The following is a 72,089-nucleotide window of genomic DNA, read 5'->3' on the forward strand; positions in this document are numbered from 1 at the left end:
GCCCTTTCGACAACAACTATTTTTTAACTGGGTATTACTCCTTTCTTTCTTTCTTTTTTAAAAATTCTTTTTAATGAACATGATGGACAAATTCCCCAGGTTTGGTTCCTATCATTCTTAATAATCATCAAGTTAACAATTCAATATCAAACTTAAACTTTGATGTACAAGCTAGATATGATATGTGAAATCATGACTAAAACAATGTTTAAAACTTCTAATGAAGAATTAATAACTCCAAGTTAACTTTAAAACTTTATCAAGTGACTAAAATTCAGATTTCAACAATCCTCAACCACTAAGTATCTTATCATTTTAATCTATAAATTATCTTTAAAATCACTTAAATTCAAGAAATTTTAAAAATTTTGAAGAAATTTAACTCAAAAATTTAACAATTTTGCTTAAATTTGAAGAATTTTCAAAAGAAAATCTACCCCAACCTAAATTCTACATTGTCCTCAATGTATAAACATATACAATAAGAGCAAAATTGAAAGCAATGAAAATCAATGGGAGTAGATGAAGAGTACCTAGAAGGCTAACAAATAGGCTAGTGTGATCTTCTTATCTAAAGATGTTTCAATAACTATATTAAACCTAATAAAACAAACTAATCCTAAGAAAGAAATAAATCATAATCCTAAGAAAGCAAGAAAAAACTACTCATTCTTAACAGATAGTTTCCTCTTCTGGCCAATATCTCGATAAATTTCTTAGTAAGTTTTTCAATAATATTATTTAAAAGTCCTTTTTGTAGTAAGCTTGGATGCCTTGGAGCATGAATGCCCGAAGAAATTTATAAACCTCAACAAAAAATCTTTGTTTAATCCCTTAAGGTATCCAAAGTTGATAATATTCATCTGTGGCGGAAAATTTTTCAATATTAGTACATCACAGTGAATTAGAACTATAATTAGTTAAAATTCAGAAAAATCTCATTAGGCAATGTAATTTCAGCACATTTCGAAGTTATAGACTTCAGTTCAATTTTCAACTCCTCCTTTAATGGTAAACATTCTAAATCTATGGAAAGAGGTTTCAGAACAATGATACCCTCGGTCAGTATCAACTATTGATGTATTATCTTGCAAGGCATCTACTATTTCTTTAATTATAATATCATTAGAATTCTCAAAGTGTGTCAAGCAATCTTCTAAAGATTCGACACATCCAGTTGAAAGGGACTCATTTTCCACATTGAGGTCAAACGTATCATGTGGGTGGAGTAGAGCATCACACTATGTTTGAAAAGTAACATGCCTTCTTTATCATTAACCTGGACTGTAATTGAGATCGACTCTTTAGAAAACTGAACCGTATAATCATGATCATAATCCAACTGCTCATTCTCAAATTAATTATACTCCACAGGCGAGTTGGGATCACTCTCCTTACATTGTGTTTCTAGATTCGGCTGAGGCTGCAATAAACTAGCCTCTTCCTGATCAATAGGATGTGACTGAATTTCTTGAATGGATGATTCAATCAACTCTAATGATTTTGCAAATGATTGCGTGACATGTTGGTTGAATTGTTATTGAGCATCAATGTATCTCTGAAGTGAAACCTCTTGGATTGTTTCTGATTGGATCTTATAAGTAGGGGATACAAGAGGATAGTCACTAAATCCATGGTTGGTACACCTCTCCAATTTAAACTTTGATGTTTCCACCCATTGTAATCATACAAGTCATATGAGGGAGAGTGTAAATGTTGTTGATAAGCGTTACCACCCATATTATAATCACGCATTATTTTCTTCTTGATTGATGGATGATAATTGTTCTCCCTCCTATAATCATATAGTAACTTCTTAACTGGTGGAGCACCAAATCCCGGTCTGTCCTCAATCATGGTTTTAGTAAAATTTTGAGAAGAAGGTCATTTCCTAACATACTGATCTGACGGCCCTTCAACCTATCTCTCTTCTTCTAGAAGTAGATTAGAGTATTCATGTGTCAACTCTTACATGAACATGATAAAACTCTAATAAAAAAAAATTCTACAAAAAATTCCTACAGCAATAAGGAAAGTAAGTAGAGGATATATGGAAGGATGTTATCGGAAGAGAGGGACTAAAATGAAGATCCAATAAAACAAAAATGATAAATAATATTAGTAATATTAGGAAAAATAATAATAAGATAACCTTTTAAAAAATTCTGGAAATTGGAAAATTCTAAAAACCCTAGGTTTAAAAAATTTAGAAAAGAAAAATCTAACCAAAAATAAAAATTAAACCTAAAAAACCTAAACCTAATCGTGTTCAACGCCACTCCCTGGCAACGGTGCTAAAAACTTATTGGCTTCCCCAAGTGCAGGGCTATGCTTAAGTCATGCATACATCAAGATGGATCCCATACATGCATGGACCCATCATAATCACAATAAAAATCTGAGGTGGGGATGCCATCCCCACCAGCCATGCAAATGAGGGGTCTAGGTGACCCTTAAAGGCATGGATTCAAGAAAAAAACATCATGATGGGGGTCCATGGAGAACGGACCCATCATGGATCATGCATGCATCAAGGATGGGCTATTGGTCACATCCAAAGGATCAAGTAGGATCTCCACCATTGATTGGTGGGTCCTACATGACCCTAAGCAAGAAAATCAATGAAATGATGAAAGATCTACTCTAGAAACGGCACCCACCTTCAAATCTTGGACTTCTACTACCACCAAGGGCTTCCAATGCTTCAATGGAGCAAGGTTCAATGGCTAAGATGAAGCTTTGATGGTTAGATTGGGAGGGTTTAAAAGAGGAAGTTGCTGGAATTTTCGGGAGCTCTCTCTTTCTCTAGCAATGGAAAAATGAAAGTGAGGAAGAAAGGGAGGGAAAGAGAGACGAGAGAGAGAGAGAGAGAGAGAGAGAGAGAGAGAGAGAGAGAGAGAGAGGGATTGGTTAAGCTAGGAATGATGACTTGTAAGAGCATGGGGAAGAAAAATAATCATGGCTTGTAAGAGATAGTCTAGGGAGATGTTTACTTTTGTAAGGTAATAATGAGATTTGTAAGAGGTGTAAGAGCTTGGGAAGAGAAAAGCATGATTACATGTAAGAGGATGAAATCAATATCATGATTGCTCTAGGGAAATGCACTAACTGGAATGACCCCACAACGTGAGGTCCACAACCATGATCATGCGCCACCTACATCTTGTGATCTAAGCATCGGATTGGCACACGAGATGAGGCGTCAGAACCACAGCAACGATGTGGTCACGATGGCATAGGTCTTGGGTCGAGATGGCTCAGGATTAGAGGATGTGACTCAAGGTCGTACGCAAATGAAATCAAAAGGTCACGGGTCGCTGGAATTCGACCGGGAGGATCGCGGGATCCTAAGGAACGGAACGGACACTAAGACATGGGCCTGACAAATTGCATTGCAACAGTGGTGTCGTTGAGAATGAGATAACATTACCAATCGAACTTCCATTGTACTGCTGCATTGACTGTGTTCGTTCTGTTATTATGGCTAACAATCGTTACATATCCTTGGTCTAGTTAGTGGCATGGTCGGTTCGATTCCAATAACCCTACCACTTCTTCTCTGCATTTTTAACAAAAATTAGACAAGAAGTTTAAACAAATAGTGTCCCACCGAGCATGCCAGAAAATTGTTCGCCGCGGTTTTTGTGATCCTTCTCCGGCACCGGTGGTGCGTGGGTGTGCCAGAATTGGGATTGTAGTTCCAATTCAAATTGAACAACAATGACCCCGAGTGCCAAAGTAGGCAGACACAGAGTATAAACGAGGTCTGAGGAGATCGGTCACTTATTCAGCCACTCGCTCAAAGTGTAAATTAATCAAGCAATAATTAGAGGGTGGGGTTCATCATCTGATGATGGGTTACTTCTCTGACTTTCGTACGAAAGGACTTTTTCCTATGCACAAAGAGTAAAATAAGAGAGAAAAACTTACAATCGACCGCAATTTACCGTCGAAGGATACTCTGATTACAGTTATGATTATCAGCTATGGTGTTTACACTACGAATGAAGCTAAGGAATGTAAATTATGAATATGGAAAAGTAATAATTATACTAGGGAAAGATATTTACTTGATATGGAAATAAGTGATTACACTACAGAATGTAAATATGACGAGACGACTTGAAAAATAATTGAAAGATAAATTTAATTTGTTGATTGTTTGGTTGATGTGAGATGACTTTTTAAGCTTGCTTGATCTTCTATTTTAGGACTGTTCCCTGGCTCTAGATGCTTCCCACATTCCAACGATTACTGTAACCGTTCCTCCCTCATTTTTTATTTTTTAGAAATTTCCCATGTTCATACTCCTTTTGGTTTTCAGACATCTATCCAGCGATCATGCAGATTTAACCATTGGTTACCTATCACTTAACCACATGTACTCGGTCGCACGCGTGTCAATCGCTTTTAATGCAATTGATATGTTGTAGCCCTCCTTTTGAAATGCAATCGTACATATCTGTAGGAAATCCTACGACCGTTGCGCACACGACCGTACAAATCACACATGTTCAACCCTAAATAGCTGAAAATAGGATTTGGCCGAATATGGTACAAATAGTGAGGACCTGGGAGCACAATCTGCCCACCTAAGCCGTTGGGACCTCCCACTCTCCCGACGCGAAGAACCACTTGTCCTTTCAGCCCTTGTTGGAGGACGGGTTGTCGATGATGAGGACCTAACCCTTGTTGACCCAAGCAGAGAAATAGTATTAACTCTAATGACTAGGGTTGGCCTTCGCTCTGTATAGGTATAAGAACTCATTCATGGATAGCTCGGCATGCTTGAGCTGATGCCATAAGATAAAGGTTCCGAACATGGCTCTCCAGGCATTCGGGATCAGCTAGCTTGGAGCCAGCCTTAGGTGGTAGGCGACCTCCCATACAATAGGGTGGAAAGGAAGCCTGAGGCCGCATTGAAGGGCCATGACATAAATGGCCACCTTGCCCCAGCAAGGCTAACCTGGGACTTCCCCGAATTCAGGGGCTCGAAGCACCACAGTCTAGGGTATGTGGTACTCCAACCTGATCCGGACTAGATCGGTATCTTGCAACCTCAACCCAAAAGCGCTGACGTCCAGAGATGACCCCGAGACAGGCTGAGCCACCAACCTCGCTGGGGCAGACGTTACTACTTCCTCCTGGCATTCCGTCACCGGAGACAGTACGCTTGTGGGTGTGCCCAATTAAGACTACATGCTTTCTGGGATAGACTCCCCATGAAATGCCTCGAACATAGACACTCTGTCAGAACCATCCGATATCCTGAATAGGGCAAGAAGAAAGAAAGATTGAGGGGACAGAGAACTGGCCAAAGAAGCAGAGAAAAGAAGAATGCTAACTCACTAGAAATTGCCTAGTTCGGCAGGAGGAGAAGGTAAGGGAATAACGAATGAAGCAAATGAAAAGGTCTAGGGTGCTCTCCTCCCCTATATATAGTCATTTCGGGTACGACATTAAATCCATGCATTTAATACCGCCATCCGAAGAGGCTTCTTAGTGCACGCCTCTGTCCATGTGGCCGCCACTGGTTCACAGATAGACCCGACCACTGAGGCAGGGACAGGTGTCATCCTACTACTCGTCCAGAGATAAAGAGGTGTCACTCCATGCACACCTCCTCATACGACCCATCAATATCATTACTGAATCCTCCCCGATTCCAATGCTGGCAGTCTTTCATCTCTCCCGCCATAATGAGTGGAGGCCCTACTCAAGCCAATCTCCTGACTTTTATATAAAACCTCATGCTCTGGATGTTAGTCTAAGTCCATTTACTTCTTGAGCTCCTGGAAGGCACTCGTAAGTAGGGGGCTACTGTCATGGGTAAAACTAGATTGACCAAACAACTGGAATCCGATGAAAATAACAAGGCAAACAACTCAGATGATAGATCAAGTGAGAGCTCGGCGTCAACTATCGAGCACGACCTCCGTAAACAACCTGAACACAAACCATAAGAGATAGCCTCAGTCGCTTATCTAACATTTCACTGTCACGACCAAAGAATGACTATGAGTACCGACCTAACCCTGATCAGAGGCCCTAACCTTAAAGCTTGGCCAGACCACTATCGTCAACTAAGCTCGGTTTGTAGGACCTTGGCCAATACGACATGGAGGTTGACATGAACCACCGATCGCGACCTCCTCAGGTGCTGACCACTGAGAGACATCTTTCATATACAGAAAGGATTACATCCCCGAGATCTTCACTGAGAATCATGCCGAGGATAGTGTTATATACGTAGGGAAAGATCCCTTGCGTGATACACACCTACATGAAATACTCATTACCACATACGAATAGGTCTTAAAATGCTATATAAATAAGAACCCTACTTACGGTAAAACTACTTATGGTAAAAGGTGTGCACTATTAGCCTAATTCGACTAGACCCAGAGTTTGCTTATTTTAACTTAGGCATTAAAGATTCCACGACTACAACCATGGCCCCAATTGTCACTTGGTTTTGTAGGTACATGACGGTCTAGCAGGGACGAGAAGACTCAGCATCAACATATGTCATCGTAAAAATCTAGATATAGCTTGATTTATTGCCGGAAAAAATGGTGTAATAAGCTCGATCTCATCGAGTTTCCTTTAATGAAGTTCAATGGCACTTCGATGCCATCAATATGTCTATTTTTGGAGTTTGTTCATTTACTCAGACATCAACCTACTTAACTTTTTAACACATTTAAAAATAGGTTTTTTAAAATGATATTTGCTAGGTATAGAGGTATGTTTAGTGGGTTTTGATATAGGGTTTGATGAGGTCTTGTGGCTTTCTTACCTTATATTGAATCAGATGAATTTAAACCTTTAAGTTTTCAATCTTGGTTCTTCTTTGGGGCTCACTTAACTCTAAGACTCTTAATTCATGCTAATTGACAAACTAAGGTACTTTTAATAATAACTCAGTGAGACCGGGATTGTTTCAAAGGAACTGATTTTGGGCTAAGAACACAATTGATCTAGTTCTATAATTAAAAAAAATCCAACAAATAGTTTAGGGGGAAACAGTAAACACAAAACACTAAGGATCCATAGATCCACTTTTAATCAATTTACAACGTCTAATTCATCGATTCATCCTCAATAACTTAAGTATAATTGAATTCCAATTTATTTTAATCAGAAGATTATTTAGTTAAACCAATCAAAAACATCCAATAATATATGAATTTAATTGAACGATTCTCTCATGAAGCACTCGGATATCAATTGTATGGAATTCAAAGAATCTACTGTGTCAAAAGTCTATAATAGATCAATGAATTTTACAGATCGATTTCTTTACTATACAATTGCATTTCAAAGAATTCGATATATCCAAAGTTCACAATAGATTCATAAATAAACAACTCAAAGCTTTTAAAGTAAATTCGAATCTAAATCAATTAAATAATCATCATTCAATTTAATGTATAAATCATTTAATTAAATAATGTGCATGGTGGGTTTCACTTTCCTTAGTTTCAATTAAAAAATTGGACAAATGATATTATATTGATGTGTGTGATGTTTAGAATAGGTAGAATAATGTACATTTGTATTAAAGTGAGCCCCACAATATGTATGGGTTGGCACATACTTTGAATAAAAATAGATTTTGACATTTATAAATAGTAGCATAAACAAAATTTGGAAAATGATTATCATAGAAAAACCACCGAACTCATGATTTCATGGGTGAAATGCAATGCATCTACCACTGAGCCATGCATTGGGACCCTATATACATCTCTGTCCACTCATTTTTACCTCTCTTGTAAAATATCAACACCCATTAATATATTTATTTCTCAAAAATTAAAATTGGCTTTTGAGATTCCAGACATGTAATACATTATTTTAACAACACAACCCAAAAATAATTTATTTTGAAAATCATTAAAAATAACTAAACCCCAAGGCCATAGGATCGTCAAGTGGGGGGTTAGTGTACAAAACAAATGAACGAGCAGTGGTTTCAAAGTGGGAGTTGAAAGTTGAGTGTACTGGAGGAAATACAAGTGGCAGGACCATTCAAGGTGGGGAACCAACAGACGAATGGTATGGATAGAACTGTAAACGAGCCGAACCGGGCTGAACTTTGCCCCAGCTTAGCTTGCCTCGTTCAGCCAAAGGGCATCGCTCGAGTTGGGCTCAGCTTGATCATTGAACCGGCCTGTTTAGCATGGCCTGGTTTGTTAATTGAACCGAACTGAAGCTGGGTTCGAGCCAGGTGTGGCAGATAGGCTGGGCAGCAGATGTGTCAGCCAGTTAGGTATAAGTAGAGAAAGAGTATGAGGAGGAGAGGAAGGGAGGATGGCACTCTGTCGGGTGTGTAGGATAAATGAGAGAGAGAGGAGGACGCTCGTCTTGGTCCGGGCTTGGATGGGGTTACAAACTTGAAAGTTAGGTTTATCATTATTATTATAGTACATTCATACTCAGCCCAGCCGAACCAAACCGGGCTAGCATACAGCTTGGGCTTGGGCCGATTTTGAAACAATCTGGAATTTCTCGATCAGCCCGGCCTGAAGAGGCTGTTCGAGCCGATCGAATAAGTGCTAGTTAAATCCAGACTAACCAAGCGGGCTAACCAAGCTGGCTTGTTTTATGTTCATCTCTAGGTATGAATCACATCCAGTTAATTCTAGGTTTGCAAGGAATCCGCCCATGCTGAACCGGGCTGGATTGTGTAGTGACTCACCCAGCTGTAGAATGGTGAGCAAACTCTGTGGAGCCACCATGATGTATGCGTTTCATCCATGTAGTCTATTCATTTTTTTTTTTTAGCTCAGTTTACAACATGAGCCCAAAATCAAAGCACATCCAAAGCTCAAGTAAAACACATTATTGGAAATAGTGATAATTGAATGCCTACCGTTGAAACTTCTTTTACTGCCACAAGTTTTGGATCAAGCTGATATTTGTGATTTTCCTTCATCCGTGTCTGTGTGACCTTACCAACATTTTAGATGACAAATAAACATCACTGTGACCATTGGGAAGGTTTCAACAGTGGTGGCCATTATCCCCTCCTGTGGTGTGGTCTACTTGCTCTTTGCCATCCTTTAATTTTGGGCTCGGGCCCTCAAATAGGCTGGAAAAACAGATGACGACATGGATAATGAAATGTACATCATGGTGGCCCCACAGGGTATACTCACCAATACCCAGATGAGATACTGCACAATGCCAAGCATATTTAAAAGTGGAGGGCAGTTTGGATGGATCGCTAACTGTGGGCCCACGGTCATGTATGTGCCTTACATCCACACAATCCATCCATTTTGAAAGCTCATTCTAGAAGCAGATCCAAATCCTAGGTGGACTATGATTAAATCCCCACCGTTAAAAACTTCATGGGGACATGGGAATGTTTATTTGCCATCTAACCAGTTGATAAGGTCCCGAAACTTTTGTCACTCACGAGAAGTTTTTAATGCTCAGTTACCACTGTGTCATGTACTATGGTCCACCTGAGATTTACATCCCTAAAATGAGTTTTCAAAATGGATGGACGGCGTAGATATAAGGCATATAAATTACAGTGGGCCCCAAGGTCAAGGAACCCACCTACCTGGGAAGCTGCGTCATTTAAAGCGGTTCAGTGGAATAAACAGGACACGTTGGCCGGACCAATGGAGCCCTCTATGCCAGGGCAACACGGAAGGAACCGGATTCGCTGGGATAAGTCCTGATTTGATGTTACCACTAACGGGTGTTGCCCTGATCATGGGGCTCACCTTGATATATGTTTTGTATATCCATGCCGTACATTAGTTTTTACAGCTCATTTTAGTTCATTTTCCCAAAACTGAAACAGATCCAAATCTCAAGTGCACCACATCACCAGGAAACAGTGGTCAATGATTACGCACCGTTAAAAACTTCCTAGAGCCTGATGTAATGTTTATCTGCCATCCAACCCGTTAAAAAGGTGACAGGGATCTGGATAGAGAGAAAATAAAAATATCAGCTTGATGTGAAACTTACTTAACCCCAAAGAAGTTTTTGATGGTGAGCATTCAATCCCTATTCTCTAGTGGACATAAGATTATAAGTTTTGTAGACATGCCCTTAAATGAGCTGAGAAAACTGATGTATCGGCGTGGATATATAACATATACATCAAAGTGGGCCTCACTACGAAGGAAAAAACCTTCTAACGTGTCAGCCGGGTAACACCTAATCCATTTCCACGCAAAGCATGCGGATAGGTGTCGGAGTCGAGTACGTATCCGACTCCGAATCAGGTTCCTCCTAACTCGGTGTTTCCCCCGCTTCACCTAATCGAGCTACGAAATAGAGATCTCAACTTTCACTGATGCAATAGAGTGAAAGCCCGAGTTATATCTTCGGGTCGAGGATCATAGCATCCCATTTAGTTTTTATAAAATCCAACCACGTCTCCGTTCCGTTTCGTTTTTTTGAAATTTCAAGGCATGGGAAATTGTGTTGGACAGCCGTCACGAGAACGGAGCATAGACGGCGTAGGAAGAGAGAGGAAATCTCAGCCGACGAGGAGCATGTCCGATTACCAACGTCACCGACCAAAGCTATCCAAGTATGATTTCATTCCTGACAATTACCGCAGTCTCGATCAGGTTGGTCCCTCTCCTCCTCTTTATTATTATCATCGTCCATCTCCATCTTCGTCCTCATCCTCGTCATCCGTTCTTTTTATTTATTTATTTCTTTCTTTCATGTTGCTGATCATCTACGGCGCTGAACGCGTGGCCCGTGTCATTCGCGGTTGTTTAGTTCTAGTATACGCCTGTAGAGTGGAAGCGGATTGCGGATCCCTTCTATACAACAGGGATGCGGATTTCCTGCGAAAGCCTTTAGCAGGAAGTTCCTGCGATGGGAAGACCCACCGTGATGTTTGTGAGAAATCCACCCCGTTCATCCGCTTTTTGATCTCATTTTAGTACATGAGTCAAGAAATGAGCCGTATCCAATACTCAAGTGGGCCGAAAGCGTGAGGACTGATCGTCCACAGTTGAAATATTCGTGGGGCCACAGAAGTTTTGAAACAGGCTAATATTTGTTTTTTCAATTCATCCCAGTAGGAATGACGTTATGAACGGTATGAATGGCATATAAACATCACTGGCGACCTAAGGAGCTTTCAACGGCAGGAATTTCCCTACCCACCTTTTCCTTTAGTGCGGCCCACTTTAGTATTGGATCCTAATCAATTTGGTTTTTAAGTCCTAAAATAATATCACAGAACGGATGGACGGGGTGGATTTCTCATAAACATCACGATGGCCCACTTAGTTTTCCAGCGTAGGAACTTCCCGCAAGAGGCTTTCGTAGGAAATACGCCTCCATCAGCACGCTAGGAGACTATGTGAGGCCCGCCGTGATGTATGTGTCTTATCTACGCCGTTAATCCTCTTTACCAGCTCATTTTAGGGCATAAGCCCAAAATTGAAGCATATCCAAAGCTCAAGTAAACTACATCAGTGGAAAAAGTACAGATAATGACATCCATCGTTAAAACCTTCATACGGCCCACCGGTATGTTTATTTTTCATCCAACCTGTTCATGAGGTAACATGGACACAGGTGAAAGAAAACACAAATATCAGCTTGATCCAAAACTTCTGCGGCCTCCATTTTCATTCAACCTGTTGATAATGCCACTTCATCCGACCTGTTGATAATGCAACGTTGAGATCGGTGATGGAAAACACAGATATCAGTTCAATTCACGGAAGCGTATACACCAACTATACAGCTGGTGTATTGACGTCAGCAAGTTCCGTGGGTTACATCACGAGGCATGTGTTATATCGAAGCCTCTGTCATTTTGCCGGCTCGTCTTAACGCTTGAACCCAAAAATAAGGCAGATCTAAAGATTAAGTGGACCACACTGCCGGAAGTAGCAGGGGATTGAAAGTCTACCATTGAAATCCTTTTGAGGTCACGGAAGTTTCGGATTAATGTGAAATTTGTTTTTCCTTTTCACCCAGGTATTTATGACCATATGAACAGATTGGATGGAAAATAAACATTATGGTGGGCCCTATGAATTTTTTAACGTGAAAATCACTATCCCTGCTGCTATTTTTGGTGAGGACCATTTGAGCTTTGGATATGATTATTTTTCGGCTAATGCTCTAAAATGTTCTCAAAAAATGGTTGACCAGTGTGGTTATAATAAATACATCATTGTAGGGCCGTGTAACTTTGATCAACTTTGAACCGTTCGTACAACTCGGAGCTGGAAGGGTGTCGGCACTCATCTTCTCACGACACGTATCTACATCAGCTATATAGCTGGTGTGTGGTACACCAGCCAATCCGCTTCCTCAATTCACGTGCTTTCCTCCAGTGTGGTCCACTTGAGCTTTTCTTAAAATGAGTTGTTAAAATGGATGGGTGGTGTGGTGAAGACACACATCACACTGGGCCCATTACAATTTACTCAGTACACTTATTGCATACTGAGTGACTCGTTATGGGAAGCGGATTGACTACAACCAGGAGTATCAAGGTTTTCCTTAGGCCGGTGGCCCAACATAGCCTCGAGACCAAGCAAATTGGACAATCCTAAAATTAGGAAAAAGCCCAAATCAAAATAGAAAATTAAATGGAATCACGTTTGAAGCATGTACCATATGTGCATTTCTTAAAGCATTATTCACCTCCTCTCCCTCAGAGTCATGTACCAAATGGTGCATTTCTTAAAGCATTATTCATCTCCTCTTGTTCAGAGTTAGGTTTCTAGCGAACCACTTAGAGGATACATAAGCTTTATTATCTATTATAAGAAAATAGAAATATCTAGTGATGATAAATTTCTTTGTTTTTTCTTCTTCAACATTATACTTGAACTCGAGAGTGTTCCACATTTCTTTGTTTGAAGTCATATTTATATATAGATTATACTACAGACAATCATTTCTTGAGGATCTTAATCAAATGGTGGAGGAATTGCAGATAGATTTGAATCCAACAAGAGTTTCAACATTGTCAACATGAACTTTAGTTTGTCTTGCAAACGGGTGAAGTTTGTGCAATCAAATCAATCAAGTTTGATTAGATCCTAGTTAATCAGATTGATTGATGCAATATTTGTTTCGTATTCCATCGAATAACGCTTTAAGATTGTTAAAATCAAGATAGAAAATTAAATTAAAATAGACTTTGAAGCACGTATTAGATACGTTTTTTTGAAAGCATTTTTCGCCCCCTGTCATTGATATGAGATCATTATTGGGTTTCTAACGAATTGTTTTCCGGATATAACAAGCCTTTGGTTCTACATGCAACAATTACGAAAAGACCACAAAAGGAACTAAGTACACAGATTTCTATTTTGGCATACTCGTATATGAAAAATAGATAACTCACTTATTGCTTACAGAGAGAGAAAGTAGAAGATAGATATGTTGTTATAATCCTCAATTTACAAGGGTTTTATAGAGAATGAATGGACATACGTTTTCGCAATGAGGCGTTTCTTAAAGACTTATCAAAAACCATTAATAATGGTCAAAAAAGACGTTAGTTAACTCAAAAGTCAAAAGTAACTTTTTCTTATAATGGTTGGAATCTACCACCAGTTTGGTGCAATGGAAACATTGCATCGACTAAAACATAATAACAGTCAAGAGTCGTCAGTAGATTTGTGATGTGGTTGTTTTCGGCTGACCGATCTATGAAATGGTTGATAGTCAGCCAATCGAATCAATGATCAAAATTCATGAGCCGTATTTGTTGAGTGATTGACGAAACAGTCAAATTTTTTCATTTGATCCTCGGAACGGTTGTATCTATTGGCCGATTAGTAAAATGCCGCTCACTTCCAGCTAATTAATGCAACGACTATTCATGGTTGACTAATTATTGTAATAGACAGTGTCTTCTAGTTGATCTTCCAATGGACATACTCGTTACAACCGATTCTATAACGGTTTAACCTAGTCACAGCATAACTCACATCGGATCATGTTGGTCCATGGAAGGGCACATGGGAGTATCACTCGTGACATAATGTGCACATGCAAAGTGTAAAGTGAGTCATTACTGCCTCTACAGCCACACTGCCTCACAACCCATGCCCTTGCTCGTGCATGTGACCGCACATGCATGTGAGTGAGTATGCATAGAGTGTGTCAAATTTTACTATTGGATGTTTTAAATCAGGTTCACCTTTAACCTTTACAATCCTACACAAGGACTGACTCCCTCGGAGACTTACATAGTTCTCTATACGCTAGCCATGAACATTAGTTCTATAGAAGATCCTACATGTATTCACTTATATCGGTGGCCTATATAAGGACTTAATTTAGGTCCTACACAAGAACCTACACGTATTCACCTATGTTGGTAACCTGTACGAGGACTTGATTTAGGTCATAAATAAGAAGCATGGTCTTATACAAGAACCTAATCAAGTTTTTTAATCAAGCTCTTACACTCAATCCTACACAAGGAATGAATATACATGGACTTACTCAATGACATTTACTTATCGAATTGAGCTCCTTTGATGTATCATATTGGGTTGCTTAATTAATGCTCTCTCGTGGTTCAATTAACTTCCCTAGTGCTCTCCCGATAATGATGTTGATGCTTTGAGAAGGCTTCAACTCATGATCAAATACCTTGCATGAAATGCTCCTTTAATGTGATCAATGTTATGAAAGGTTGAGTGAATCTCATACAACTAATGAAATATTGTATTCCTATAATATTCACCTTCATGGGTCTTTTAGAGGATTTAAACAAATGGTATACCAATATGATTAGGTTTAATCTCTAGAAAATTGTGGAGTTCAATTTCATCTTCAAGGTGGAGGTTACAATCCTCATTAAAGTGTTAATCTCAAGGAAGATGACTTACAATTCATTGGTTTAGAGGCTTAAGAAGAGAGTTATGAATATGGAATCATATATGCTTTTGTAGAAGTAAAAACCCTTCCCAATACTTACGAACCAAATGCCATTTTATAAAAAACTGATTTGAAATAGCTAGTTAACGGCTTTTTCAATGGGATCGAATGACCATTCGATGGGATTGAAGGACCTTGGATAGGATTGAACTCTTTGTCAATCCCATTGAAAAATACATAATATTCTCCAATGGATGTTGGACTCATTCTTCGATCTGATTGAGTTGAGTTTCGATTGGATCGAATCTCATCAACATCCTGTCGATAGGATTGAAGTCCACTAGAAAACTGTTGTTTTGGGCATACGATTTCACATCAGCTTAGCAACTCTTCTAGCCATAGCTATCATATTCCAATTAAGCTTCTAGGGCTAATGGATTATCAATAAAATTTACCTATTAAGACATGATCATCTAGAGGTTCAAGGGATTGTTTTGAGTCAAGGATTGGGGTTAGCAAGGCACATCATTTACCTATTCTTTACTTCTTGATGCTCACGTTCACTTATGTCTTCGGTCTTCAGCTTTTAAGGGCTTAACCGACTAATGACATACAAGCCCATGTGATTGACAAACAAGATCCATAAATAAGTGCACTAATAGTCATAACTTTCTCGTTACAGGTCAGATTGGGGCAACTTTAGACTCGTTGAAAACATAATTTAAAGAGCTTTCTACTGGGACTGGAATTAACTCATTTGACCACGGGTTGTCCATTCAAAATTGAGCCCAAAGTTGAGGTTGTGAATAATTTTTTGAAAAAAGAATAATAATTCATTTTCTAAAAGTGGAACTTTTGTATTTTTTTTTTTCATCTCATTTTTGTGGGAGTTTCTCCAAAGAGAGTAGTTAAAAAGTACAAAAGTTTAACATAGAATACTTGAAAAGTATGAATATTAATAGTGTAGTGGTGAAAGAAGAGTTGGTTGAGTGCACTGACAAAATAAGGTCCATGGCATTCATGGACTCAAGGCTTTATGAAGGACATTTTTGTCCTAAAATGTTTCGAAAAGTTGAAGGAAAAAAAATAAATAATAAAACCTACTTTTTAAAAGAAAAACTTTGTTACGCTGGCAGAATGTGACGGATCATGTGCAGGTGCTTATAATAATTTCTAAATTTATATGCCTGGCATGCAAGGAATTCAAATTATACTGTCTTCGGTTATGGGTTTCAGTACCTGCCTGTGGATTCAGGACATTCACTGGACGGTTGAAAATGAAAACCATCCAATGTTCCCATATCAACAAAGAAGAAGGGAGGTACATGCAATGATCCTAAAGTCAGTGAAACAGTTTACAATTATCCCATTTTTAATGGGTCATACCCTCATACAACGAGTGGCATCTAACAAAAAGTAAAATAGGCACTTGTTCGTTGGCGCTAGAAGGTCGGCCATCTTGGGCAACCAATGGAAGTAACATCATGTGGCTGGTGTTTGCTCAATATGAGATTTCGAGCAGAGTCATCAGGAGACGAAGAAGTAAACGAAGTTTATTCTACTCATTGACTTGACTTGAAAGTAGACGTACGTAGTTTATCCGACTCGATGATAATTCGAGCAGAGTCATCAGGAAACTCAATCCAGAGTCCGACTTAGTTTTGACTCGAGAAGACTCGTTGAGTCAGTCTCAAGACTCGGTGGAATCGACACAATTCGGCCTTAACTCAAAGCTGAATCACCCTATGACAAAAGAGGCGAGAGCCTTAATGTGCTGCACGTTGAGTCTCTGCTTATTTTAGTATTTTATATATTCATAACAGTGTATGACGTTTAATAATTATTACGAACCATTTACTTTTAATGTTATAATTATTAGGTTATGGCACCCACGTGAAACACACATGGAGAAGGATGGAAAGTGAAAGGTGTCTCGAAGACTTAATCCTTCACAAGTACTTGTTTGACGTCACCGTGTATGTAACACCCAAGTCTGTGGGCCCATCAGCTTTCAAGTGTAAAATACAGTGCTCATTCGGTTATACAATTAATGTTAGTACTTGAGGTCAAAAAACATAAAAATAAAAAGCTAAATCCACAACATGTGATGTTTCTTCCATCGAAACTGTTAATCAGGTCTAAATTCTAAGGATGAAGATAAAATACAAGAATCAGCCTTACAAAAAGTTTAGATGGGCCACACCAAGGTACTTAGTGATTTTGGTAACAATTTTACACTAGGCGGACCATACCATAAGAAAAAGTGGTGATTGACCATTAGTGGGTCACAAAAGTGATGGATCAAGCTGATTTTTTTATTTTTTTATTTTTTTATTTTATTTTATTTTATTTTTTTAAACCTTCGTCCAAGCTTATGTAACCTTATCAACAATTTGGATGGTAAATAAACACTTCGGAAACATTTAGGTGCACCCTAAGAAGTTTTTAATGGTAGGATGGTTAATCACCATTGTTTCGTATGGTATGGTCCACCTGATAATTGGATCTACTTCATTTCTTGGATAATAACTTAAAATGATTTAGAAAAAACCAAAAACAAAAACGGATGGACGTCTCAGATACATAATGTGTACATTAAGGTGGAGCCCATGTAAGGGCTTCACCCTCTTGGGTGAGGCCGAGTTTTCACCTAATCCGCTCTAAAAAAGGACACCAGAACTTTAGGTACACGACTCGAACCGAACCCCATTGGTGAATGTCCCAAACATGGCAACGATGCCAGCTGTTTATTCAACTTTTGGGTGTGCCCCACACTACCAACCTCGGTGGTGTGCTGATGTCAGGAAGCTACGTGGATCCTTCCGTTATGTATTTACAGGAAACGGATTGGCTACTTCCCCTGCCACCAGCTAATGGCTGATGGTCGGTCCTCTGTGGGCCCCACCATGATGTATGTGTTTCATCCATGCCGTCCATCTATGTTTATAGATGATTATATGGTATGAGAACAAAAATGAGGAATATCCCAATCTCAATTGGGCTACATTGCAGGAAACAGTGTTGATTGAAGGTGGACCATTAAAAACTTTTCGGGCCATAAAAGTTTTGGATCAATCTGATTTTTGTTTTTTCTCTTCATCTAGGTCTGCATGACCTAATCAATAGATTGGATGTCAAATAAACATTATAGTGGGCCTTAGGAGGGTTTTAATGGTGGATATCCAATTACTATTGTTTTCATGTGGTGTGGTCCACCTGAGATTTATTTCTCTCTCCTTTCTGTTTAACCTCAAAAATGATCTGTAAAAATGGATGACCGGCATGGATGAAACACATTAATCATGGTGGAGCCCACGGAGCACCCACCACCAGCCTTGTCCGTATTTACATTTGGTGAGTCATATACAAAGCTCGGGTGTATCACACCAGAAAAAGCAGTGGAACCGTACTTATTATGTCCCCCCTGTCTGTCCTTTGGTCAGTCATTTCCAAAGCTAGAAATCGCATTGCGTGCTAAGTTACTATGTACGCTTTCATCTCTAATCGTACTGAGTACTCAGTTAGGCCCACCGTGAATGTATGTAGTCTATCCATACCATCCATCCATTTTTCTAAATAATTTAAGAGGTTAAATCCAAAATTGAAGCATATCGAGGATCAAAAGGAACATGCCGCGGGAAACGGTGGGAATAATGATATCCACTGTTGAAACCTTGCTAGACCCAATAGTAGTGTTTATTTGTCATCCACCCTCTTAGTAAGATCATTCATATAGGGGTGTACATTGAGTTGAATCGAGTCAAGCTAGCCTTAGCTTGACTTGACTCGGCCACTAGCTGACCTTAGCTTAAACTCAGCATGGCTCGGTTTGGTCAGTAGCTCAGGCCAGTTTGAGCCGAGTTTGAGCCAAGATCAAGCCAAGTTCTCCATATGCAATAATTTCACAAACACCTGGATTGCACCTTCAAAGTCTTACTATATTTGAGACAGTAGCAATGGTTTTATAGGTATTTCATCAAACACCTTCTAAGCACCTTTTAAGCAACATAAAAATCAAGAAAAAAAGGATGTTGGTTTCATATACATATATTCCTTTTCACCAGCTATACTTCTTTGAGTCATTTCATCAAACACTTGGTGAGCAACATCAATATTAAAGAAATTGAGTCATCGAACAGGTTCGATCCGAGTTCGATTCGAGTTGAGTCGAGCTGGGGCCAGCTCGAACTCATTTTCGAGCTCAAAAAATCAGCTCGAACTCAGCTTTGAGTCAAATTGAGCTTTTTCGAGTTGAGTCAAGCGAGCTAACCGAGCTAGCTCGGTTTGTGTACACCCCTACATTCAGACATGGATGAATGTAAAGCATAAAAATAGTCTTGATCAAAAACTTATGTGGCCCTCAAGAATTTTTCAATGATAGATGTTCAATTCACTCTGTTTCCTGTTGTGTGGTCCATTTTAGCATTGGATATGTTTCATTTTTGGGTTCAAGCCCTAAAATATCCGGTAAAAGGGATAGCGGGAGTGGATCAAATACATAAATCATGGTGAACCTAATACAATTTACTCGATACTCTAAGCTTACTGAGTTGCTCGGTATGCAATCTGGTCCCCAGGGCTTAAGGACCTGTTTGGCCAAGCAGATTGGATGGGATCGGAAGGGATTGGAAGATAGATCCCGGGACTGGCCAGGCGTGCCAAATAGACATGGGATTCTAATCCCGGGATATAGCAATCCTATGGATCTTAAGACAATCCACTGACATCAAATCCCATCCAATCCACCCTAATCCCTTAAAAAATGCTTGGGACATGTTTGGTTCAAGGGATTGAAAGGGAATGGAAGGTTTAATCCCGGGATTGACCGGGCGTGCCAAACAGACCAGATATAACAATCCCATGAATCTTGCACCAATCCACTGACACAGCTATCATTACCTTGAAATTCTAGCTATCCACTCTACTATCATCCAATCCCATCCAACCTGCCCAGCTAAACAGGCCCTAAGTGAATCACACCACAAAAGCAGTGGGAAAATCATTTTTAGCTTAGAAATATTCCTAAGGCACACCGTAATGTTTATTTGCCATCCAACCTGTTCATAAGGTCACGGAAACAAAACTTGGATGAGGGGACAAAAAGGAATATTAGATTGATCCAAAACTTTTATAACCCCAACAAGGTTTCAATCGTATATGTTCGGTCCCTACTGCTTTATGTAGTGTGGTCCGCTACAAGATTGAATTTATCTCATTTTTAGGCTCAAGCCTTAAAATAATCTTGTCAAATGAACGGATAGTTTGGATATAACACACATACATCATAGTGGGGCCCATAGAACTTGGTGGCGTCAACATACCAACAAGGTCGTGGTATGTGGCACACGACACAATCCCTTTCCTGGATTGCGTATTGTGCCACACACCGCCTTCCTCCGTGGTGTGTTGATGTGGCAAACTGCCATGCCCCAACATGCTGTATGTGTTATATCCACACCGGCCATTTTTGGGCTTGAATCCAACAATGAGGCATATTCAAATCTCAAGTTGACCACCCAAGAAGAGTAGCGGGCAGCGATTGAAATCTTCGCAGTCCCACCATGATGTTTTTTTTGCCATCCAACCTGTTCATGAGGTCTCACAGACAATGATGAAGGAAGAATACAAATATCAGCTTAGATTCAAAGCTTCTCTGCCCCAAGAAGTTTTTAATTCTCTGCCCCAAGGAGGTCGTTAGTGTCTGGTACACCAGCCAATCCTCTTCTGTTCCAATCCACTTCTGTTTTAGAAGTGGATTGGCTGGCCTACGACACACCAACGACATGGCTGGGGTGGGTACCAGTCGTGTGAAGATGAACGCCAACGGTCCTGAGTTAAACGGTTCAAAGGAGATCAAAGGAGATCAGGTAACATGAGCCTCATAATGATATATTTATTATATCCATACTGTTTACCCATTTGGTGAGATTATTTTAAAGCATGAACCTAAAAATGAATCATATTCAAAGCTCAAGCGGACCACACCATAAATAGCAGTGGGACACTGATTCTCACCGTTAAAACATTCGTAGGCCCACCATAATATTTAATTTCCATCTAATCTATTCATAAGGTCACACAATCTTGGATAAAGAGGAAAAACAAATATCGTATTGATCCAAAACTTCTCTTACCCCAAAAGGGTTTCAATGATAGATGTTCAATACCCCACTGCTTTTTGCGGTATGGTCCACTTGATCTTTAGACGTCTTATTTTTCATCTCAAGACTTACAATGAGCTTACGAATTGGACAGACCGTTTAAATATAACACATACCTCATGATGGGACCCACAGAATTTGGTGACGTCAACACACGAGCCAGTCAGTGGTGTATGGTACACCAACCAATCCACTTCCAGTTAAAACGATAACCCCAGCAGGTTGGGGCTGTGAGCAGTAGTTATTTGATGGACGTGGACTGCATACCCACTGTGGCGTGCGTTTCTTATCCATGTCCTCCATATCCATCCGTTTTTTCTACTCATTTTAGGCTCAATTTCAAAATTGAAGCATATTCAAAGCTGAAGTGGACCACACCAAAGGAAACAGTTGGAAATAATGATGTCAACCATTGAAGCTTTTCTAGAGCCCATAATGTTGTCTATTTGTCATCTTGCTCCCAGGGTCACATAAACAAGAACGAAGGAAAATTATAAATATCAGCTTGTTCCAAAACTTCTATAGCCTCTGAAAAGTTTTCATAAGTAAGCATTCAATTCGTGTGGTCCACTTAAGCTATGTACATATACGCTTCAATTTTGGTCTCGTGCCCTAAATTGAGGGGTAAAATGGATGGTCATGGATGAGACACATACATCACGGTGGGCCTAAAAGCTTACTCAGGAGTTATTCAGGACGCAATAGACGTCCCAAAAGATAACATCAACAGGTAGTGGTTGTGAACAATAGTTATTTGAAGAGTAATTAGAAGACGGTTACCCCCGATTGGTAGCTAGGACCCTAGTAATCCTCATTATAATCATTTATCCCAACTAATTAGAAGCATATTGCCTGTGACTTCAGGCCTGTTCCCGGTTTGTGTGGGGCCTACAAAGATTTCCATGACAAATCCACTCCTCCATCTGTTTTGAGAGACCACAATAGGGAAGGATTCGAAAAATCAGGCAGATCCAAAATTCATGTGGGCCATACCACAAGAAACAGCGGGGATTGAATGCCTGGTGACAAAAGTTTTGTTCGAGGATGATATTTGTTCCTACAGTTTATCTGATTAGTAATAACTCTGTGAATGGTTTGGATGGCATGGAATATCAAATACACTAAATGATAGTGCCCTATAGATGGAGGTAGTAAGAAAAGACTCAATGACCTATAATCTAACTGATAGCCAAACCCAGTTAATTGAGATAAGGCTTAGATGATGATGGTGGTGGTGGTGAACAAATGTGAGCGGTGATCCATATAGTTGTAACTATCTCTACTTTCCATCAATGGCATATCTATTAGAAGGCGATGAAAATGTCTTTTGGCATGGCAATTTGTAGGAGACCGTGCATCCTCTTGGATATTATCATGATTGGTCTTTGGTTTCTTAGTTTTAAAAGTCATTATATTGGTTAAAATAAGCTTGAAGGGCAGGGTTTAAGCAATTCTAACAAGTTATTCGAAGTGTATAGTCTGAGCTACAATGATTACACCTTGTTTATGCTCTTGAGTGTAGCTCTGTGTTATCTCGCTGCTTCTATATGTGAATGGAATCTTCATTGCTGGAGATGACAGTGCTGATATCTCAAAACTGGGCCTGTTTGGATACCACCAATGAGCCAATATTTAACTTATGTTAAGTGATTAAGTTACTTTTTTCACTAAAATTAGTTTAGTAAGCATTATTGTAATAGCAACTTGTGTGTTAAAAGCGACTTATCTCAATATGTATTTCTGTTTAGCTTGTTAGCTTGTCACTTTTCTACTTTTCTCTCTCACAGTTCATATCAAAGGAGGCTCTCTCTCACGGTCCATATCAAAGGAGGCCCCACATGATGGACTATCCACATCCAAGGTGTATGGGGCCAATGCCATGGATGATCCACATTGAAGGTGTGCCTACATGATGGATGACCCCATATTAATGTGAGCCCACATAATGGATGGTCCACATCAAATGTTGGCCCATAATGATAAATAACCCACATCCAAAGTGGGTCGGTATGATGGATGACGCACTTCAAAGGTGGGGCCTACATGATGGATGATCCACATCAAAGGTGGGCTCCACATGATGGGCAATGGATATTGAAACTAGCCCCACATGATGGATGGCTCACATCAAGGTGGGCCTGATATGATGGACAGTCTATATCAAAGGTTGGCCTTAATTATGAATGGCCCACATCCAAGGCAGGGCTCACATGATGGATGGCCCCACATTGGAGGTGGGGTCCTTATGATTGACAGTCCACATCAAAGGCGGGCTCCATAGGATGGGTAGTGGATATTGAAGGTGAGCCCCACATGATGGATAATAACATTGATGGTGGGCCCCACATAATGGATTACCAACATAAACCGTGGGCCCTACATAATTGGCGGTGAAGATTAAAGGTCGCCCCCTAATAATGAATGGCTCACATCCAAGGTGGGCCCTACATGATGGATGACATCATCAAAGGCGGGCCCACACAATGAACAGTCCACATCAAAGGTTGGCCTCACATGATGGACAGTGAATATGAGGGTAGACCAAACAAACTTGAGAGATAAATACTTGTGTGTTGCAAATGAAATATGTTTTTCTACTTTTTAGCTGACAAGTATGTTGTTTACCGGACATGCTTATTTGCTTGACAAGTAAAAGCTAAGATAAGCTATTTTAGATATAAGTAGTTTACCTAAAGTAACTTACAATCCAAATGCCCGCTTAGAGGCTCTATCAAGATGAATGATCCTTGATCTCTTACATACGCTCTTGGTTTAGAGGTCACTTATTCTCTGGATGGATAACTTGTACCTTAGATCTTACCAGAATACCCAATTTAACAATAAGGAGCATTTACACACACCCAAGGAGATTATTTAATCCAAAAAAGATGATGGAGAGAAGATGTAAGATCTGGCACATTATGGACAGCTCATTGACACTTCTTATCTACCTTAGAATGATTTGTCCTTATATATCTCATGCTGTTGAAGTTGTGAACCGATTTTTAGAGGTTCTTGTCATATCCATCATGATGGGGACATGACGCGCACATGCACACGCACACGCACACGCACGTCGCCCCCCCTACGCACATACGCAAGGAGAAGAAGGGCCCCACCGTCGATTTGGATCAATGACGATGTCCAGGGAGGGCCTCCTAGGTAGAAGACGGAGTTTTGGTTCTTTGGAGTGGGCTCGGTAGTCAAGTAAAGCCCATCATGGGATTTCATGATCGTGGCCTACTAGTCTGATTAATCTCATATTTTAGGTTTTGCTTATTGATGTTATTTAGAATATCATGGACAGTTTAGATTTCTTTGATTAGTTTTTATTTTTGTTTACTTCATCGCCAAGTAATAGGTTGCGCACATGGCACGAGTTTTGGGGTATATGGTTTTCTTATAAATAGGCACCCCTTGTAATTTTTTTATTCATTGAAGTTTAATAAAAATTCTGTATTTTTCTACTCCTCTGAGTTCTTAAGTTGTGGAAATCCAATTGGGTGGGAAGTCCTCCCTTCATTGAAGGGCTAACTACCGTGGTGCGAAGCCACATCTATCCTGATTCGCCTCCATCTTCTACCATCGATACTTTTCATCTCGTACAATCATCCACGATTCAAATCCGTTTTTTATTGCAGTAGTTTTCCTCTTTACAACAGAATTCCAGATTCTGGCCCTACAGGAGGGCCGAAACTTCAGCGGAGCACCATGCACAAACCGCACATCGGATCGACGCGAAACTTGGGAGTTTTGGAGCCCACCCCTGACCGACTAGACTCAAGGAGTCGGTTTCTGACTTCGGGCTTCCCTCACATGTGCGGCCAGGCCCCTGTGCACGTGCGTTAGGTCTGGCCCGCTGTCCGCGCGCGAGGACTGTCTCCAGGTTCAGATTTCCTGCCTATTTTACTCCTCGCATACATGTTTTCCCTAACCCTAACCCTAAATTGCATTACTTTCAATTTATTTACCCCTTTTCTAATCCTAGGGTTTTCTGAACTGAGACTGGTGAATCCCTTAGATTAGGGACTGATTGTTGTGCATCTGTAGATGAGTTTTACTTCCCTTTAAGTATCGTTTGGCTCATAATTTTTATTGATCCAACTCTAACATATGTAGGCCTACACCTGTACAGATTCCCCTTGCTTGAATGTTTGAACTTTTGTGTGGGATGTGGAATTTTGTGTAATTGTTTCTGAACTAGTGTGATATAAAGCCTGAAAATCTTGCACATCATATTTGAATTTCATGTCCTGCATCAAATTTGGTATCAGAGCCTAGGGTTCTTATAGGGGAATGCATTACATGTTTAGAGTTAGTTTGTTAAGTCCATCATGCATCTAGTTTCATCACATATAGCTGTTTAGAAGTCCGTAGTTCCTGATGTTAGTTGCTGAAATTTCTGTTATCAGGAAGTTAGCAATTCACATTGTTGTAACTTTCTGTTATCCCCTTATTTTGACAACTATATTGCTGGATTTTGGTAGCATTGTGTAATTTCCCTCATATAGAGTCTCATAGGATTATTTAGTCCCATTTAGACGCATATAGTCGTATTAGAAGGTCTTTTAGTTGAGTTAGTGGTTGTATGTCCACACGTTCGGGTCATGGTTTTAGCTTGCACCCTACACTAAACATGGAGCAATTGCAAGAGTCAATAAATAAGCTGACCCAACAGTTTAAGTCTTTGGGTAAGCGCTAGGAACAACATATGAACCAATGCTTTAAACAACTTGATGTGCGCATTACCCAACTAGAGACCTCCGCTAGGACAAACCCCACCATTGGAGAAGATGCCTAATCTCAGGCAGGTGGCTCGGAGGATAGACCAAGGAATGGATGTGACCAAGGAATCGGTTATGGGCGTGCACCCGTGCACCCACCGCATGAGGACATCAAAACCACTATTTTGAGTGGTACAACATGTACAGTCTTATGGCTAGAGAGAGTGCACCAGCGGATAGTATAGAGTTACCCATTGAGGCCATTCCGGTAGTAGATGAGTTTCGTGATGTCTTTCTTGATGATCTATTGGATGAGTTTCTCCTTATGAGGGATATAGAGCACACCAGAACATGGGACACCGTACTACCTATAGCCGAGTTTACGTTTAATAGTTTTGTCGATAGGTCCACAGGTCTAAGTCCTTGTGAAGTCGTTACTGGTTATAAACCTAGGAAACCTATTGATCATGTCTCTATGTCACTGTCCCATAGGCTGTCAGAGTTTGCAAAGTCGCATCACATTCATTCATGGCATCAAGAAATCAGGCAGAAGATCATGTCTAGTAATGAACATTACACACTTTTTGCAGACCAGCATAAATGTTTCAAGGAATTCAATGTATGTTTCAAGGAATTCAATGTAAGGGACTCTGTGATGGTCCGAATCAGGCCAAGCGGTACCCTCAGGGAGCTGTTCATAAATTACACGTGTGTAGCGCTAGACCATTCAAAATTATAAACGAAACGGTCTCAATGCGTATGTGGTAGATTTTCCACCTTCCATGGGAATTAGTTCCATATTCAATGTGGAAGATCAAGTTGCATTTCAAGGGACCACTGATACTTTGTCCAGCCTATCACCTAACCATCCTAATTCCCCAGACCTTTTCCTTGATCCATGGCCCCCACTCGACCCATCTTCCCAGCCTCTACCTCTCATACCTACCCGTCCTGACCCATCTTCCTAGCTACTACGTCCCATACCTAACCTTCCCACACCTAGAGAGGAAATAGAGGATATTCTGGACCATCAGATAGTTTCAACGTCGGATGGCGGGTTTGAGAAGTACTTGGTCAAATGGAAGTCACGCCCAGCTTCAGACTGCATGTGGCTTACTGAGGAGGAGCTTTAGAGACTTGATCCTGACATTTTGGAGTGGTGTAAGAGTTTTGTTTCGCCAGTGGCGAAATCTTCGCAGCCGTGGAGAGTTGATAGGGACATGACGTGCACACGCACACGCACCCCCCTATGCACGTACACAAGGAGAAGGATGGCCCCACCATCGATCTGGATCGATGACGACGTCCAGGGAGGGCCTCCTAGCTAGAAGACGGAGTTTTAGTTTGTTGGAGTGGGCCCGGTAGTCAAGTAAAGCCCATCATGGGATCTCATGATCGTGGCCCACTAGTCTGATTAATCTCATATTTTAGGTTTTGCTTATTAATGTTATTTAGAATATCATAGACGGTTTAGATTTCTTTAATTATTTTTTTATTTTGGTTTACTTCATCACCAAGTAATAGGTTGCGCACATGTCGCGAGTTTTGGAGTATAGGGTTTTCTTATAAATAGGCACCCCTTATAGTTTTTTTAATTCATTGAAGTTTAATAAAAATTCTGCGTTTTTCTACTCCTCTGAGTTTTTGAGTTGTGGAAATCCAATTGGGTGGGAAGTCCTCCCTTCATCGTAGGGCTAACTACCGTGGTGCGAAGCCACATCTATCCCGATGCACCTTCATCTTCTACCATCCATACTTCTCATCTCGTACAATCATACACTATTCAAATCCGTTTTTTATTGTAGCAGTTTTCCTCTCTATAGCAGAATTCCAGATTCTGGCCCTGCAGGAGGGCTGAAACTTTGGCGGAGTACAACGTAAAAACCACATATCGGATCAACACAAAACTTGGGGGTTTTGGAGCCTACCCCTGACTGACCAGACTCAAGGATTCAGTTTCCAGCTTTGGGCTTCCCTCACACGTGCGGCCAGGCCCCTGCGCGCGTGCGTCAGGTTTGGCTCTCTGTCCGCATGCAGGGACTGTCTCTAGGTTCAGATTTCCTGCCTATTTTACTTCCCTCATATTTATTTTCCCTAACCATAACCCTATATTGCATTACTTTCAATTTATTTACCCCTTTTCTAATCCTAGGGTTCTTTAAACTGAAACTGGTGAATCCCTTGGATTAGGGACTGATTGCTGTGCATGAGTGGATGAGTTTTACTTCTCTTTGAGTATCGTTTGGCTCATAATTTTTATTGATCTAGCCCTAACATGTGTAGACCTGGACCCGTACAGATTCCCCTTGCTTGAATGTTTGAACTTTTGTGTGGGATGTGGAATTTTGTTTAATTGTTTCTGAACTAGTGTGATATAAAGCCTGAAAATCTTGCACATTATATTTGAATTTTAGGTCCTGCATCACATGCATCATAGTGCTATCCTTGGTATAGTTCATTACCTTCAGGACATGACTCATAGAGGACTCTTCTTTTCCTCTACCTCTCTCTCCTTCTATGAGTGTATTTTAACATTGATTGGGTGAAAATGCCCATATACACGTTGCTTGACTTCAGGCTGGTGTATCGTTCTTGGGGTTCACTTTTCTCCTAGAAATGTAAGAAGCGATGCATGGTTTATAAGTCCTTTATATGATGGGAATATGATGAGCACTGTCTTCAGCCTGTTGTGAGATCATATTGCCAAATGGTCTTCTTAATGACCTGAATATACATCTATGAACTCTTATTCCACCCTCTGTTGTCAACATCGGTGCCTTACATGTTGCTTCTAATAAGGTTTTCCTTGTACATATAAAGCTTATTGAATATGATTGTCATATGATTGTAAAAAATATTTAGCAGATGAAGTGACTCTGCCCCATGTTGCCTCTGAATAGGCAATGCCTTGGGTCTAACGCGATTATTTTATCGATAAACCGATGCTATTCATCCATTTGAATTTGATCATAACTGTAGAGACAGGAAGGCGCATGAGTCCCATTCCTCAAGTGGACTTATATTTTGGTATATATCCAGGGTTAACTGAAGTTAGTTGCTCAAGACTTTCCTTATTTAAAACAAGTAACCCTAGAACATTCACTTTGATGCAATAGTGAATGTTTGGTTTAAATTGAGACCCTTCAAAAACTATATCCACAAATTACACACTGATGGCACTTCTTTAAAGTTGTTAATTGTAAACTAATCATTTTCTCAATATCTTCAAACCTTTTTTGTAGTTCCAACATTTTCCTTTTTCTTTCTTTTGCATAGCGAAATCAATTGAGTTGCCAACAGAAGTTACGATCCATATCTTGAATTCATAAAGATGTAGGTGATCAATCATATGTTTGAAACATAAACACAAAAAGCTAATTGATCATGAAATGTCAAGGCCCTTTGTAAATCACCATTCACAAAGAAGAAGATGTACCCACTAGCCAGCGTGTCTCAAGTTCCCAACTGAATGATCTGGCTATAGTAGAAATTATGCCGAACATTAAATTTAACATCATGACTCACAAACACATCTCACCTTGTTTATGAACCCACATCTGATCAGCATTTAAAATTCATATATATATATATATATATATATATATATATATATATATATATCAGACTATCTCAATTCGTTAGGGATACGAAATCCCATGCATCAAATAAGAGAGGAGCTAATAACAATAAAAATTACTCGTTCTTTTCCTTTATAATAAGGAGCTGATATGATGCTCATCAGCTGATACAATGTTAATTGCAATTAAAAGCATCATGAACTAATTCTTCCAATCATGGCACCTTCTTGAATCCATATCTACTTGATTCTCTCTTTTCACTTTTTTTTTTTTTTCTTTTTTGTTTAAATGTTCGTTTGGCTAACTGTAACAAATTGCATTGAGTTTTACATTTCATCTCAAAACATAAGCCTTGGGAAGTACTCTGACTGGGCATTTGGTTTTATAGGTTATAGCTGCCTTGAGAGAAGCGGGGCTAGAATCATCAAACCTTATACTTGGAATAGATTTCACTAAAAGCAATGAGTGGACAGGTTTGTGAAAATTCTCACATCTCTTGTTTAATAGGAGTTGGGATCTTGTTTTCTATGCAGTTACCCTGATTTGAAACCCTTACATTATCTTTCTCATTGAAGGCAAACGTTCATTCAGAAACCAAAGCCTTCATGCGATTGGTGCCACACCCAATCCATATGAAGAAGCCATAACTATTATTGGAAAGGCATTGGGTCCCTTTGATGATGACAATTTAATTCCTTGTTTCGGGTTTGGTGATGGTTAGTCGTCCTCTCTCATTCTTTGGAAGAATTCTGAGAAAGTTCACATACCATATTACTTTCATTTGTTTCTTCTTCTTTCTCTTTCTTAATTAATGATCAAACTGTATTAAAGAGGAGAAGGATTACAAGCAAGTAGGAGATATATGCTTTGTAGCTTGTTACTAGGTGGATAGTTTCTTCTTAATTCTTTTGTACATAGCAGCAACCACGCATGATCAAGCAGTGTTCAGCTTCCACAGTGATCATACACCTTGCCATGGCTTTGAAGAAGTTTTGACCTGCTATCGGCAGATTGTTCGGAACTTGCGATTGTCAGGTTGGTTTTTTCTTCTTTTGCTCCATTCTTTTTTTCCCCTCATCAAAATCATTTCTAAAGTAGAAAGGTTAGTTTCTACTTTTATTGAGTTAAAACCTTGCATTCAATGTGATTTTTCAACTAAATAGAGTTGCCACTGTATCATCGCATAATGCTATAAGTCCTCAAGAATTCCCAGATTATTGTTGCCACTTCGTGGTAGACAGTGTTACACTTAGTAATTCTAGACTGTCCATCTGGTAGGCCCTACCACTGATGACCCATGAAAAAATATAAAAAACCTGGACGGGGACAAGAAATCTTGTCTGTGGATCTGTTGGGCTTTGGATGGAAAATGAAGGTGTAATGGTCTGTATTTGAAAGGGGGGAAGTTTGCTGTCTACTTGCTATTATTTTTTCAGTTAGATTGGCTTTTATACGATGGGCCATCCATACTAGTGCCAACCATCTGGATAGTCAGGATTCACTGACTGTACAGCCACATTTACTGTAGAGTTGGCAATGGACTATGAGTTTTGTTCATTGCACAACTGGAAAGTTCCTACGGATATACACATTGAATGTTGAAATACTTCCCTTCTTTCGAAACTTAATGCTATTTTATTAGGTATGGATTTGAATATGAGATGATTTTCTTGGAGAGTTTTTAATTGAATTCTTAATATGATGAGCTTCTGTTTTTTTTCCTTCTGTTTGGCTTTGATAAATTCTCAGCATTCGATGATACATGAAATTCATTCATTTGTTTGGGATTTATTTTTTTGCATTTCAACAAAGTCAGCACCTACAAAGGTCCATATCTTCCAATAGACATGTACAGATTTCCCCTGATGAAGGGAATTGCCTGAAAGTTTCCAATGTAATACAAATTGGATGATGTTGATTATTTCCTTCACACATGTTTTGGTCCTTAAAATAATTGTCACCCGATCTCTTGTACTTCTGGAAGGGCCCACTTCTTTTGGACCAATAATTGAGGCTGCAATCGACATCGTTGAGAGTCATGGTGGGCAATATCATGTGCTGGTTATTATTGCAGATGGGCAGGTCATTGCCAAAACACTAATCCCTATTTCTATTTCCGCTTATCATTTTACAGAAATCTGATGCATACTTTTTGAATTATAAAGGTCACCAGAAGCATTGATACAGGGGATAGAGAACTCAGCCCACAGGAGGAGAGCACGATTGATGCGATAGTCGCTGCAAGGTATATTCATATACTTCTTGGACACTTCCAATACACTCTATGTTTCTATTGAATTGTATCAGACAGAAGAAGAAGAAGAAGATGATGCAGAGTAAGAAGAAGATAACATTCTCAATAAATATTTGTATTGCAATACAAGCATTAGTATCATATACCTACATGAATTTATCATTTTACATTCTAATATTCTAAATCTTGCTATTATGCATTATGGTTTAAAACCATGAAAATTCAACTCAAAATCGAGTTGATTGAGTCAACTGGAAAACTTGGGTGAGTTTCTCGAAAACTCGTTCTAGTTTTCCTGATCCTTTTCAGCATTATTTAATATTTAAAAGTACATATATATATATATATATATATATATATATATATATATATATATATATATATATATATATATATATATATATATATATATATATTTTGTGCCTAAAGTTGAGTTTTATTGAGTTTTTTAGAGACCATTCTTGTTTTGTCAAGTTGTGTTTCCATCAGTTCATGACCAGATTGAGTTTTTTTTTTTTTTTTTTTCCTGGAGTCTTGATGAAATCTAGTCGAGTTGACATGGGTGAGTCAGGTTGGGGTTTTTTTTTTTTTCTCTAAATGATGTTATGCATAAGTGGTGTGGAATGCGAATTCACCAATGTAAATATCTTGTTCTTGCTAGCAAGAGAGCTAATTCCTTCTAAGTTTGCTAGTGTCCATAGTTACAAAAGCCTTCAGACTTATTTTATTTATTTATTTTATTTTTCCATGACCAGTTCTTATCCTTTATCAATTGTGGTTATTGGAGTTGGTGATGGACCCTGGGATGACATGAGGGATTTTGACGACAAGATCCCTGCACGTAAATTCGACAATTTTCAGGTACTACATGTCTCAACTGATGTATCTAAACGGTATAAAATCATGAGCCTTGCTAAGTCCAAACACATTTACAAGCATGTAAGATCCATGTTGTCCACCAGATGATGGGTCCCATCATGCAGATTCCATCAACTGAACACATGCCCATTCACTGATCTTCGAGTTGATGGTCCCTGTGGTAGATGGGAGATGACCAAAATTTCTGCTGGATTGGAAGATCCTAGCCCTTCAATTAGTGGTCTAGAATAGATGGCTAAGTGAAGGATACAATAATGGTCTGGAAAAGACCAAATATTTGATGTCCAGGATCTTCCAACATTGAAGATTACTTGGGCATATTTGTGTCCATGATAGGGCCCAATAAATCAATATTCTAAGTTCACTAAATCATGGATTTCACTTCATTGGATTAGGTACATCAAGACAATAAACATATCCCTATGCATCAGTGCTCTATAATTCCACCTATAAGATTCAAATCTTTGAAATTACACTTGCTGTGTGTTTGGTTGCCCCACAATTTTCAATTCTAATTAAATATCTCTCCCAAATGTTGTTTAGACTTGTCATTATGAAAAATCCAAACTGTTGATCAGACTCATCATGACGAAAACCTATTCCAATGAAATTTCAGGCCTGTTGGATACCTAAGTGGGCCATGATCTTATTTTATTCCCAACTGTTGATATGTTTCCGACAGGTGCTGACATGTGCTCTCAGGAGGAAAATGTGTTAATATTCATTTTTAGTGGCCCCAAAACGCACCTTTAGCCTATGAGCATCATAGCATTTATTGTGCATGTTGTGTCCTGAACCAGCCTATAAGTGTGCATCTACATGCATGATATATGAAAATAGTAGTGTATGTGAATTACTAGCAAAACATCCTTTTTTTTCCCCCTTGATTTTAGGGTATGTCTAGAACAAGGAAGAATTATGGAAATCACATTTTCCCTCAAGGAAATTTTTTTCAGGAAATGAACAAATATGAAAAACATGTGTACCATTGGGTTCCACAGTTGCATTTTGTCAGAAAGGCAATTTTTCTTTGTAGTGTTCAACATGGTATGTAGGGGAAAATCAAATCGGGTGATACAGCAACGGTTGAAAAGGAAGCCTTCTCTTAGAAATGTAGGATTCTCTGAAATTTTTTTTTAAGGGCTTCCACCATCTGGGAGCCTATCAATTGGACAATTAAGTTTTTTAACGGTTTCCACCACCTGGGGCCTATCAATTAGACAATTTAACTTGATACCAATGCGCAGAACAATTGGTTTGGATGAATTTAGGAAGGGAATGAGAAAAGAAGAAAAATGAATTATAAAGAAAAAAAAAATGTGAAAAGAGAAAAGCTTTTGTTGTTTTATGTGTTAGAGAAAGAAATCCTAACACCTTTTATATATATATATATTGCCAGAGAAACACTTGCATACTTTATAGAAGCACACACTATTATACACGTTCAAACACCGAAAAAGAAATATAATGAAAATGCACAATATAAATACACAACCTGCATTCTCCGTATTCTATGCTCCCCTTCAAGTAGGAGCATACATATCAATCATGTCAAACTTGCTAGAGATACGAAGAAAAGCATCCCGACTAAAAGACTTGGTAAGAACATTGGTCGATCGGTCTCAGAGTGAACAAAAGGAGTTACAATTTCCTTGTTGGCAACCTTTTCCTGAATCAAAATGACAGTCAACCTGCTTTGTTCATTCATGGAACATGGGATTGCTGGCAATGTGAATGGCAATATGATTGTTGCAATGCAAAGAAATAGGACTTAAGGATTATAGCTGAGTTCCTATTAGAGAGTTTGAATCCAAATAAATTCACATGCTGCTATGGATGCTAGATAGTGGGAGGATTGTGCTTACGGATGCCTTTTTTATGGGCTTTCGCTGGTGTTTTTGGAGCGGGGGGGGGGGGGGTGGTTGGGTTATTATATTTGACTAGAGTTGCCACTAGCCAGTTTTGCAGATTTTCATAGTTGGCTAGATCCTATAGAAAGCTTAGGAGAAGGAATCGAGGATCCCTTGTCCTAAATTGACTCCTTGGTCTGCGAACAAAAATTCTGGGTAAGGGAACATGGTTATGAAGTGAGAATGTGTTAGGTACCTTCTCTGCCCGTACAAGTGTATGATCTTTACTTCATATGACTAATCAAACTGTCAGTCTTTGGGATAAGTTCTTGTGTATTAATGATGCAAATGTGAATGAAATGTTTCAACCTTGCATCACAACTGATGGCCTTTTTCAGCAACATACTGGCATATAGTCTGACTTGTGAGGATGATATACACCACTTGAGATCCGTCTTTCAGGTTTTGCAAGAGCACAAGTTGCATGTTAAATTGAATTAATTGTGCTAAGACACAATTGGAGTACTTCGGTAAATCATATTACCCAAAGGAATATCAACAAACCCTTAAAGGCATTCTAGTATGCACGTTTGGCCTGCTCAAAATCAATTGAATCCTTGTGGGGATTCTTGGATTGATTGGGTATTATAGGAAAATTTTCCATGACTGTAGATGCATTAGCACTCCTCACTTCCTGCTTAAAAGAGATGATTTCCAATGGAATAAGAATGATGTTGCCCATGGACAAAATCCCTTTCTCCTTCCATCAAGTGGTACATAGAGTTAAGGACTTAGGGTTAGATACTCTGATTGCTTGAGTAAAACCTCCACGCGCCATGGAAACTGATGAAGCAACAGTCCAACTAGCATCCTAAAACAAGAACTTAAGGTTGATGATATGGTGCACCTTAGGCTTCAACCATGCTGAGAGACATCAGTGACATTACACACACACACACACACACACACACACACACACACACTCTCTCTCTCTCTCTCTCTCTCTCTCTCTCTCTCTCTCTCTCTCTCTTTTTCTGGAACTCTTATCACGGTTTTACAGTTCACTCCATGACGTGCAGAAGATTTTGGGCCAGTAGCTTAGAAATTGGACTTTCTGCTATGCTCCAAAATACACTGGCTTTCCATGTATTGCAATTTAAGAAGTTAGATCACTCTATTCTTTTATTTAGTGACATTGCCAATGTTATTAATGAAGGAACCTCCATCCCTTAAGAGTAGGCAATATGGATTGATAAATGGTGAGACGAAATAACATGTGCAGTCACTATGGTCTGCATCCAATGGTCATGCACACCATTGGAAAATGCAAATTGGGATGTTTGACACAATTTGCATGAGAAATTCCTTGTCTCTGTTGTTAGGAAGGGATGCCATGTTATTAATACAAGTAGAAATTTGTATTTGCATGAAGATTCATTTCCATAATGAGTGTTCCATGAATGGGAATGATGCATGTAGTAAGGTGATTATGATTTTGAGAAAATCATTTATAGATCTCAAGGAGAGTTTCATTATGATTTTGGATGGATTTATCTAGATCTTAGGGACATCATTAGGACTAGGAGGATTGTTCATGAGAAGATTGCAAATAAATGGGGTTGTATACCCCCCTCTCTCAGGAGAAAATCTTCTCCCTCATCAAGAGTACCACTCTTTCTCTTCCCATCACCTACTTGTTTTATCAATTTGGCAAAGAAGAAGAAGAGAAGATTTAGGGCAGTAGATCCATCAGGATTTTCATTGGGGTTAGCAGCTCTTGGAATGGAGGAATGGAGATGGTAAGGTAATTAGGAAAGAAGCTTTCGTTTGTTTCCAAGGAAACACAGATTGCTCTTGGAATGGAGGAATGGAGATGGTAAGGTAATTAGGAAAGAAGCTTTCGTTTGTTTCCAAGGAAACACAGATTCCAATTCCTACAAGGAGGAAAAAAGTGGGAATCTTCCATGGAAGATACTTGCAATTGGAAGCAAATTTCCATGGAAAATTCAATTTCCAAACAACATAACTCACATTTCCATAGAAATGTCTGAGATTTCTATGTACAAAAAAAAACACCCTTAGGGAAGCTATCCTATATTGAAATGCCTTCAAGCTCTTGCATGTTGAAGCATCTTCATCCATCCAGTTTTGGGAGTGTAAAATTCCCAAAGGTCATGGCATCATTAGGATCCCACTTTCTAGATTTAGTTTTTCTTAATAGTTAGGCTGATCTGATCATCAGGTGGACGACTTGTGTCCATTAAACGTAGATTGTTGGTTAATTTTCTCTTATCAGTCCATTTCAATGAACATGTCCTAACCTGATAACAAAATAGCCTAATTTTCATGGACAAGAATCGAGATGGGGTGGCCCATATGATAATGGCTTGTACCTGGCAAAAAGGGGCTGCATAAGTAGACTGATTATTTCAAGCTATATGACTCTGCATGTTTCAATACAGAACTATAACCCTTTCTTTTGTACGAAGTGTGCTTTTACTGGATGTATGTTCACTTGCGCAGTTTGTGAACTTCACCGAGATCATGTCTAAAGATGACAGCCCCTCTGAGAAGGAAGCTGCATTTGCTCTCGCTGCACTAATGGAGATTCCCATTCAATATCAAGCAACCATGGAACTTGGTATCCTTGGGTAGGGAGAATAAACTACATATCCGTGCCTTCACTAATTTCTCTTCTTCTCAAACGTCTTGAGTTCATCTCTTTTTGTATGCTTATGTCTGCAATGGATGAAAGACGCATGACAGGGAAAGCTAAAAAGGTTGTTCCACGTCCTCCACCAGTTCCCTACACCCGCACACAACCACCGCTAGGAGAAATAAGCAACCTTCAACAATCAGCTCAACGATCATCATCAGATGACCAAAGTCAAGTAAGCATGATAGGAATGTATTTTGAGGTGGTCCATCTTTAAGAACAATGCACAAATGCTCTACATGTAGACATTCTCCACATGAACGTTCCTTAGCACCCGGCTAGTCCATTAATCAGGTGATCCACATGATGAGTGAGCTGGCATGATTTTTTAGTATAGGACCCATACACTGAGGGGACAGTCCCATGAACATCCAGGATTTCACATATATGGCTAGTTGGCACATTTGAGGCATTGTGCTTGGCACTTGAAGATGGCATTTCTCAAGGCAATAGTACTCTTCTAGTTTTTCACACCTTATTGACTGTTGTGTTATGTTTCTAACTCCTTGTTTACATAGGTGTGCCCGATTTGCTTAATGAATGCAAAAGATTTAGCCTTTGGATGCGGGCATATGGTAAGCTATAACAACATTGGTTTCTTGCCTATTAACAGCTACTTTTATCTAACGCCTTTGTGAAACATTTATGCAATTGCAGACTTGTGGAGAATGCGGGCCGGGTTTATCTAACTGTCCAATTTGTCGCACGCGCATCACGTCCCGTCTCAAGCTTTATTCAGGGTGATGTAGTCACCCTTCCATTTGTACATATTTATGCTCACCATTTTTTTATTCTCTTCTTGTAATTTCCTTCATATGGTTGTGTTAGTCACATCTTTGTATTTAAATGTTTGTAATAAATGATTCATTTTGCCAACAATGAAACACATTTCCTGTTGTATAGTTGATTGATTGATTAAGGTGTAGTTGTGCCAGTGGTATCCAAACAAAGTGGAATACCAAAATGAGTCTACTAATAGAAGTGGAATGTTCTTAATTGAGTTTTTAAACTGACGCAAGAAGAATGTGAATTGGATAGCCTGCAGTTTAAGGGTGGCAATGGCCTGGATAGCCCACGTAAAAGTCTGTGTGGAAGACCCTCAAGATCTGATGGTCTACACGATATGGGACCTCCACAAAGCTGAAGATGAACAGTCCAAATCTAGCGATCCACCTAACCACTACTGGAGCAGATGGGTCTAATCACCCCTCTGATTTTACGGTATAGATGGCCTCAGAATACGATCTATGGCTTAGATTGTTCCATGGACAAGCTAGATGGGCAAATATCAATTTCTCGATTTCGTTGCATTTATGAGAGAGCATCTTCCCATTTATAGGGAAGGATGGGGAGTTTGGATGAGACAAGAAATTATCCGGTCTTATCCTCATATCCTCATCTAAATCTTTATTTAAAGTTGAATTTGTAATTCAACCTCAAATGGAAGAAAGAAAAAATGATTAACAAAGAAAAGAGGTCAAACCTCATGGGACCCACCTACTAGTGATTGCCCACCAGTGCGCCTCACTGGCCTATGTCCAACACCACCGACTCTGCTTTGGGCCAGGCTTGGCCCTCGCATCTATGGCTTGATCAAATTTCGGATTGGGCCTGGGCTAAGTCATTTTAGTCCAATACGACCTGGTCCAACTTTACATGTAGATGTCCTATAAATATGTTATTCCAATCCTTGGTTAGGCAGCTGAACAATATTTAATGTAGATTCTTGGTTTCATTCCTTTAAAATGTTTGTTTCACGGAGCATGTGTGGCCCACTGGATCAACGGATAGATTAGGAAGATTCAAGTGGGACATAGGGATTTCATGATTTTTGGGCCAGTTGGGTTGGGTTGGGCTCAGGCACAACCAATTTTTTTGTGCTCCGGCTTGGGCCTCATGTGCTAGGCCCACGCTGGGCTCATGCCACCCCTACTACTGCTTAGAGGACATTGGAAGTGTGTTAAACTTTGAAATTTCACATATTGTCCAAAGACCAACTTGCTGAAATTTCACCAATGGTCTTTGGGTATGATTAACATATATGTTCTAAGTTGAGGGGTAGTATTATAAATCATCAGTCAAATAAGTGTTGTATGTAATGGGCCTACCCATATTTTAGAGCCCACTTTAGGCCCAACATGGGACATGGTTCCATACATATTTTAGGGTTCGGTTTAGTATTCCCTACACCCCTTCTTACTTTGTCCTCCGTTTTCCTCGGATTCATAAATTGAGAGAAATTGAGAGAGGGATAGAGCTCAGGGACAATGATCCTTTCTTTTAGATGGTGTTTGGTTGGTAGATTGTAACCCATTCACGTTGGAATTCCTTCACTTCACGTTCTTGTTCCTTCCCTTTCTTTTTTTGGATTGAATTCTCCGATTCTCTGTTAGAAAGCTTGGATCTCGGACAGTTATCCTATATAGACGTGAGCTAGCATGTGCACAAGTAGGGTTCTTGCAGGCTTAGCAACAATTCTCTTTCTCATATATTTCTCAAAATTTTCACAATATATATATATATATATAAAATTTAAAATAAATGTTATAAATTAATAATGGGAAATGGTACTATGAGTTGGACCTCATGAATCTGCCCATGAATTTGAGCTCTGTGGGTCCCACCATGATGTATGATAGGCATCCATGCCTTTCATTTGGTAGGTTCCCTCTAGGTTATGGGATGTCCCAAAAATCAGTTGTATCCGGAACTCAAGTGGACTGTACCATCTAAAATCACGGAAAATCATGAATGAAACATCTACAAGTACTTGGTGGGGCTCACTTGAGTTTTATAATGGCCTAAAATTTTTTGTGAACCGTCATCCAAGTGGTTCACACAAAATGAATGGGTTGGATGTCTAAACCACATCTCACCATAGGGTTTATTTACAATTAAAAAAAAAGGTTTCATGCCCCACCATAACGCATGATAGACATCCATGCCTTGCATTTGGTAAGTTCTCTCTCTAGGTTATTGGATGTGCCAAAAATCAGTTGCATCTGGAACTCAGGTGGGCTGCAGCATCTAAAATCATGGAAAATCATGAATAAAACGCCTAAAAGCACTTGGTGGGACTCACATGAGTTTTGTGATGGCCTAAATTTTTTATGACCCCTCATCCAAATGGACACACACACAATGGATGGGGTTGGATGTCTAAACCACATCTCACTAGGTCTTTTATACAATCAGAAAGGTTTTAATGGGTGGACATCCACTCGATCTCAGTTGTTGTCTATGGTGTGGCCCACCTAAGTTTTGGATTAGCTTAATTTTAGGCCCAACGCTCACCATGGAATAATGCATCTGATTGATGAGATAGACGTCCGTCACACATCACAGTGACGCTTATAGAGCTTAACCTCCCGGGAAGCTTGTCCACCATTTCTCATTAATAATTTCGCTCAAAATTTTAGATTTGTATATCTACCATTATTATTTAAAACATTAAAATAAATTGCTTTAAAAAAAAAAAAGGAGAGAAAATCAAGATATGATAATCTCATGATATTAACAATACAGTATGATTTGATTAATTAATATTTACTTAAAATATTATGAAAATTTCAAAATTTCCAAGTAAATATGTCACAATATGAGCCGAAAGAACCCGAAAATGGTAGACCCATCTTTCCACGGCAGGCGTGGTGGGCTACATATACTTACAATGGTGGCTTACCTTTCAAAAATAGAAATGTGGACACTTGTCCATCACCTTTCTTCACTTTTCCCTGCCGAATTATGACCGTTAACAACTTTTATTTTTTGCTTTCGACCGTCGCATTGAAGGTCACTAATCAAATGGACCATTGATGGGACGCTGATTTGTCAGTAGCCCCTTGCAGCCCTAAGAATGTGGGGCCCACCGTGATGTATGTGTTACATCACTCTGTCTATCCATCTCGTCAGCTCATTTTAATAAGTGGGCCTTAACAAGATATAGATTCGACGTTCAAGTAGACCACACCATTTGAAAGAGTAGGGATTGAAGGCTCACAAACTTGCCTGGGCTCTTAAGTTTTGCATCAAGTTGATATGTGTTTTCTGTTTTCCCTTCATTTCGGTTGGAGTCACCTTGGGAATTGGATTGGGTACTACCCATAGGGCCGTTTGGACGGGTGGATTGGATGGGATTGGATGGTATTTGGAAAGGATTGAAAGTTAAATCCTGGGATTGGCCAGGTGTGCCAAACAGATTGGGTGATCTGATCTCGGGATATAGCAATCCCATGGATCTTAAGACAATCCACTGGCAACACCATCATTACCTTTAAATCCCATCCAATCTACCCTAATTTGTTCAAATTTGCCTGGGACGTGTTTGGCTCGGGGGACTGGAAGGGATGGGAAGGTTTAATCCCGGGATTGGCCAGGCGTGCCAAACAGACTCGATATAGTAATCCCATGGATCTTAAGACAATCCACCGACAACACCATCATTATCTTAAAATCCATACCATCCACCCTAATACCATTCAATCCCTTCCAATCCACCCGTCCAAACGTGCCTTAGGGCGTGTTTGGACGGTGGGATATTAGAAGGGATTAGGGGGGATGGGATTCAAAAAAATATAATTATCACGCATGGCAGGGATTGTCCCCTGTTGCCATGGGATAAGATTAATGCCATGCTTTGTTGGTAATATGGTGGTACATTGAATACATATACCCACCGTCATTTGAAATTATTGAGAATAACACACATGTGTTATATATAAACCGTTTATTTGTTTTGTAACCTCATTTTATGGCATGGGCCTAAAAATGAGGTAGAGCCAAAACTTACGTGGCCCCAAAGAAGTTTTCAATGGTAAGTATTCAATCCCCGTTGCTTTCTATGGTGGGGTCCACTTGAGCTTTAGATTTAGTTGATTTTTTGGCCCATGCTCTAAAATAATCTCGAAAAATGGGTGGACGGTGTGGATATAGCCCACACATCATGGTGGGACCTACACAACTTGCTAACATTAAGTGAAATTGGCACGGGAGGCAATGCAATTCCATCTAATCTAATTCCAAGCTTTTCCATTCTTCCCAAACATGGAGCGGAATTGGCATAGGATCGGATGAATCCCATCCCACCTAATCCCTTCTAATCCCACTGCCCAAACACGCTCTTAGGATATAGCGGGGAATAAAGGCCTTGCCATTAAAAACTTCTTGAGAGCTGTAGTGGTTTTGGATCAAGCCTGTGTTTGAGTTTGGCTTTCATCCGGTCCAGGTGACCTTAAAAACACGTTGGATGATAAATAAATATCACAGTGGGCTCTATGACGGTTTCAATGTGAGCATCATTATCACTGAAGCTTCCTCTGGTGTGGTCCACTTGAACCTTAGATCGGCTTCATTCTTGATATTAGAACTTAAAATGACACGAAAAAAAATAAATGTATGGTGTGGATAAACCCATGCATCGCGGTGGACCCCCTATTCCGAGCTTGCGACAGGCGGTCGTAGTACCCAATCCTTGTCCGCCACGTTAATGGCACGTGAACAATAGCCTTTGGACGGTTTCAAAATTAGAGCCTTTATTCTACTGTTTCCTGTGATACGATGGTACACGTGAGCTTTGCATCTGCCCCATGTTTGGATTCATGTCCAAAAATGAATTGGTGAAACGCATACATGGAGCTCAAATACTGTTGTACCCTAATGACCGACCTTGGAATAACGTCATCACACGGAATGTAATATTTTGCCAAAGATCTTCACAAATATTTGGAGCACTTTTTATATAGTTATAGATGGTACGGAGTTGAATGATACATGTCATCTGATGATGAGGCATGGCCAAGAAGTTCAAGAAACAGAAAACAGTCCAATAGAGAATCATGGCTAGAGAGTCAAGAAGAGACATAAGGATCTAGAAGACGAATGTGACAACGATTTAACTGCCATAGCCATTGAAATAAAGAAGAGAAAAGTCTAAAGAAAGGCTATAATAAACATCTATAAATAACAAGAGGTTTAGCGAAGTAAATTGTCTTATACCAATTAAACAAGCCAATTAAATTTATCTTTCTTTACCATAGCTTAGCTTTATCCTAGGAGTAGCCATAATTTAGTAGCAATAATCCACTAGCGGTAATTTTTAGCTATAATCTAAGTTTACGCTCTTATACTAGATTATTTCTATTTCCATTACAAGCAGCTCTTTTAGAAAGGCTTTTCTATAATTGCACTCTATGACCGACTGTAAGTATTCTTTTTTATTTGATTGTTTCTGATTACTCCAATGTACTAAAAAGTCCTTTCATATGGAAGGTAAGGTACAACCTATCTTCGGAAGAAGAACCCCACCATCAAATAATCGCATAATTATCTTATAATAATTTTGTGTGAGTGGCTGAATAGGCGACCAATCTTCTCAGGTCTTGGTCATATACGATCACATTCGATGTATCTACCTATCTCGATGCTTGCAATAAAAGTTTTTTGGTTTGAATTAAGCTTCACAATGGGTTCTGGCATGCTCGCACACACCACATGTGACCAAACCAAACTTAGTGCCAACATATACCACATATATTATGGTGGGCCCTACCGAGGTTAGGGCTACAAGCAATTTGCGTCCCTTGTGATGGATGCATATTTTGAATAATTTCCATTCCAATAATGAAAAATGAGATGGATGTGTTGTGGTTTAATTTACAGACTCGGTCACGTGATAAATGCGAGCATGCCAAAATTGAATGTAAGGCTCAATTAAAGCCGAACAACTATAACCTTAAGCACCAAGATAGTTAGATACATAGTATGTGACCAAGATCGAACAAGATCAGTTGCCTATGCAGCCACTCACAGAATATTTTAAAACAATCAAGCGATAGTTAGAGAGTTGGGTTCATGATCTGAAAATGGGTTACACCTCTGCCTTTCGTATGAAAGGATTTTTCGATATAGATAAAAGAACGACAAAAATGAATGGAGAACTTTGCTTGGTATTTGAACTGAATACAACATATGATCATAAACTTAAATTACAGTTAAAGTTAATAGCTACTTGATGATTGCTACATATTACACTAAGGAATGTAAATAACAAAAAAATGAAAAGATTATACTAGGAAATGTAATTGATTGATAAAGATATGGCTTATACTAAGGAATGTAAATGAATGATAATTAAAAGATAGATTTGATTTAGTTTGGTTGGTATGAGACAATTTCTTCTACTGAATTCCTTTGTTATTTATAACCATAACTTGACCATCTGTATACTTCTCATGTTATGATGGTTGCTATAACTATTTTAGTGTTATATGACCTTCTTTGCTTCTAAATTTTCCTTGTCCTATAACCGTTTCAACATGATCACTTATCACTCGACCGCTTAGAGAATGATGTGGCATTGCTCGATAAACACTAACTGTATTACTGCAGGATCCTCTTCGTATATCCTGAAGATATTTAAATACACCATGTATATCCCTCCTAATCACACATAATCCATTATAATTGGCTCTCGCAAGAATTTGTGATAATAAGGATGGACATTTTACCCCACGTTGCTTCACCTTAGGGAAAAAAGGTAAAAGAAATGTGTGACCCCTCATACATGTAGCCATCCTTTAATACACATGGCGACTTTACGATTATAGCTTTTAACCTAGATGATCCTGCACGTCAGCTCCACCACCCTTTTTTGAATAAAGAACTAATCCTATGGCGACGCATGTATTGATAAGGTGTCAAACGAGAAATGATGCCCTAATTAATTCACTATCTTCTTGACCGATATATGCGCCATTTCAAATATTCTTCCTCATTTCACACTTTCTTCTCTATATCACTCCTCTTTTGAATCATAATCCTTTTTATAATCTTTAGCGATGACTGCTTCTTCATCTTTTGCTCTATCCTTCCATTAAGACTATCTGATCAATACCTTGGACACGCTCTCCGAAAAGCTTTATGAAAAAATAATCTTCAAATCACTAATAGGAGATTATTACTATATGGGACCGACATTCCTTCCTGAAATTGAACTCGAAGAAATCAACATGCTAGATCCCCTATTGTCACACCCCAAACTCGAAAAATGGGCTCACAAAATTCCTGATCATCGAATCCGGTGCCAAAAGCCTCCATAGTACCCCATTCTTGGCTCCCAGCGCCCATACGCCAGGTTCTGATCCTGGGATCCTACAAGGAGGATTTTCAATGTGAATTTTTCTTTTTGTAAATAAAGGAGCATAACCACAAGTGTACCCAAATCACAAATGCAACATCATCATCATATATCCATTAATATCAAAAACTTGAGTACAATACATGAAAGGGAAAATACAAGATAAATGCTAAAAGTACCAGAAGCTCTGTCGCACTCTCCTTCCTCAGCTCGACAGTGTCTTATCGTCACCTTCACGCATCTATCATACATAAGCTTATAGAAAGCCTAGAGGGTGGTGTACTGTGTGCGTAAGATAAGTGCCAAGCACATAAATATTAGTGTAAGCGGAATACTGGCAAGGCTATAAGTTATTCAATATCAAAGTATGCAATGCAGATCGACTATACAATACAAAGTCATAATGAGCCAAATATCAAATACTAAGGATACAATATAATATGCAATTCTAAAGAGCCACGAATACCATTAGCCGCATTTAGGCCATATAAATGCAGAAACATAGCAACCCAAATGCCATATGTCACGAATGTTATGCAATATGCAAATCCTGGCGAGTCCATAATACCATCAACCTTATTCAGGCTATGCAAAATAGAAGCATAGTAAACCAAATGCTATGTGCTGAGGATGCAATATAATATGCAGTGCGAGTGAAATGACCAAGTTGGAGTGTGAAGTCAGGATGATAGTACGTAGTATCGCAGGCTATGGGGTCCATCACAAGGGACTTCTATCCAAACCAGTCTCATACTTAAATTTAGATAGCTAGACTCAATGTGATAAACTCTTGATCTCAGGTTGGTCGTGTACCCCAATCGAAATCCTAACCATTGCGAATGTACACATAACAAATTAGTTGCGCAACACCAGCCAAGTGGATAGTGAATGAATGAATAAGTAACATGCTGAGTATGCAACTCTTGCTCAATAAGTCCACATATTAGTACCGTACATCTTTGGGATCATCACCAGGGTCTAGTACACTTAACGCCAGCTTGCCGCCCCAACAAGCGCACAACTGGGTAAGTGGAAGAGACCTCATTATCCGCCTACCAATATCGGCTGGGCTCGTCGATAGCAGACCCATTTATGAGCTGGTCAGACTCAGCCTAACATTGCCTACTCCCTTAGGCAGGTAAAGCCACACCTCTTCCGAACCGACCACGACACAGTGGGAGATGTGGCCTATTGGTATATGGCCCTCATGTGCTCATATATATCTACTTGGTCTAGATGTTCAGGCATCCTCTGGTACTAAGAGGTTTTAAGAAATTTCACCCAGGGACATCTATAGCACCCCATGTAGAAAAAGATTTTTGGTATCCCATCTGACCATCCATGATATGCTTGGGAGGCTATGACCCTGATATCGCTAGGACATACAGCAATCATGTCACACAAATGTGAGATGCATGAATCACGCTATCGGTCATGCATCAAACCTGAGCGTACCACGCACTCACATGGGGCAACTCCGTCTCTCAGGGAGTCCCATTAACAATCAGCCCAACAGCTTGTGTTATGCTCAATCACTCCTCATAACAAGCATGCGGATGATGCGTATAGGCATGTATCATCAAGTATACCAAACATGATTATAATCACATACATTATAGTTGGCTGGTATAAGACGACCAATGGCCCGTATAGGTGAATAGGTGGTGTGCAATAATCACCTACACATGGTGGGCCTCACACATACAATGGGCCTCACGCATATAATGGTCATCATACATATGATGAGCCTCTTACATCATAATTGGGTCTCATACAATCATAATGAGCCTTACACAATCACAACGTGCCTTATATAATCACAACGGGCCTCGTACCATCACAATGGATCTCATACAATCATATGAGTCTCATACAATCATAATGGGCCTCATATAATCACAATGAGCCTCATGCAATCACACAATGAGCCTCATATAATCACAATGAGCCTTATATAATCACAACGGGCCTCATACAATCACAATTAACCTTATAATGACCTTATACAATCATCATGCTATACTAACACATACTCAGTGTGTATACTAACATAGTCGTAATCAATAATCAGTTTATATACGGCGGGGTCCATAGAAGGACAACAGATCTAATCCACATCATGAGGATCGGTCCTCAATAGTGGATATAGCAAATCTAATACCACAAATTCTTCTACCTATGGTCAGAGGTGATGATGCATCCTCCTCATAACAAGGATGGGTCTAGATGGCCTACTCATGGGTCTAAGAATGGGCTTACAGGTTTTGGTACTTCTACTAACATCAATAAGGACCCAAAGAATTGGGATAGCCCAATAAGCTGAGATGGATCATACTAATAATAATAGGGGTCCATCAATTTTAGTTAGCCCACTAAGGGGAAATGAGAATGAGCCTAATACAATCACAATAGGCCTCATACCATCTTAATGACTTGTATCATGATGTTATACTAGCACGTACTCATAGTCGGCATCGATAATCGGCCTATACACATGACGGGGTCCATAGATGGATAGCAGATCCATAACATGAGGGTCAATCATCAACTGTGGATATACCAAATCTGATAGCATGGATCCCTCCGTATACGGTGATAATGAACTCTCCTCATTCAAGGTTGGGCCTAGGTGGCCTACCTATAATCCTAAGGATCCGAAACGGGCTTCCTTCACTATACTATGATATGCCCTGCTAAATGCCCTAGGGGGGCCCAAATAAGTCATTGATGGACTCTAAGATTAAAAACAACCCTACTAGCAACCAATGGGGGCCCAACATTTTGGGTTATCCCAATAAGAATAAATGGATCATGCAATTATCAATGGAGCCCAATGATTAAGATCAACCCACTTAGAGAAGGATGAGAATGGGCCTAACAAAGGCCTAAGGGAAGGTCATGATGTGAACATTTAAGTATCATTGCCCATCAATGTGAACATTTAACTAACATTGCTCCCAAGGAGTGGCCCACATAGAGCCTAACATATAGTGGGCCCATGGCCTCACACAAGGGCCCCATACACAACATAATGAGCCTCACACAAAGGGCCTAATATACATCACAATGGGCCTCACTCATGGGCCACATATGCATCACATTGGGCCTCACTCATGGGCTATATATACATCATAATGGGCCTCACTCATGAGCCAGATATACATCATAATGGGCCTCACTCATGGGCCACATATACATCACATTGGGCCTCACTCATAGGCCACATATACATCATAATGGGCCTCACTCATGGGCGACATATACATCACATTGAGGTGGGCCTTACACATTCCAAATGGGCCACAAATACATCATAATGGGCCTCACTCAAGGGCCTCATGAGACAGCCCATGGCCTAGGAACAATGGGTAGAAAGTATGTACATAACACATATATCATGGTAGGCCATACAATGCAATGGGGCACACGGCCCTGGAAAAAATAGCTGAACAGTGTGGGTATAATACACTCATCATGGTGGGGCCTGGGACTTAAAATCAAGTCAATCTATGGCTTGTGTGGGCCACACCATGCACATAGTTGAGAGGTTACCTTCCTTAAAGCATTCATAATCATTTGTTGGGCCCACCAAGCTGTGGTTCACAATCCAGCTCATCCATTATGTATGTCCCACTAGGTTAAGGGGTTAGATCAAGTTTCAGGTGCATCCAAATCTCAGATGGACCCCAATAAGTGCTTTTATATGTTTTAGCATGTCTTCACATGATTTTAGATGGTGTGGGCCACCTGAGTTCTGTGTACGGCTGATTTTTGGGGTATCCCAATAATTAAAGGGGGCTTATCAAATGCATGGCGTGGATGCTCGACATACATCATGGTGAGGCCTGTGGCTGGGACCCACGGTCCCTGCCCATTATTACAAGCAGCAGAGGCTGCTTGCTGCTAGCAGCAGATGCTGCTTGTTGCAGTGTCCTTTGGACGTTGGCAGTAGCAGCGTCAACCTAAATTTTTTTTATTTACTTGCGGTTTTTCTTAGGTGGGGCCCACATTAGGAGGATCCACTCCGCTGGTTGGGTTCTCCGGCTCGTGACGGGTCTAATAAGCCCCATATTCAATATTTTTTGGCATACAAAAATATCATAGTGGGCCCTAATAGTTTATCACTATTTAAACAATCTATTTGATGATGTGGCCCACCAGAGATTTGGATTGGCTTCATTTTTCGGCTCACTGCCTAAAATGAGCTGGGAATTTGGATGGATGGTGTGGATACAATATATACGTCAGGTGGGGGTCCACATCCAGTGGACTGGACAGCGTGGATGAATCACTTACATCAGTGGGTTCTACCATCCATGACTAGATGGTGGACGGTGTGGATATTCACATACATCATGTGGGCTCCACCGTCCCTTGCTGGACGATGGACTTCGTGGACGAAATGCATACATCAGGTGGGGTTTATGTACATGTGGCCCACTTGATGTGAATCAAGCTGATATTTGTATTTTTACTTCATCAGGGTTTGTCTAAAATAGACAGCCAGGGTGGGCCGTCCACTGGACGTCAGCAAGGTGGGCCCCTTAAACTGGACGGCATGGATAAACTCATACCTCAGGTGGGCCACAAACAGGGAAGGGAGAGAGAGAGAGAGAGAGAGAGAGAGAGAGAGAGAGAGAGAGAGAATGGTGTGTGCGATGAAGGAGGTCGACCACTATGAGCTTTCCTAGGTGGGCCATGCAATACAATACATACATCAAGATGGTCCCCAAAACATGGGCCCTCAATCACAAAATCAAGGGTGGAAATCCCTTTCCCACCCACAAGATCAAGGTCTAAATGACCTTCTTACTATAGGAAAAAAATAAACATCATGATGGGGGTCCATGGAGAATGGCCCCATCATGAGATGAACATATGAATCATGGTGGGCCATCGGCCGCACCTAGGGTCCAAAGTGAGATCCATACCATCAATTGGTAGGCCCCACTTGGCTCATCATCAAAATCACAAGTCTAGTCCTATAAACACCCACTGATTGCTAATCTTCTTGGTTCTATGGCTTCTTTAGCTCCTTGACTTCAACTTAGACGAAGGATGATGAAGATTGAAGGGTTGGATAGTGAGATTTGGTGGTAGGAAGTGAGCCTTGATCTTAGGTTCTTTCTCTTTTCTCTCCTTAGTATTTTTCTCTCTTAGTTGCTAGGAAAATGATAGAGAATGGAATGAGATAGAGTGAAGGATGGGAGATGTAAGGAGAGAGGGATGGGTGTCACGTTCCAAACCCAGAAATCGGATTCATAGGGATCCCAATCACCGAATCCGGTGTCGACAGCCTCCGTAGTACCCCATTCTTGGCTCTTAGCATCCAAACGCCAGATTCCGATCTTGGGATCCTACAAGGAGCATTTTTTTTGAACATTTAACTCGTAATAAGCATAACCACAAGATTACCCATTTCACAAAGGTAACATCATCATCATATATCCACTAATATAATCATTTGAGTACAATGCTGAAAGGGAAATACATAAATCGAAAATCAAGCTTTAGAAGACCGTTTGCACGCTCCAAGCTCAACACTGCTGTAACCTGACATCACCTGCACGCATTTATTATGCATAAGCTTATAGAAAGCTTAGAGGGTGGTGTAAGTGTGTGCACAAGGTACGTGGCAAGTATTCAACGTAATGTCGTAATCATACAATGTCGAAATAGGCACTAGGTCATGAATCATACGTTATCAGAGTAAGCGAAAATACAAGTCCATGAGTCAAACAATATCAAAATACGTAATACAGATCAACTGTACAATTGAGGAACAATATCAGAATACGCGATACAAATCAACTATACAAATGAGGAACAATATCAGAATACACGATACAAATCAACTATACAAGTGAGGAGTCATAAAGAGTCAAATATCAGATGCCTTATCTAAACCATATAAATGCAGAAACACAGGTAATCCAAAATGCCATATGCCACAAATGTAATGCAATATGCGGTGTGAATAGAATGACCATGTTGGAGTGTGAAGTCGGGATGATAGTACATAGTATTGTAGGCTACTATGGGGTCCATCACAAGGGACTTCTATCCAAACTAGTCCCATACCTAAATTTGGATAGTTAGACTCAATGTGGTAGACTCTTGATCTCAGGTTAGTCGCGCGCCCAACCAAAATCCTGACCATATGAAGGTACACAATAATTAGTTGTGCACCACTAGCCTGAGTGGATAGTGAATGAATGAATGAATGAGTATGCAGCTCCTACTTAATAAGTCCACATATCAGTACGGTTCCTCTCTGGGATCATCACTGGGGTTTAGTACACTCCAAATGGCATTGCCCCTCTCCTAGCGGCACAGTCCAAGTGAGCGTAAGAAACCTCACTATCCGCCTGGCCAATAGTCTGCCAATACCTATCTGACACATCGATAGCGGACCCATTCACGAGTTGGTCAAACTCAGCTTAGCATTGCCCCCCACACTCGGGCAGGTAAGGCCACACCCTCTCCTAACTAACTAGGACACAGTGGGAGACGCGGCTTCCTGGTATTCGGCACTCGAGCGCTCATGTATCCACTTGGTCTCGACATTGGGGCGTCTTCTGGTACCAAAAGGGTTTAGGAATTTTCACCTAGGGCCATCTATGGCAGCCCGATGCTAGAAAAAATTTTCAGTATCCCGTCTGGCCATCCACGATATGCCTGTGGAGGCTACGGCCCTGATGTTGCTAGGGCACACAATGCAAGATGCATGAGTCATACAATCTAGTCATATATTAATCCTGCGCATACTGTGCACTCATGTGAGATAATCTCCACCTATCAAGGAGTCTCATAACAACATACTCAATAACATATGCAATGATCAACCATATCTCATAACAAACATATAGATGATGCGTGTGACATGTATCATGATGCTATGCTGACACATACTTATAATTGGTATCAATAACTGGCATCGATAATCGACCTTAATAATGTCGACATTTAACCAACATTGCCCCTGAGGAATGGCCCTCATAGATCCTAACATATAGTGGGCCCATGACCTCACACAAGGGCTAAATATACAACACCATGGGCCTCACTAAAGAGCTTAATACACATACATCACAATGGGCCTCAACTATGAGTCGCATATATACCATATAGGTCCCGACAATCGGCCTCAACAATTGAAATCGGCCTCGATAATCGAAATCGACACTCGGACTCGATAATCGAAGTCGGCCTCGACAATCGGAGTTGGCCTCGATACTTGGCCTCGACAATCAGGATCGATCGATAATCAGAATTGAAAAATCAGTCACGACAATCGGATCGATCGATAATCAGAATCGACAAATCGGTGATGACAATCGGATCAATCGATAATCAGAATCGGCAAATCGGTGATGACAATTGGGATCGATCGATAATCAGAGTCGGCAAATCGGTCACGATAATTGAGATCGATCGATAATCAGAATCGGCAAATCGGTCATGACAATCGGATCGATCGAAAATCAGAGTCGGCAAATCGGTCACGACAATCGGGATCGATTGATAATCAGAGTCGGCAAATTGGTCACGACAATCAGAATTAACCTAACAAAGGGCTTAAGGGAAGGTCACAGTGAGGAACTTCAACTATCATTACCCATAAATGTAGACATTTAACCAACATTGCTCCCAAGGAGTGGCCCGCATAGAGCCAAATATAAAGTGGGCCTATGGGCTCACACAAAGGCCTAATATACATCGTAATAGACCTCTTATAAGGGCTACATACACATCAATGTGGGCCACATCACATGGTCCTAATACATGTCACGGTGGACCTCAAATACAACAGGTGGGCCACATTAATGGGCCGCACCAATGGACCTCATATGCACAGGTGGACCCTGATCATGGGCCTTAAATACAGAACATGTGGGCCCTACACATACAACAAGTGGGCCTACTCATCACAGCTGGGCCTACCAGCGGCCCCAGCCAAAGAGCAGCCTGGATGACATACACACCACAGTGGATCGCGTCATTGGGCCACACCAATGGGCATCGTATACAACAAGCGGGCCACATCAATTGGCCACACTAATGGGCCAAAAATACATCATAATGGGCCACAACTTATGGGCCTTAACACACAACGGGTGGGCCCCATCACATGGGCCATCAATACATTACATCAGGCCTTGCCTATAGTCCTCGAATATATCACAATGGGCCTCGAATACAAGTAGATGGGCCCCAACATGCATCAAATGGGCCACATCATATGGGCCTCAAATACATCAAATGGGCCTCATGGATGGGCTGCACCAATGGGCCTCAAGTGGACTAGGACCACACCAAAATCATTTCAATAGTTGTAGGTATAACATGTTTATCACTGTACACTAACATTCCATGGGGCATATGGCCCACTAACGATGATCAGTACTGTCCAAACATTTTCCAAGTAAATCAACACCATCCAAACATTATCCATGTAAACCAACACCGTCCAAACATTGTAGACAGTGTGGATATGGGACATACATCGAAGTGGGGTCCACAGCACCGTCCAAACATTGTCCAGCACCGTCCAGACAGTCTGGATGGTGTGGATGAGACAAATAAATCACTGGTGGGTCCACCGTCCAGACAATGAATGGTGCGGAATATCACATATACCATGATGGTGTCCACGGGATTTGCTGACGTCCCACACCAGCAAATTTACTAGCCATTCTGTCCTAGCAGTGGGTCCCACTAGATATAGTATAATATAATATTATTTATTATATTTTATTATTATTATTATTATTATTATTATGAAAATGTGGCAGCGTCTAGCTGCAGGGATCTCCACGTGGTTGGAGGTGGACAACCAATGTAAAACACATACATCTTAGTAGGGCCCATCGACCAGGAACAGATGTACGGTGTGGATATAACACACATACATCGAGGGGTCCCACCCACATGTGTCACACGTGTGGATGGGTCCCACATCATACGAAAAATGGATGGATGGTACGTATGCAATACATATATCAAAGTAGTCCACCGTCCAGATGCTGGACGCGTGGACAAGGCACATACATCATATCAGGGCCTCACCGTCCCTTGCTGGACGGTGGTAGATGGCACGCAGGTATCAGGTGCATCCAGCACCGATGGACGGTGTAGGTATAACACCTGCCTCATGTGGAACCCATGCTGCTGACGTTAAACAACAGTTAATAGTTGGTGTGAGGTACTCCTGCCAATCTGTTTCCATCCCAAACCCATGTGTAGGGTGGGTCCCACACAGGTGGATGGCTGGACTACAGATACATCAAAGTGGCCCACTACAGCACCATGCAACCTATCCAGCACCATCCAGATCATCTGGACAGTGTGGATGAAACAAAAACATCAAGTGGGCCCCTCTTTCAAGGCATGGATGTTGTGGCAAAAATACATATATACAAGGTGGGTTCCCACACACGTGGCCCACCTAAACAGTATTATTAATATATTATATATTTTATATAATATAATATAATATTATATATTATATGCCTCTGTACAATGGCAGGGAGCTGCCCAAACTCACCGTCCAGATCCATCTGGACGGTGTAAACATCATGATAAAGGTGGGTCCCACGAAATTTGGATGGACAACATGGGTTGAACAACACATCAAGGTGGGGCAGATGGATGGACGGTAGGATGGATGAATTCCATCAGGGACGGTGTGGCGCAAGACAAGCTCGCCAGATCAATGGATGGACGGTGTGGAGCCAGGCAGTTCGTCAGGTGGGTCCCACGTACGTGGGCCACCCCACTTCCCTCTCTCTCTTGCTGTATATAATATAATATAATATAATATGATATAATATCATATAATATAATATATTATATTATAATATACATAATATACATGGAATGTAAAAAGGCCACCGTCTAGAGTCTGGACGCTCTGGACGGTGTTGATATAACTCAGGCATTCCAGGTGGGTCCACATCTAGCCAGGGACGGATGGCGTGGATACAACGCACACATCAAGTGGGTCCCACGTGATGGCTCACCATGGGTTGGATCAGACTGATATTTGTATATATATATATATATATTTTTTTTTTCTTCACCCAGGATTTGCCCAAAAATGGGCAGCAACAAGGTTGGCCTCATGATCTGACAGCATGGATAAAACACATTCAACATCGGGTGGGCCACTCATTAAGAGAGAGAGAGAGAGAGAGAGAGAGAGAGAGAGAGAGAGAGGTAAGAAGGGGAGGGACCCCGCCACTATGGGCCCTCCCTAAATACAAAGATACATCAAGATGGGTCCCACCACATGTGGGCCCTCAAATAACAAAATCGACGGTTAGATCACCCACCTTACTTCTTCTTGGATCAATGACACGCTAAGCTCCTCAGCTACCACTTTAATGGAGGATGATGGTGATTGGACGGTGGAGATGGAAAATAGGGAGGTGGGCCACACCAACCTCCCCTCTCTTGGAGATAGCTTGGACGTATCTCATGGTGGGGTTGCTTGGGAGAATGGAGAGAGAGAATGAGAGAGAGAGGAGTGGTGATGGATGGGGTGATGGGATGAGGGAGCATGGTGCATGTTGACTTTTGGGTGAAAAAGGAATGGGTGCCTTGGTGAAAAAAGGGATGGCTAGGTAAGGTTGTATACTTAGACTTGATTAATGGATTGATGTGACGTTTAGGGTAGAGATTCTTTTGAAAATTGCAACGCGCAGTGTTTTCCTCAAACTGAACGTGGGCCCACATCTCCTGGCCCGGGTATCCCTTCGACTCGTGAGACGCGGCATCGGAATCATGGCGACGGCACGGTCGCTCTGGTACAAGTCTTGGGTCAAGCCAACTCAGATCGAAAGGATGCGACTCAGGGTCACGCGCAAATACTGATTACAGATCTCGAGTCACTGAAATTAGACCAAGAGGACCATGGAGGCATACAGAATGGTACGGTCTAGGATATGAGTCTTACAATGGGTGTCATGCTTTGTTGGTAAGAGAGAGATGGGTTGTGTACTTGACTTGCATTTAATTGATTAATGTGATGGATGGTAGAAATTCTCTTGAGATAAATGCGGGCCCACAACTCCTAGCCTGGGTATGCATCGGTGTACAAGAGAGGCGTTGGAACCGCGGCGACAATGTGGTCACAAGGGTACAAGTCTCGGGTCGAATCAAGTCAGGTTGACAGGGTGTAACTCAGGGTCACACACAAATGCTGATTACAGGCCGCAGGTTGCCGGAATTCGACGGGGAGGATCGTGAGGGTCTAAGGAATGGTACGGACTAGGATATGGGCCTTACAACTGTTCCCTAACTATCTAAGTGAAAAAAAATACTGATTTCATTTGAATCTATCTCAGATCCATCCAATGCTCTGAAGAATCCACGATCTTGGTTGGAACCTCTACTAGAATGGGACAACTGGTTTGTTCATCTCACTACTTAATATGAATCATTATGGAGAGACTTTGACATCTATGAATACATCAAACTCTCCCTCTATTATTATCCATCAGATCTTTCTCTTCTTATAGCAGCATTGACATTCTGGAGCCCATCCACTAACACATTCTTCTTCGGATGTGGCCCTTGAATCCAATAATCTTGGACATTGATGCTCTTACCCAATTTCTTCCCTTCGTCGAGGTAGTCTTCCCTGACTTCGCTTAGAAGGAATAAAGATACTTCACCAATAAGGTTGGTAAGGCATATTCATACTTCATGCAAGTGTACCACACACATGAAGGCCCGATCAAGTATGAAGAAAGTACAACTTTCTTACTACTTTGGATATGCCAACATTTACTATGTGAATGCTCTCCAAATCACCAACAAGTATGTCCAACTAGCCGAGGCTCTTTCGCAGGGTTGAAAGCTTGCCTTTGTGCCTCTTATACTCGGCCACTTATATAGAGATATCTATGAGACTACCACCAAAGGTCAATATCTTGGAGGAAGATCACTATGGCTTCTCCATATGTAGATCTATGAATATTTTCATTCTTCCCTTGTACATGCGCCCATTCATTCTGATGTTGTTTATATTTCTTTAGGTCACCACATTATTCATTCTCCTTAGAAGATCCACACTTTTTCTAATTACATGGACATCTTACTTTTTCCTCTTTTAATAAAAGTAAAATAGATGTACCTTCACTCCTTTCCATCTTAAAGAATTTGGCCCCACTTGGTTCACCATCTGATACGAAAATAATGATAATCAGTTAGGAACTCAAATGTACCTTGCCTGGGAGAGTTATCTCATTTGTAGGGATCTCCCCTATGGAGAATAGTAGATATGGGAAAAAATGCTAAGGTCGGAATTGAGCAGTATTGTCCGAATTTATTTGCTCATCAATTCAGTCTCGTTTAGTGCATTCCCTGCCAATTCACCCAAAGAACTTCTAATCATCTCCGTTTCTCTCAACTGATAACCACTTAGGTCGATCTCTACCACTCCATTTATTCTTCTTTCTAGTCAACCAACAAGACTTTTGAGCTTTGCATCTTTCCTAACCAACCTTAGATGATGATACTTTTTATGATTAGTGGGAGAGTCATTACAAGTGACTGGCTAATAAATCTCCTCAAATCATTATTACTTAAATCTTTTCCTTCATGGAGCTATGAGGAAAGAAAAGAGCAACACCCCAATTGGCCATAACTTTTAGCCAAAAAATTAATAAGCTGAAGACTACATCGGCCATTGACATTATTTCGACAACTCCAGCGACTAAGACATCTTCGCAGCCAAAATGAAAAAAAAGTTATGGTATATGGAGCTGTTCTTCAAAATCTCCATCATCTCAACCATCTCCATCAGCTTCCTAGAAGGATCCTTGATTTGGGAAGTCCTCTCAACCCAACTCCACAACCCCCTACTTTAGTTTTCATCCGCACCAATTCAACTCCACAACCAACATTGGTGAGTTGATTGATGCTAATCTTAGCAAGACAACGTTGGAAATCAGGTACTTCCTCGACCGATGTTATATCTTCATTTGAAAAATACTTCAAAACCAAATATTGGTCAAGGCTCTCCGTTGAAGATTATTATAAGTTTTCATCCACACCAATTCAACTCCACAACCAAATATCATCAAGACGCTCATTATAATAAATGTTGGAATAAATGGTGGCAGGATAGGGAAAGCATGAATAATCCTAACCTTCCTTTCGATGAGAAGTACTTGCATATCACCCCAATCCGTCCTCATTCCCAACTTTTACTCGAGTGATGGCAACAATAATAAGAAATCCTCAGTTTGTGAACAGTAAATTCGTCATCGTTGCCATCCTTTCTAATTTATGTGGAGTCCACTTTCATTTTCATACCTATTTAAATATTTTATATCATCTTTTTTTGCTAATTATGTTCCTTTTATAGTTGCTCGGGAAGTGCCGGCTGTAGAAAAACAAGTCGTTAAGGAGCAACTGCTTCAATAAGTCCAACTAGTGATCGACATCACCAAAGCAACAAAAATGTAAGCTGATGACAATGAAGGAATAATAAGCAATGAAGCCCTTCATCCTCATCCTTCTTTGGAGACTACAATTACTAACGCGAAGTCTAAATACATGGTTGAATGTCCTCAGACGCAAACCCTCATTGTCAATCAAGGAGATGAAGAAGAAGAAAGAGACGAGCACCCTCTAACCACCACTCCCCAAAGCTTAAGAAGAGGATCATCCTCTCGATCCACTCCTCCATTTGTTCAGCGTCTTCCTTCAACCGTAGAGCCACTTCCCAAGGATAAAGAAGATTCACTTCCGTTGAGTACATGCAATGTCATCGTTCCTGATATAATAATGGAGGAGGTCCCACCAACCGACATCTCTCTTCCTCCTTTGACATCAATTCTAGCACCAATGCCGAAACTAAGGGACGATGTCTTGGCATCTGTCACGATGACCGAAGATGCGCTCCCAATTGAAGACATTCTCTTCTCTCTTTGACAGGCTCTCAACAGTGATATCATCATGGCCAAGTCTTCCATAACTTTCATTGAGTTACAAAATCTCAAAGAAGAAATTAAAACCCTTGTACACTCAAGAGCATCGTAGACTGCGTTAATCGAAATGATTAAGAAGCTTACTGAATTGATCGATTGGTATCGAGTCTTCTCTCATTTAGATAAGAGCCTTTTGATAAAATTTTCAGAACTTAGTGATTTTCTAGATCTGATTAGAGAGAATTATGAGCTCTAAGCTACGATTGAACACCTTGAATATGAGCATGTAACAACAGCTTCCCAAGTAGCTATGGCCAGTGACATTGCTGAGAAACTGTCGACCAGTCATGAAGAACTAAACAAATTTGAGACCAGACTGGAAGACATGAGCATATAGATTATTGCTCTAGAAACACAACTGAAGACGTTGAAGAGAAACTTCAAGGAGGAGAGTGTTAAGCATGACCAAAAAAGGAAAATGGCTAAGGGCCTATCCGCATCTGTTAAAGCTTAAACAGAGGCAATCGGCAAGGTTCGACATGCATTCATGAAACATTAGCCATCTTGTCAAAGAAGAAGGAGAGATGAGAAGAATTGAAAGCTGCGATTTATCAATTTTTTACTTTCAAGTTTTAGCTTTCTTTCTGCTTTTGGTAACCTTCTGTGATTAATGGAATCAGCCATTGAGCCACTTTTATCATCGGTCCTCTTTACTTAGCATTTTTCCTTTTTCTTTTTTCCTTCTTTAGCAATCTAAATAATCGACTGATGATGTGGCATTCAGAGAACAAGGAGTCATGCAATGCTTTAGCTGAAATAATTGTCATGACGGCTACACATTCCTACCTTTCAAGGACGCGAAACATCTTTGCATGCCATAACTACTCATAATACATCGAACATGGGATTTATAATTTATTATAAAAACCACATTAAAGCCTACTTTAAGCTTACATTGAAACCCAAACATTTCTTGAAACTCATTTACTCTGCAGACATAGCTTCCAACCAAAACCCTTCTTCTTTCCTTGATCATGGCAAGATCTACCTTAAAGAGATTTTCAACTATGGTCTTGTTGATTTTGACCAATGTTCCCTATTGTTTGACACCAATCTCTTCATCAGAGAAGATTTCAGAGCTATTGAATTGGATAGTCTGCTAAAGAAAATCCTGGAAGTATTGAAGAGACTTCATTACCTTTCTAATTGATACTTTTAAATCATATTTGAGTCTGAGAGGATTGTTGAGTATCTGAGATAGCAAGCTGATGCTCAAGAAGAGTCTGCCTGTGGGTAATGTTTATGAATGAACATGGAATAACCACCTTCGGTGGAACTAATTTCATCAATTCAACTGTACTTTGGTCCAAGTTCTTTAAGCACAATGTGTTGAGCTTCTTAAAGACATCAAGGAGAAAGAATGTGCTTACGCTACCAAGGATCCTTCCATTCTAGAGGATCTTCTCACCTTCATCGACTCTCAGATCGCTGATTACTAGGCCTGGTCATGTGTGAGCCTTGCTGGCAAGAGGGATGCTAAAACCAGAGTTTTGTCAGCCGACAACCATGTTGACCAACTCTTGCACTTCTTACCTATCTTTATAAAGGAGGGAGTTAACTGCAAGCCACCAAAGGATGTTGTGGAGGCATAAAAACTATAACTCAAAGTGTTTGAAGAAATCAAGGCAAAACATGCCTAAGCGCTTCTATTCAGTTGCTGACCTTTCTTTCTTTATTTTTTTCTTTTTGCTTGTAATGCGGTTATTGGCCTGCTTTTCTCTTTCAATAAACTTGCATTTCATTTTATTTTTAACTCACCATCATCTCCTTGGTTGGCTATATGCCAAGAAATACCGTCAATCAAATTGTTGTCGATTCTCATTTCATCATATCGATTCTTACATGGCCTTGTCGATCGATCCTTTCTTCCAAGCTCAATCACCCAGTACCTAGTTTTTTTTCTTTTTCAGTTATAACCGCTTACTGACTAGATAGGTAGGGATGGGGATTTGTGCATGTTTCTTTTCAAGGAATCAACATTTATTGCGGCCATCCGCCCTGACTTATTAGGAACTGAATTGATGTCGCACCAATGGACTCGGTCATTCCAACCATCGTACCTTATCCTACATGTGTATTAATTACTCTCAACGATGCTTATAAAAACACTACTTCTTCCTGAATTGTATCACACTTCCACTCTTCCTTAACTTACAGACTCCGGATCTCCATAGCTTCCACAATCTTCTACTCGCAATCATTGACTCTCTTTGAGTAGATCTTTAATGAGAGAATTGAATACTTCTCCCAGTCCCATCTCCTTCACAATATTTATCCCTTCATCAAGGATGCTAACTAGGTGTCTTGGACTGACAAACCTCTACAAGAACTCTTAGAGGTTTTAGCAAAATTACAGTGTCTTGGGGTCTTATTCTAAGGTAGACTTAGAACTACAACAATATACTAGCCTACTGAGGGAGTGGTTGGCCATTCGTACATAATCTAAGACTTTCTTGACTCATTACAATGCCACCTAGAAAGGACACTGCATTGGGTTCGTCAACATTGTTTCAACAAAACAATGTTGCAATCACTCAAAGCCTAATGCAACAATCTATCGATCTCTCAGAAGTCACATGCCTATATCCTAGATGAGATCAGCCTGTGTAACACCCTATACTCTTAGTGCTTTACCATGAATTCCAAGCTTATTAAACAATTCACTCACACTCTAATAAAAATCTAACCGTATAAATAATCTTCATCTATAGATCAAGCTATCTAACTATAGATTTTAAAGATGAACAATCACGAAACCCACATTTTAGCCTGAATTTAGCCCCTAAGATTAATCTACATTTATAGATCAAGTCCATAATGCCCAATTTTCCAATCCATATATTGTATATATCAAGATGGGCCCCAATGGATGGGCCACAACTACATCAAGATGGGCCTAGTCACATGGGCCTTGCATACATCACAATGGGCTTTTACAATTTAAGGTGGGCCTCAACAATAGGCCTTATACAAATCAAAGTGGGCCTCAATGAACGGCCCATAAATACGCCAAGATGGGCCTCATCGCATGACCAAAAAAATAATTTCCAAAATGATTGGACGATTTGGATGAAACACACGCATCATGGTGGGGCCCACACTAATGGAGGGTGTGGATTACGATACATACATAATTGGGTCCCATGTGGGGCCTACCATAATGTTTATTTTCCATCCAACCCATTAATAAGGTCACTCAGACCTAGGGCCCACAGTAATATTTATTTTCCACCCAACCTGGCCCACTGAAATGTTTATTTACATCCAACCTGTGCATAAGGTCTCGGGGACCAGGGCCCACCATAACGTTTATTTACATCCAATCTGTTCACAAGGCCACGTGGACTAGGGGAGAAACTGGCCCCACTGTAATGTTCATTTGCCATACAACCTATTGATTGGGTCACACGGTCAGGGAGGGGGGCCCACCGTAATATTTATTTATCATTCGACCTGTTAACAGGTCACGTGGACCTGGGGAAACTGGGGCCCACTGAATGTGGTTCGCAAATCCAGTCCACCCATTATGTGTTTCCCACTTAACTGAGGGTTTAGACCAAGTTTCAGCCACATCCAGATTTTAGGTAGGCCCCACCAAGTGTTTTTATATGTTTAGGCATGTCTTCACATGATTTTAAATGGTGTGGCCCACCTGACTTCCGTATATAGCTGATTTTTGGGGCGGCCTCCTGGTCCGAGGGGACCCATCAAATGCTTGGTGTTGATGTTCGAAACACACCACGATGGGGCCCACAGCTGGAGTCGTGGGGCCAGCCTGCCGTCCGTCCACTAGCCGCAGGCAGCACCAGCGGATCTTTGGCGTGTTAGTGGCAGCAGCGTTGCCTGCTTGTTTATTTTTTTAAAATGTAAAATTCGATGGTTTTTCCCCTGCGGGGCCCACATCAGATGAATCCACTCTAACCATTAGATTCCACGATCCAAGATTGACCAAATGAGTCCAATATGCGGCCCGTTTTTGGTGAATGGAAATATCAAGGTGGGTTTTAACGGTATTACCGCCATTCTCTATGGTATGGCCCGCTTGATTAGGATTGACCCCAAAATTTGGCTCAACGCCTAAAATGATCTGATGAGAAGGATGGACGACTTTGATTCTATACATACATCAAGGTGGGACTTGCATGGTCAGCCCACTCCAAATGGCCCCTTTTTTTTATAAGCTTGCAAGTACACATCCCTGTCAGTGTACACACTCCATGTTGGCCACGCTCGTCCAGTGTCCTTAGACGCTGGACGACATGGATAAACACATGCATTGTGGTGGGTCCCACATGGATGTGGCCCACCAACTATATATATATATATCTATTTATATATAAGTATAATATAAATAGAATATATTGTGTATATATATATATATATATATATCTACATGTAGGACTTCTCACCGGATAGTGGATTTTGTCTAAAATGTGGTGGGCCTCACTGTTGATGAATGGAGTGGATTTAAATTGATTCGGTGGGGCCCACTCATTCTAGGGAGAGGAAAGAGAGAGAGAGAGAGAGAGAGAGAGAGAGAGAGAGAGAGAGATACGGTGAGAGAGAGGAGGGACCTCGCCCCTATGGGCCCTCCATTGATACAACATATACATCAAGTGGGTCCCACAACAAGTGGCCCTTAAAATTAAAAACAACTGTAGATCACCCACCTATCGGTCTCCTTCTTGCTCCCTTAGCCTCCTTAACTCCTTGCCTTTACTTTTAATGGTGGTAGATGAGATTTTGATGGTGTGGATGAGAGATGAGAGGGTAGGGAAAGTGGGCCACACTTGGCATTTGGGAGGGAGAGAGCTTGGACGTGTGAGGCTTTGAGTTGCTTGGGAGATTTGAGAAATGAGAGAGAGAGTGAGATGAAGGGAGTGATATGGATGGGTGAGGTGTGATGGGTGATGGGTTGGATTGAAAATTTGTAAAAGAGGTATGGTTGTGGTTGAAATTGTGTAAAGGGGAATGGTGAGGTGGAGAGAGTGGACTTTTAAAAAAAGTAGGGATGGGTTGTTGTACTTGACTTGTACTTGAGGTATGGAGTGTACTTGATTGATTGATTGATGGGACATATCGTAGAGATTCCCTCGATATTTGCAACGCGTGGCGTTTCTTCGAAACAAACGCTGGCCTACATCTCCTAGCCTGGGTATCGGTTCGGTGCGCTAGTCACGGAGTTGGAAGAGCGGCGACGATGCGGTCGTTAAGATATAAGTTTCGGTTCGAGCAGACTTTGGTATGCGGGACCCAGCTTAGGATCGCGCGCAAATATTGGATATGGTGCGAAGGTTGCCGGAATTCGACCGGAAGGACCGCGAAAGCTAATGGAGCGGTAAAGACTAGGACACTGATCTTACAGCTCTCCCCTCTAAATAAAAATTTTGTTCTTGAAATTTACATAATCATCGCAACCAAACTTAACTCATGATAGAAGAAGAAACAAGGCATCATCAATAAAATCGGAGACAACATACATGATATAACATACAATCATTCATCAAAGAGGTGGGGATAGCGCTCTCAAATCTCAGCCTCGCGCTCCCAAGATGCCTCATCAACAGAATGGTGACCCCACTGAACCTTCACCAAGGGGATGACCTTGGTTCAGAGGACCTACTCCTTTAGATCAAGGATGCGAACTGGCTGCTTAATGTAAGAAGCATCCTCACGAACCTCCAACGACTGCCAATCGATAACAGGAACTATGTCTGACCCACACTTTCTCAACATAGAGATGTGAAAAACATTGTGGACGCCAGACAACTGAGATGGTAAGGCAAGCCGATAAGCCACAGCGCCAATGCGCTCAGTGATCTCGAAAGGTCCTATGAATCTCGGGGCAAGCTTGCCCTTCGCTCTAAATCGAACCACGCCCTTCATGGGCGAGACCTTGAGATACACGTGGTCCCCTACATCAAACTCTAAGGGACGACGCCGGTGATCATCAAAACTCTTCTGCCGGCTCTGAGCTGTGCGCATCCTCTGCTTGATAATATCGATAACCTCTGACGTCTCCTACACAAGCTCGGGACCTACGAGACGCCACTCTCCAACCTCGGTCCAACAACTCAGAGATTTGCACAGTTTGCCATATAGTGCCTCAAAAGGAGCCATGCCAATGGTCACCTGATAGATGTTGTTATATGCGAACTCAGCGAATCGCAGATGCTCATCCCAGCTACCCCCAAAGTCAATCACACATGCCCGAAGCATATCCTCAAGGATCTGGTTGACCCTCTTGGTCTGGCCATTGGTCTGCGGATGATACGCAGTGCTGTGCTGCAAATCAGTGCCCATCGCTGTCTGAAAGATCCTCCAGAACTGAGACGTGAACCTCAGGTCTCGGTCAGAAACGATCGAGATTGGAACGTCGTGCAGTCTCACAATCTCCTCAATGAATAGCCTCGCAAGCCGGTCCAAAGGCCAAGTCACACGAATCGCAAGGAAATGTGTCGACTTCGTCAGACGGTCCACAACAACCCAGATGACGACATGCCTCGCTGAGTCCTCGGTAAACCCATGATAAAATCGATAGATACGTGCTCCCACTTCCACGTCGGGATGCTCAACGGCTGCAATAGACCAGGGGGTCTCTGATGATTGGCCTTGACATGCTGGCATGTGTCACACTCGGCCACGAAACTGGCAATCTGGCGCTTCATCCCAGTCCAAAAATACTGTCGCCTCATATCACGGTACATCTTTGTCGAGCCAGGGTGGATAGAAAATCACGATCAATGTGCCTCGGTCATAAGATCTCTATGTAACTCAGGAATATCCGGGACACATAATCGACCTCTGAAGCGAAGTCCACCATCAGCACCAATCCGCCAATCTGTCTGACTCTCAGATGCTGCCTCTGCTCGATAATCCTGTAACGACTCATTTGTCTGCTGAGCCTCGATCACCCTTGCGACAAGAGAGGGTTGAATCGACAGGCTTGATAGCTGAACGATAGAAGACTGCAGACCAAAATTAAAGTCGTACTCTGCTATATCCTCGAGCATCCTCAACTCCCGAATCATCATATGTGCCACCAGGCCTCGTGGCTGACGACTGAGGGCATCCGCCACCACGTTTGCCTTTCCTGGGTGGTATTAGAGGTCGAAATCATAATCCTTTAGGGGCTCCATCCAGCGTCTCTGCCTCATGTTCAGCTCGGACTGAGAGAATAGATACTTTAAGCTCTTGTGGTCAGAGAAGAGCTCGAACCTGACCCCATAGAGATAGTGCCTTCATACCTTCAGTGTGAAGATAATTGCTGCCAACTCCAAATCATGCGTGAGGTAGTTTAGCTCATGGACCTTGAGCTGACGAGACACGAAGGCCACAGGTCTGCCGTGCTGCATCAGGACAACACCTAATCCAATACGCGAAGCATCAGTAAATACAACAAATCCATCACTCCCAGAGGGAAGAGTGAGGACAGGAGCGAACGTCAGACGGTCCTTTAGCTCCACAAATGCTCGCTCATAGACATCACTCCAAATAAACTCTGTGCCCTTCTGAGTCAACCTGGTCAACGGGGCTGCGATACGGGAGAAGCCCTCAATGAAACACCGATAATATCCCGCTAAACCAAGGAAACTACTGATCTCAGACGCAGTCGTGGGCTGATCCCACTGACACACTGCCTCAACCTTTGAGGGCTCTACTGCGACACCCTCCCTCATCACCACGTGACCGAGGAATCTCACCTCCTCCTGCCAGAACTCACACTTCTCTAGCTTCGCATATAGCTGGTGGGTACGGAGGGTCTGCAAAGCGATCTCCAGATGCTGCATATGGTCCTCACGGGTCCTTGAATATATTAGAATATCGTCGATGAAGACTACAACAAACTGATCGAGATATAGACGGAAGACCTCGCTCATCAACTGCATGAAGACCGCGGGTGCATTGGTCAGTCCAAAGGACATGACCTGAAACTCAAAATGACCATAACACGTCCTGAAAGCTGTCTTCGGGATGTCCTCCTCTTGGACACGAATCTGATGATAACCGGAACGCAGGTCAATCTTTGAAAAGAACTGTGTACCCTGCAGCTGATCAAGCAAATCATCTATCCTCGGGAGCAGGTACTTGTTCTTAATTGTGACCCGGTTGAGCTCACGGTAATCCACACAGAGCCTCAACGAGCCATCCTTCTCCTGATGAAGAGTACCGGCGCTCCCCACGGAGAACTGCTCGGACGAATAAATCCCAACTCACGTAACTCGTCCAACTGTCGCTGTAGCTCACGTAACTCCATCGGTGCCATACGGTATGGGGCCTTCGAGATAGGCGCAGTACCAGACACAAGATCTATCTAGAACTCAATATGACGGCGCGGCGACAATCTCGGAATCTCCTGGAACATGTCGGGGAAATCACAGACCACCGGCAATTGATCAATATATAAGGCAACGGGCTCCTCGACTGCACAGGACATCAAACAAGATAACGGCTCTCCTCGGGGCTCTGCAATGAACTGAAACTGCGGTAAGCCTGATATGCAGAACGTGATCGTCCTCGCGGAACAGTCCAAGATGGTGTGGTACTCAGCAAGTCAATCCATGCCCAAGATAACGTCGAAGTCAGACATCGGTAACGCAAATAAATCGGCAGGTAAAACTATATCACTGACCAGAACTGGGCAAGATGAATAAAAATGGCCCAATACTGTGGTCTTTTCCAAGGGCATCGACAGGGTCAACCCCTCACGAGCAGACTCTGTCGGTAATCCAGTCGAATGACAAGAATCCTCAGACATGAATGAGTGCGAAGCACCAGAATCAAATAATACTCAGGCGATGCATGAAGAGACTGGAAGTATACCCTCAACGACTCCTCCAGAGGTCTGCGGGTCCTACTGAGCTGCATAAAATCTAGCCTGAGCTGGCTAGGGAGGTGCATGTCCCCTCTGAGGTCCCTGGTGCTGCTGCTGCCTCTGCGGCGGCCTGTACTGTTGTCTCTGCTGCTGCTGGGGTCTTAGCGGTTGAGATGGCTGTGGACGCTATTGTGCTGGAGGCTGCTACGTTGCTCTCGGCTGCTGCTGTGAAGGCTGCTGTGGTGCTCTTAACGGTTGGAGATGAGGGCGAGGGCACTTAGACAGGCGGTGCCCTCTCCTACCACATCCAAAATAAGCCCCTGTAAACGACTGCTGGGGTGGCGCTGGAGGTGCTGCTAGTGCTCTAGCAGGTGGGTGGCTCCTGTACCTCTGTGGTCGTCGATGCTCCTGGGAGCTACTGGAGGGGGCCTGCCTCTTTCGATTTTGACCCCTCCTCTGATCTCGGTCGCTCTGCGAGCCGCCCACTCAGTCTCATAAATCTAGGCCCTCCACACTACCGCCTGAAAAGTCAGGGGCTCGTGCCCAATCACACGGCCTCAAAGACCGCAACGTAAGCCGTTCTCAAAACGGCGGGCCTTCTGCCCCTCATCATTAACCATATATGGCACGAACCTCGATAGCGCCACAAAATGGACCGCGTACTGCGCCACGGTCATGTCCCCCTGCATCAGAGTCTTGAACTCCACTGCTCTCTGACGTCATATGTGGTCAAGGAAGTGCTGCTCCTCAAATCGGTCGATAAAGTCATCTCACGTCCAGACATAATCAGGTCCTGCGACACAGGTAACGGAGGTCCACCAGTGCTCGGTCTCTCCCTAAAAAAGAAACACTGCCAACTGGACTCGCTGCTCGGTCATACACGACATGGTATCAAAAATCTTCTCCACGTCGGAGCGCCATCTCTCAGCTGTTGTCGGATCTGGCTCACCCTGGAAACGCGGAGGATCGAGCTGTCGGAACTCTCGAAGAAGGGCACTCGTGCGCTCCTGCTCGGCCTGGGCTAGAGAAATAACTGCGCGCCTACCCTGCCCCTGAAGCACAGCAGTCACAGCCTGCAACATATACTGTAACTGCGAGGCACTCACAGGCACGGTCAGATCCGCACCGGCATTAGGTGGAGGAACATCATCCTTAGGTAGGGGAGCAGGGATCTCTGGCGGTGGAACGGGAGGTGTAGGTAGTAAAGCTGGAGCCTCAGGTGATGGAGCGAGAGTCGATCGGGTCACTCACCTACGCGACATGTCCTATAAGAAGAATAAGGACGCCGATCAACCTTAAGAATCACACGTTAGGAAATTCAACCGGAAGGTTACGCACTCGGAACTTAATCGTCCTAAACTCATAGCAAACATGTGATGTTGTTCTCGGTTATTCCCAACTTAGCTCTGATACCAACTTCTGTCACGCCCCGAACTCAAAAATTGGGCTCACAAAATTCCCGATTACCGAATCTGGGGATGACAGCCTCTGTAGAACCCCATTCTTGACTCCCGGCACCCATTTACCAAGTTCCGATCCTGGGATCTTACAAGGAGGATTTCTAATCATCAGTTAGATTCGTAGTGAGCATAAACACAAGCATAACCCATGAATAATAACAACAAGAACACCACCACAAAATCCACTATGATAAAAAACCATTAAGTACAGTGTGTATGAAAGGGAAATACAATATAACGAAAGCAACAAAACTCTAGAAGCTCGTCCGCACGCTCCTGCTGCTACTATGCTACGGCTGTGTCCTGGCGTCACCTGCACGCATCAATCGTGCATAAGCTTATAGAAAGCTTAGAGGGTGGTGTAAGTGTGTGCGCAATATAAGCGTGCTGAGAATGCAAGGTCAGAGTAATGTGAAATCATGGTGATGAGTACATGAATGCAATCAGCCGTACCAAGGCTATACGGTACAAGATATGAATGCTATCGGCCATAACACGGCCATGCGATGCGAGATACAACTCAAGCATGCCAATCTTCATCATATATCAGTACAGTTCTCATTCTGGATAATCACCGGGGTTCAGTACACTCCAAATGACACTGTCGCTCTCCTAGCCGCAGAGTCTAAGTGAGCGTAAGAAACCTCACTAACCGCCTGGCCAATAGTCTGCCAATACCTATCCGGCACGTCGATAGCGGACCCATTCACGAGCTGGTCAAACTCAGCCTAGTATCGCCCCCTACCCTCGGGCGAGTAAGGCCACACCCCTTTCCAACCGACCACGACATAGTGAGAGACGTAGCCTCCTAGTATTCGGCCCTCGTGCACTCATATATCCACTTAGTCTGGACATTGGAGTCATCCTCTGGTACCATCGGGTTTAGGAATTTTCACCTAGGGACATCTATGACGCCCGTATGCTAAAACCAAACATTTTCAGTATCCAATCCAGCCACCCACGATGTGTCTGTGGAGGCTATGGCCTTAATATCACTAGGACATACAATGAGTACAATCACACGAATGCTAGTGCATGAATCATACCATCAGACAGGCAACAATCCTGCGCGTACCACGCGCTCATGTAGGGCAACTCCGCCTATTAGGGAGTCCATAAACCATCTACCCGAAGGCATGTGCAATGATCAGTTAATCCTCACATCAGGTATACATATAATGCTTATGATCATGAATCTATACTAAGCATGTTATGTGGTGATGGGTTCTGATCAAAACGAAGATGAGCCTATTAATGGGCCCTAGGGAGAGAGTGACAATGCGGACATTTAACCAACATCATCCTTAGAATGTAGACATCAAACCAACATTGCCCCCAAGGCACTGCCGTTATAAAGGTCAACACAAACCATGGTGGAATCATGTTATAATGGGCCTCATATACATGGGTATTGTATATATCAAGATGGGCCCCAATGGATGGGCCACAACTACATCAAGATGGGCCCAGTCACATGGGCCTTGCATACATCATAATGGGCTTATACAATTTAAGGTGGGCCTCAACAATAAGCCTTATACAAATCAAAGTGGGCCTCAATGAACGGCCCATAAATACGCTAAGATCGGCCTCATCACATGGCCAAAAAAATAATTTCCAAAATGATTGGACGTTTGGATGAAACACACGCATCATGGTGGCGCCCACACTAATGGAGGGTGTAGATTACGATACATACATAAGTGGGTCCCATGTGGGGCCTACCATAATGTTTATTTTCCATCCAACCCATTGATAAGGTCACTCAGACCTAGGGCCCGCAGTAATATTTATTTTCCACCCAACCTGGCCCACTGAAATGTTTATTTACATCCAACCTATGCATAAGGTCTCATGGACCAGGGCCCACCATAGCGTTTATTTACATCCAATCTGTTCACAAGGCCACATGGAACAGGGGAGAAACTGGCCCCACTGTAATGTTCATTTGCCATACAACCTGTTGATTGGGTCACATGGTCAGGGAGGGGGGCCCACCGTAATATTTATTTATCATTCAACCTGTTAATAGGTCACGTGGACCTAGGGAAACTGGGGCCCACCGAATGTGGTTCGCAAATCTAGTCCACCCATTATGTGTTTCCCACTTAACTGAGGGTTCAGATCAAGTTTCAGCCACATCCAGATTTCAGGTAGGCCCCACCAAGTGTTTTTATATGTTTAGGCATGTCGTCACATGATTTTAAATGGTGTGGTCCACTTGAGTTCCGTATACAGCTAATTTTTGGGGCGGCCTCCTAGTCCAAGGGGACCTGTCAAATGCTTGGTGTTGATGTTCGAAACACATCATGATGAGGCCCACAGTTGGAGCCGTGGGGCCAGCCTGCCGTCCATCCACCAGTCGCAGGCAGCGCCTGCACATCTTTGGCATGTCAGCGGCAGCAGCATTGTGTAATGACCTGAAAAATTTTGTGCAAAGACCCGAGTACTACCTCAAATTCTTTAGAAGTTATATGTGGGTTAATTAGCGCTAAACTCGATTGCTTGTGAAATTAGCACCAATCACTTTAAATTTGATCTGCAAGACTCAAAACCTGTAGAACCGTTAGCGCTATGTTACCCTGATATCTAGGATTCAATGCTAAATCCATTTACTCTTGGGAGTACTTGGAAACTTTGTATCGGACCTGGACCGCGCGTCGAAAGT

At 41.4% G+C, this 72,089-nt stretch overlaps 1 protein-coding gene across 2 annotated transcripts; it reads left to right on the top strand.

Annotated features, from left to right (window-relative positions):
* Nucleotides 1-10,211: 10,211 nt before the first annotated feature.
* On the top strand, nt 10,212-37,914 carry LOC131221168 (E3 ubiquitin-protein ligase RGLG4-like). 2 transcript variants are annotated; one of them, XM_058216337.1, is made up of 11 exons: nt 10,212-10,604; nt 29,702-29,786; nt 29,889-30,029; nt 30,235-30,348; nt 31,298-31,395; nt 31,479-31,558; nt 32,323-32,428; nt 36,820-36,947; nt 37,052-37,187; nt 37,531-37,587; nt 37,670-37,914. In XM_058216337.1, the coding sequence occupies exons 1-11, from the start codon at nt 10,443-10,445 to the stop codon at nt 37,754-37,756; spliced, it is 1,194 nt and encodes a 397-aa protein (XP_058072320.1). In that variant the 5' UTR covers nt 10,212-10,442; the 3' UTR covers nt 37,757-37,914. The 2 variants fall into 2 exon arrangements, with proteins under 2 accessions (XP_058072320.1, XP_058072321.1); XM_058216338.1 differs by lacking the exon at nt 29,889-30,029.
* Nucleotides 37,915-72,089: the final 34,175 nt, after the last annotated feature.

The sequence above is a fragment of the Magnolia sinica genome, chromosome 12 (genome assembly GCF_029962835.1).
Source record: "Magnolia sinica isolate HGM2019 chromosome 12, MsV1, whole genome shotgun sequence".
In the NCBI taxonomy this organism is placed as follows: Eukaryota; Viridiplantae; Streptophyta; class Magnoliopsida; order Magnoliales; family Magnoliaceae; genus Magnolia; species Magnolia sinica.

What these genes read in the sequence shown, in the direction of transcription:
- LOC131221168 (XM_058216337.1), top strand. Translation starts at nt 10,443, where the DNA reads ATGGGAAATTGTGTTGGACAGCCGTCACGAGAACGGAGCATAGACGGC. An exon ending in TCGGAACTTGCGATTGTCAG is followed by an intron (nt 30,349 to 31,297) that starts GTTGGTTTTTTC and finishes TACTTCTGGAAG; the next exon opens with GGCCCACTTCTTTTGGACCA. An exon ending in ATGGAACTTGGTATCCTTGG is followed by an intron (nt 36,948 to 37,051) that starts GTAGGGAGAATA and finishes AATGGATGAAAG; the next exon opens with ACGCATGACAGGGAAAGCTA.